Source organism: Camelus dromedarius, chromosome 33 (assembly GCF_036321535.1).
Source record: "Camelus dromedarius isolate mCamDro1 chromosome 33, mCamDro1.pat, whole genome shotgun sequence".
NCBI lineage: Eukaryota > Metazoa > Chordata > Mammalia > Artiodactyla > Camelidae > Camelus > Camelus dromedarius.
Window position 1 is genome coordinate 3728337 of NC_087468.1, and position 72089 is coordinate 3800425.

Sequence of the window (72089 nt, forward strand, 5' to 3'; positions counted from 1 at the left end):
GTGATTTACAACTCAAAGGGGCAGAGAAAGAACTTACAATGGGAAGTTTTCTGAAGTAAATGATGTAATGAGGTCCTCTGCCCATTTTTTAATCAGGCTGTTTTATTTTGTTTTTTGTTTTGTTTTTGTTTGATATTGAGTTGTATGAACTGTAGTTTGTAAAGACTTGATGAGGGCTGAAGGATTCACTTCCAGGGTCACTCACATGGCTGTTAAGAGACTCCATATAATTGGTCACAACATGACTTCCCCTAGAGCAAGTGAGGAGAGAGACAGAGGGAAGAAATGAATCAGAAGTTACACTGCCTTTTATAACCTAATCTTGGAAGTTCCATACTCTCACTTTTGCCGTATTCTGTTTTTCACACTAAACAGTCTTGGTACAATATGGGAGGAGGCTGTATACCAAGAGCCATGGATCACTGGAGGCCAATTTGAGGCTGGCTACTATAGTAACCTATAGGCAGGAATAGAGAATGCAGTCAAATTCGCAGAGGGTGATTTTGCCAAATGGATAAACTGGAAGCATATTGGAAAATGAATTAAGAATTTTGGCAAGAGATTAGGTAAACTGCTGGGATATGAAATTTGGTCTATAAATGAAAAAGAATGAAAGATCTGTTAGGTAGGAGAGAAGTATAGGAATATTGGAGTTGGATAACTAAAAGGAGTCTGAAGTTATTTCAAATTATTATTTGAATAATATTTGGAGATTATTGGAAAAGGAATTGTTAAGTCAGGATGTGGAAATTGACATGGTATGGAAACAAAGACCGTAAGTAAGTTAAGGGTTGGGGTTTTTTTATATTGGAAGTGACAGAGTTCAAGACATAGATGAGGAGAGAATATTTTTAGTCAGGTGATCTAAGTGTCAAAGAAACATTAAACAGCTCTCTACTCATGAGCAAATAAGAGAAACAGGTTGGAAAGCATCAAAGTAGAGGAACTCTAGGTCACAGTTTTAGTGTTCATTGGATGTAGGACTTGAAAAGATGTCATAGAAAGCCATTTCCACATCAACATTTTTTAATTAAGAACAAAAATGATGGCCCAAGGATGTATGGAAAATTGTTTTCCATAGAATCGAGTTTTCAGAGAACATGAGTTACAGGATGGGGTAAAAAGAGGGGCAAAGTTAAGAGGAGAGGAGTGCAGGGTAGAATATGATGACAGTCTAAAGGCTCTCATATTCAAGAATGCGCAAAGATACAAGGCTGTGAGATGAAATGAATTTGACTGGCTAAAAATTTAACAAGAAAATTAATTTCAGCATCCCACCAGTCTACTGGTGTCTGAGGGTGGGCTATGTGGTAGCCTATGTAGGCTACGACTCTGAATTTCAACCTTCTCAGGATTTAGCTGCAACCCTGGGTGGAATCTTCTCAAGAAGTTCAACTTGGTAGTGAATGCAGGAGCCCTCATAGCTCATGATCTAAATGAAAATACTGTATCATGTTTGACAGTTGAAGGGAGTAGCATTTCTGCAGCAATGGTTGAGCCTCTAGTATGTGATGATACTCTTTGAAGTGGATATGAAGCTTAGTGGAATATACTCTGCATGATAGATGGTGGGTGGGGGCACTAATATAAGAAAGACATGATGATTCAGTTATGAGAGGTGAAAGATTAATTGATTCTACAATATGCAAGTTTGAAAAAGTTGCAGAAGTTTTGTAAGTCACTAGCTTTCACTGAGCTTGATTTCTTACTGTCTGCTGCAATATTAAACTTGTTGACAATGGTGGTGGTAATGGAGAAATGAAGAAGAGAAATTGCCTATTTATGTACATTTTAGAAGGATAATTCAAGCACTGTATCTCAAGTACAGCACCCATTCTATACAATGTTCTTTGTTTTCTGACATGTTTGAAAGACCATAATTTTCTTGAAAGGAGAAGATATGTTTAATTTGTATTTGAACTTTCAGTGCCTAATACAGTACCTAGCTCATAGTACGTGCAGAGGGATATTATTTTTATTGCTCAATTTAAGATACAAAAAATTTAACTGAAACTTGCCTAAAGTTAACAATAGTCAATTTAAAAATTAGAGAGAAAAAAGCTATTTACACCATAGACTTTGCTGACTCAATATTTATTCACTGTATTTATATTTTTCTATGTATGGGTTTTGCTGTCAGTTTAGCTTCATTAAGCTTTGAAGATTAAATTCTACCAATGGCAATTGAGAATTGTTCTCACTTAATTAGGAAAGAGCTATTTGAATCCTGATCCCCACCTTGAAAGTCATCTCATAATTTCTTTTAGAGATAGATATAAAACACATCTGAAGATCTTATTCCTATCATTTTGCTATTATCAGTAATTACTTACCTTAGTAAAATCACCGTGTTCAGGTAAACTTGTATGCAAAAGGTTGATAATTCCCTAGGCTTATCTCTCTTCTATTACTTTTCTTCATTTTATGCAAATTTCTAGTGTTGCAAATATAACAGTGATGTGAATTAAATGAAAATAGGTTGCCAATTGTTTGGGGACTTTTATTCTTCAATTCATAATGGTCACAAAAACAAACATACACTTATGAATTTCTCTTTACAAGCTTTTTTCAAAAAATGCATCAGTATTTCTATCCTTTCCACCACCCTCAATCTTTAGCTTGGAATTTCAATAGGAAAATAAAACCTACAAAATGAAAACGAAAATCAATCTTTTATTTAGGAACAAATTAAACTGCAAAATAACAGGATACCAAATTCTGATTTTTTTTTTTTTGATCTTTCAGTATTTGATAATGCCTAGTGAACATGTTGATACATATGAAAATTAGAGGCTATGGACCCATAATGCCAGACTTTAAAAATTTGTATTTTAATGTGGAATTGCATTTCCACTATTGTCCTAGCCTTCAGTAATATTTCCAGCTGTTAGAGAATTACAGTGCTACTTATATGAATGACATTTATTTTAGAATATACATTTTTTTGTAGTTAGTAACCATCTTCCCCAGTTGTCATTCTTGACAATAAGAAAAACTATTCTAGATTAGCTTTAAATTGCTTAACTATTATTGTTTTCATGTTTATGTATTTATTTGTTTATAAATATCTCATTTAATTGTCTTACTTTGAAAAGGAAATATCTTCCTCATTTTATCCCTCAGGACCTTAGGTAGCCAAATCAAAAGAAGTATGTTTGCAATAAACTAAGAGTTGAGGTCTGCTTTTGCTTTTGTTTTTTGGGTTTTGTTCTTTTTGCCTGAGATTGGGCTAGCTAATGGTTGAAGTCATTTGAGATCTTATAGTATCAAAAATAACAGCAGCTCCTCCTGTTATGTACAATGAGTGCAGCACATGCTGAGTACGTCAATATTTTAAGTATTCTAACTTGTTTTATGTCACAATTCTGTGAGGTAAGTAGTATAAACCTCATGAAAAGAAGAGGAAGTACATCCTCAGAAAAGTTAGTTTTCTCAGTGTCATCATGACTAAATAAATGGTAGAGTGGGAATGTTGACTCAGATGCAATGCATATTATATTTATAATCTTTGCTATACAAACAAGTAAAGATTACTATGAAGAGAAACACAAATCCTAAATAAGAAAGAGTCTCAGAATTAGACAAAGCTTTCTTTCCATCAAACTCAAGGAGGTTGTTACCTTCCTTTTAAACAATGAATGGTGCAAGAATGAAAATGTAGCTTCTCTTAAAGGTTGAGTTGTAATACATTCATCATTCTTTTGATGTTAGGAAAAATACTCTTATTAGTGCATGTATGACTTTTAACTTTCACATTTTTAATTTTTTTCTTTTTTGGGGGGTAATTAGGTTTATTTTATTTTTACTTACTTACATTTTTAATGGAGGTTCTAGGGATGGTACCTAGGACCTTGCGTTTGCTAAGCACTTGCTCCACCACTGAGCCATGCCCTCCTTGCACTGACTTTCACATTTCTAAAAAGTGCTGATTACTACTACAGATTTGTGAAAGGCATAGTGAAAAAGGATTTATAACTGTTGTACTGGAACATGAGGATGCCAGGATGGGAGAGAGGTCTACTGTGGAAAATGTTATATATGATCACTTACATGTGTACTTGTATGTAAGTACTGAAAGGACACCTACTCCGTCTGATTTCATAAGTGACTTAAAGAGATCCTTAAGTATTTATATCATCTATTTTGATGGTCCAAAATTTTGGAATTTTTATAAAATGGATTCAAAGTCAAGGCTAGGAAATTAAAGAGTCAATGAAACATAGAATCTGTTTCTTATGGAAGCCAAAGAACAAAGGTGTGAAACTAAAGAATGAAGGTTTACTAAGTCCTTTTCTGTCCATTTATTTTCTATCGGTTCACACAGTCTGGATACCATACTTGACAACACAACCCAATGTAAAGGAATAAGATAACATTTGCAAAGAATTGGAATAGGTTGAATATTACCTTGTTTCATGATCTACAGTGCTGCGTAGACTAAAGAATAACCTTCTTTGAAGTAAGGCTCATAAGTCTCTCTCCAAGACATGTATTCTATCACAATTCTCATCTCTGCTTTATGATGATAGAGCAGATAGGTCAACTGATCTCTGCCTTTCAACTGTGGATGAAAGTAACATTGACTTGCACCTCATTCATCTTTTTGCAAGAATGCAAAAAAGAAGCTGCATGAAAACTCAGCAGTGGCTGAGTACAGTAGAAAAATTTCCCCAAATTTGGAATTATATTCAGTACTCTCTGCATGGTAGTAAACTCTTATTTTTTCAGAGTTATTTAGCAAAAGTGAAGTGTCATGTAGGTTGTAATATATTTTTGATATCATCAGAACTTCAGCTGTATTCAACAACTCTTTATTCATCCTAAATTTGAAGTTCATTAGGGATGATAAACACAGTACTTTTATGAAACTTTATGCAATTCCTCAGTGTACATATCAGTATTTTTTACAGTTAATTGTTATTTATGCCTAACACTCTTCCTCTATTGGTCAGTAAAATCAAATTATAGTTTCTGAATTATGTTGTAGTATGATATAATGTATAAGAGGACAAATAGCCAAATTTGAATCAAATTGCCAAAATTTGAACCTCAGGACTATATTTACTGAGGGACCTTAATCAATTTACTTAATTACCCTATTCTTAGATTTCCTTAATTTTCACTCAAGTATGATAATAAGGGTACCTACCTCATAGAGTTTTTACTAGAATTAAATTTCTAGACATATGTAAAGCACTTAGAATAAGACTGGGTTTAAAGTAAACACTAGAAGTTTTCTAATAATAATTCCATAATTGTACACATTTTACTCTGTTATATGCATTGCTATGCATTTAACTATACATTATAAACATACACATTCAATTATATGCTATAAACACTTCTGTATATCTAGCTACACACTACTGATAGTCTGTAATTTTACATATTTAACTATGTGATATGAGAAAGGTTAGATGTAGTATTTCTAAATCTGTCTTTGCCAATGAAAGGAGAATAAGAACTAGAAGCTTACCTAGCATCTTTATGATAGATTTAGGCGGAAAGATAATTCTGGCATAAATTATTAAATTCCATTGTTAAAACACACAGAAGCTATTCAAAATGGATTCAAAATTTGAGAAAACTTTATGAAGTTAAGGCCTTTTGCATTTGTTAGTCACAACTGTGTATTTTTCCTCCAAACATAGGGAAAAACAGCCTTTATGCAGCAGTTGAAAAAAAAGTGAAATAAATTTGAAAGTGAAAGAGATGGTATAGTTACTACGCAGGAGATATTTGGCCCCAAACAAATAGATCTTAAATGAGCTTAGATTTTTAAAGAGGTCACTATGGGTTGAAAATCTAAGTAAGGACTGGAGGATAAAGTGAAGTATATAAAATAAATGAACCATAGGGAAAATAAATTTGAGTAGGGTGGTACAGATTAAGAGAGGATCAAATTAAAAACTTGAATTGTCAAACAGATAAATAACTTAAAATATATTCCACACGATCACAAAATAATCTTAACTGAAGAGTGACAATAAATAATCTCTCCAGCACAAGTAAGGTTTATGGGTTTAAATATCTATACTTAGAGCTTCATCTATTTAAATAGATAAATTGAGAAATCAGGAGTATCACTTAGCAAAAGTATGATTAATATAAATATATATGTATATGATTAAGGTCATATGTCATATATTACATATTAGTATGTTTATATTACTGTAAATAATAGTGTCTAGCATCATAATGTGCAAAAGCACCTTTTAGACTAAGCATATGACATAATCTTTTGCTTTGAAGATATTACCTTACAAGCACTGAGTTCCAAGTTTTAAAAATAGGGCAGAAATGGTTTAATTAAGAGAAATAAGATTAAACTGTGTGATATGAACCACAATGTGAAAAGATTATTAAAATGGGAGATTCAGAAACATCCTGATACATCATACAAGATTAGAAAGTTATTAGGAATTGGTCATGTAGCATTTTCCAAGAGTGAAACATTACAGTTGAAAAATTTTTTAAAAGTTCTTTAGCTCTAAGGGACATTTTCTTTTTTTTCTTTTTTTTTTTCCAAGACTTAAATTTCAGTTTACATCCCGGGAATGAGTGTAATGATTTTAGAATGTGCTTTATTGTTGTTTGTGTGTGTGTGTTTGTGTAACTAAATTTGGGTAGAATATTAACCAAAAATGGAGTGTCTATTTAGATTATTTGTATTTTTCCCAAAGTTTTTTTGCTAATATATCAGTAATCATGACCAGAATCTGATATTTACTTGAAATCTCAGGTACTCCTCCAAAACATTTATTGAAAGTCAAGAGTTAGGGTATTCATTACTTATCTTTCCATACTTGTTAATATGAATTATTAACTTTAAAAAATGTTAAAATAACATATATCAGAATTTATACATATATATTAATTTATTATATAATTTTTGGTTATTTTAACTTTAAAGTACCTTTTTTTGTTGTAATTTTTAATAGTCTACACTCACTGCCTTCACTGCCTTGGATTTAATCCACAACAAACTGGCTTTTACCTCCTCATTTGTAATTAAAAGAAAGTATATATATGTGTATATATTTAATATAATATATATTAGGAAGAGAGAAAGAGGTGATATATATCCAGAATAGCTCTTGGTACTGAGGAACAATAGTAACAAAAATAGACAAGATAGGTACATTTTCACATGGAAGTAGATAAATAAGCACAGAAAATGCCTAGAGCTAATGAAATGGTGTGGAATAATTAATGTTAATTTTGTTAAGTATTTGAACAGACCTCTCTGAAGTTGTGATATTCTAACTTTTTTCAGAGAAGCTAAAAACACTGCATTATTATGTGAAATATCCTTATTTGTAAAAGTTGGGAGCTAATTGGAAAGTTGCCAAATCACCATACAGGCTATTACTTCATAGGCCAAATTGAGTATTGTTACTTGGGTTTGCCTATTGGTGGGTATTGAGCCAAAAGATACAATCAAGCCAATGATTGGAAGAAAGAAGGATTTATTACTTGGAGCAAGTAAGGAGAACACCGGGGATCTTTCCCAAAGCAGCGTATCCCTGAACAGCAAAATTGGGGGAGTTTCAGCTAAGGGTACATGAATATTAATGAAGGGATTTGGGTGGGATGTGCATATTCATGAAAGGGCTTGAGCAGAGAAGAATTAGCACAGCACTGGGGCAAAGGTTGACAGTCCAGGCTTTGGTTGATTGAAGTCTTGAGGGTCAGAAAAGGTCAACATCATCATTCCTTAGGTTACATCTGTTCTGGTAGTTGAGGCTAGAGGGGGCTTGGAATTCAGCAGAGTAGCTCAAGAAAGTGCTCCAGGCTAATCTTTACCATTAAGATAGAACTGGGTGTATTAGCAGCTGATTTATTATCTTTGCTGTTGTTACTTCTCTTGCCTGTTAACAGTTGTTTGTTCCTGCATTCTTTTTTCTCCTTAAGATCATGAATTACTGTGACCTATTCAAGAGCAAGCATTATGGCCAGGCTTAGATCACAAAATGGCTTAGGGCAAAAATGGCTTCTCTTATGTCAGGAAAGCCATACATTCTCTTTCTCTGAGGACCCCTTACTCTATCTATTTACAGTATGTCTATGAACTTCTCCCCTCTATGGAGACTGGATTGCACCAATTGCTCCAAACTTTCTTTTGAAATGATACATTTATTTGTGTTATTTAGATCTACAATGCTTCCTTCTACCTCTTTTAATCTATAAATTATAATTGTCAAATGATTAATTTAAATATGACCTATTATGATATTGTGATTTATAATAAGAACTCTATGTTTGGTTTTTGTCCCTGTTCCTGGCATACAGCTCCTAAAATCCTAGTAATTTTTTGAGTGATAAGAGCAATAGGAGTATCTTTAGTTACAATATTCGGTCTTTTGTCCTCAGTTCCTGAAATATTGCCAAAGACAAAAAAGAGAAAGGAGTGTTTTTTGCTATTCATAACAAGCCACTTTCACCCACACCTGAGTTTATGTTAATGAGATGAGTTTTGGTAAGCTTCTAGATAATCACAAGATGTGGGCTGGTTACCAGTGGAACCAAGTATATGACTAGAGGGTTGAAACTTTTGGTACTATCCTTGACCCCTGGGGAGGGGCAAAGTGCTGGAGGTTGAATTAATCACCAGTGGCCAATGTTTTAATCAATCGTGCCTCCCTAAAAATCCCTAAAATGCAAGGTTTGAAAAGCATCTTGCTAGTTAAACACATGGAAGAGCTCAGTTGGTGGTGAGCCCAGAAAGGACAGATGCTTCCCTTGCACATTCCCCATACCTGGCCCCATGGATCTCTTTTATTTAGCCATTAATAAATTGAAGCTCTAGTGAATAACTTGTTCTCTTGAGTTCTGTGAACTCTTCTAGCAAACTACTGAGCCTGGGGAGGGAACTTGTGACTTACACGTGATTAGTTAGAAGAAGAAGTAACAACCCAGGCTCGCAACTTGCATCAGAGTTGGGGAGGAACAGTTTGGTGGGAATGAATCTTTAACTTCTGAGATCTGATGCTAGCTCCAAGTACATATTGTTAGAATTGTGTTAAGTTATAGGACACCCGGTTGGTGTCCGTAGAGGACTGTGGAATTGCTTGGTGTGGAAAAAAATATGCATCTGGTGTCAAAAAGTATTCTGTGAGTAATTAGGAGGAAAACAACTATTTTCCTTTCATTTGGTAAGCAGACATGAAGTAATGAGTGTACAGTTGTGAGTAGAGGAAATAGAAACATAGGTTTTTCCTTTCATCTGGATACTTTGTAGATCTCTGCAATTTAATATGATGAATATCTAGTTCATTCCTGTCAGTTTTTTACAACCCAGTGGCTGCAGATGCTCGCACTATTCTTCTTGACCTTGAATAGTGATTCTACCAATTACTAACTGTGAACTTGGGCAAGTCAGTTTACATTCCTGTGCATCGATTTCCTCATATGCAAAATGAGTATGTCAGTCAGAGGCCAATCAGACAATGGGAATCAATAGTAATTGGAAAAATAAATCTTTACTATAAAGAATTATGAACTATAACAGGGGGATTACCTATAAAGGGTAAAGAGAGCTCTAAAAAATACTCTATGGCTGAGGAAAGTACCTGAGAAATGAATAAACCTGGAATCTCCCTTCCCCCAGGTTGTGATTCAGATCTCATTAGAGAAGATACGGTTATAGGTAAATAGATTGTGGAAAAGTTCTCTGGGTGGTTCCAGGCCAGAGTTGATCCACATTCTGTGGGCAGAGGCTGGTGGATGGAGAAGTACTGCTAGATCCTGTAAACAGGAAGTAACTCTCTAGTGTGCTGTCAGCTTGAGACAGGGAAATCTGCCCTGGACGATATCTTAGAGTCTCACTGGGAGTGGTCTCATGGAGGTGCAGCTGAAATTCAGTGTAGGAGAGCATCCCTGAATGTTCACACAAACCACTGGTAGGCATGCAATCAAAGCAAGAAGAAAAGAAATCAAAATAAAATTTAAAAGAGAACAGGACCTGGAAGAGAAGTTCTGTCTTCCTACGGTGTCCCTCCAGCACTGTCTCTTGTCAGAGCTTAAGATGGTGCCAGCTGCAAAGAAAGTGCCCACTCCCAGAACATACAAGGAAGGTTGAATGTGGAGAGAAAGAGCAATAAGTTGATAAGTGATGCATTAGTTTCCAAGGGATTTCACAACAAATTATCATTAACTGGGTGGCTTGAAATGGCCAGAAGTGTTCTCTCATAGTTCTGGGGCCAGAAGTCTGCAGTCAGTATGGCAGCAGGGCTGTACCTCTGGAATCCCTGGTGGGGAATCCTTCCTTGACTCTGCCAGCTTCTAATGGCTGTCAGCATCCTTGTGACTGCATCACTCCAGTCTCTGCCTCTGTCTTCTCATGGCTTTGTCTGCAGCTAGCCCTCACATGGACACACTTAGGGATAACCTGTGTAATCCAGGATGATTTCATGTCAAAATGTTTAACTTATCTATATCTGAAAAGATCCAGTTACAAATAGAATCATGTTGGTTTGCAGGTTCCTGGGGTTAGAACATTGACCTGTCTGTTTGGGGCCACCATTTAGCCTTCTTATTTGGGGATTATAACAACAGTGTTTAACTTACCACCTTCTTAATAATAATAAATGAATTAATCAGATAAAATACTTGGAACAATGTCTTTAATCAGATAAAATACTTAGAACAATGTCTTCTTCATAACGAGTTCCCAAAAAGTATTTGTTGTTGCTGTTTTCATCATCATTGTCATCATCATCACATCATGATGGTCACTGTTCTAGCCATGTATCATCTCCAGTCACTACTCTTCCATTTGATAGAAAGGATAATTATGGGATAATCAGAAATTGTACCCTGACCCTGTATTTGTCAGATGAGTGACCTTGAACTTAATTTCAAAAAAGGAGATTTTTTTTTAAATTTAACTTTTATGCAGGTAGTCTTATACTAATTGACAATAAACCTCTAGAAGTGACATAACTTATTTACTGTCACTTAATCAGTGGTGATGACATCATTTAGTTTAGTCTTTGTGATATAGTGTTTAATTACTATTACCACTATTGGTACTAACTTCTACTTCTATTATTACTATTATCTTCACTAATGATATTGCCGGCTACCTTTAAAAAACACATATTAGGGACTTCTCTGTCTCCCTCATTTCCCTTATTCTCTCTTTTTAATTAATTAACAATTCTTGGAAGTCTGTTAGAAGGAAACACAATTTCCTGAATTGGCTTTCTCTCCTAATTACATTTGTAATTGCCATTTCCTATTATTTTGTACCCTTGTAATAAAATACCCTCTTAACTGGTCTCCCTAACTTTTGTGTCACCCTTCCCCAATCTTTATTCCACATAGAAAAAAAAAGTTTGTGAAACATAGATCTGTTGTCACTCTATTGCTTTCAAGTTCTTCTGTGATTTTTAAGGTTCTCCAGTATTTGGAGCCAAACTATTTTTTAGCCTTATCTTCTGACTACATAAACTAGATAAATTATTCACAGAAGTTCTCCTTTCATATTATTTAGAATTTAAATCTAGCTCAAACATCACCTCTTCTGTAAAGTATTACTCCAGATCTCAAAAGGTAAAAGAACTCTTATCTTCTCTGCTCAGACCAAGTATGACCTTTGATTTCACTACAGAGAGCACGTGATTAATGAAACCATAGAACTATAACCTAGATCCCCTCTCCTGGAGAGTGTTTGGATGCCCATCTTCACTTTTCTGGAAGTAGGAACATAAAATGTTATACATTGTTGAATGACAGAGACCAAACAAAAATTTTTTTTAAATTAAGGGTTCACATTTTATAAATACTTATAAGGTTTATAATATGTTGCTCCATTGTTTCTTTACCCAGGACTTCTTTTCCCAAATAATGAATATGAAATTATTCTGATTTTCTCTATATTTACCAGAAATAAAGTGAAATTCCATTACTCAAATTTGCTTTACAGTGCATTTTTGTAGTGATTAATGCCCATTTTTTTTTCCAACTAGCCTGCTATGAACTTAGTATGTAATGTATTTGCTCAAAAACTTATTGGGCTACTACTATGTGTCATGCAATATAATAATAACTGTATATATTCATATAATATTATATAATTTTATGATTTGCCAGACCTAAAGTGCAAGGATAAGTAGCACTCAATAATCTATATATCATATCTAAGATTTAAATCTCACAAAATTTTTTTCTTTAGCTTCTGCTTTGCTTAGAGCTTGCTTTCCAGCTTAATTATCTAACAGCATTCTTATATGATTCTGATTTGTATTATTTATTTACTTTGAGCTTCCTTCTCTTTCATTCCACCACCTTAGTTTGTGTTTGATTCTTTTTTTCTTAATCAATACATTTCTGATCCAACTAATATGCATTAGTTTCTTGCTCTGTGCCAGGAAGTTCATGGTGCTTTCTCATGCAACATCTTATTTAATCTGCACAACAAATCTATCACAGAACATATTATTTTGTTATTAAGACATGTTAACAGAAAAATTAATGACTTTCAAAGTCAGACAGTGATTAAAATTACAGAGATAACATAAGTACAAAGCAATATGATTTGCTCCACTCTATTATGTGCCCCACTGCCCTCTCCCTTAAATTTTCTAGAGATATTTCAGAGTATGGATTCTCCAATATGTCAAGTAGAATATTTTATCTGAGCCAAGAGCAGGGCTCATATGCAGTAATTAGATTTATATTCCTTCTCCAACACACCATTTAACCTTTAGAGTTTGAATGTTACTAACAGATTTGGCTATGTGTTTTTCACATTTGCATAGAAGAATTTACCTAGAGGTATGCAGGAGGAAAACACTAAATAAAGGTGGTATGGTCTGGGCCTCCTTTCTTTGAGGATTAATTTTTAATTAACATTGTTATTGAGATAATTATAAATTCACATATAGCTTCACTAAATAATACAGAGAACGTGTGTCCACTTTACCCAGGTTCCTCCAACGGTAACATTTTGCAAAAACTACAACATACTACAGCAACCAGGTTATTGACATTGATACAGCACACTAATCTTTTTAGAGTTCAGTGGTTTAACTTACACACACTTGTGCATGTGTGTGTGTTTGTGTATTTAGTTCTATGCAGTTCCATGTATAGAACAGGTTTTCTGTCCACCATCACAGTTCAGACACTGAACATCTTCATCATCACAAGTATCCACTGTATGGCCCTTTCATAAAACCACACCTCCCTTCCACCTCCTCTACCCCTGCCATTTCTAACCCTTAGTAACCACTGAACTGTTCTCCATAAACATCTTGGCTTAATAATATTGAGAGAGTTAATGGGCTAATTGCTGTGGTACACTCAAGTAGAGCATCAGTTCAAGGTCCCCATGGTGGCTGATGCTAGAAAAATTTTGGACTGTGTTATCCTGGTGGCAGCTTGCACCACAGAGGACTGGCAGTAAGAATGAATCTAAAGCCTGGTAAGTGTTGGAGTCTACACATATATAACAGTGTTGATTTTGAGCACATTAGCCCCTGAGGAAAGCACCATTTTTCCTTGTATCACAGGAAATTCACTCATTCAACACATACTTATTATGCTACTAATAAAAGGAGATGGTTCCACCAGAGATAGGCCAGAGGTAGTCATGGCCTTTGGGAAAATGATTTTAATCAAGTGAATCATTTAGCCTTCAGCAAAGAGTGACCCAGTGCCTCCAACTTCCATGATAGAGGTGCCAGAAGCATCAAGAATGAGGGACTTTGTCAGAACCCTGAATGCTCTGGACAGATCAGGTGTTTGGCGAAGGACACCCTGATAGTGAAGGTAAACACTATGTAAGAACGTACCCTTCAAGTTTCAGGCACCTTGGGACCACTAACTTCTTCAAATAATGTCTTCTTTTAAAGGGGTGTATTACAGAGGACATCTTCTCTTCTCTCTGTGATGGTGGCATGCATTATGTTCCCACATGCACTAGCAGTATTCATTGTCCTCCGTCATTTCATACTTTTTGGCCATGTTGATTATAACAGCACTAGCAAAAGTTGGAACAGAAACAGTGGCAAGAAATGTTATGTCATGAAACTTTCAGGACAGCTGTCACCAAGCTCGGCAGTATTTCAGCTCCAAAGGTGTATCTGCGTTCCTGCTCTGTCAAACACTGAGTGAAACCAGGGCTGGTAACTGGATATCAGCAAACAGACTTTTAGATGTAGGGAAATATCAAGGGAGGAAGTTCTGAGAAAAGTCTTCTTGCTAATTTGGATGGGAGTTCAGAATCTTAATGTAAGGGTGGCCTCATTTATGCCCCAGGATGGTGATACTTCAGCATACTAGAAACATATTTCAATAAAGAATTTAGGCTAACAGAGGGCTGTATTAGCATATTTTCATATATAACAATGGCTTTGATCTGCCTGTGTTGACTGATTTTGTTTTGTTCTGTTTTCTGATTAGTTAACTTAGAAGTTATTTCAAATTTAAAATGCATTTGTACTCTATCACTGTGCTGATTCTATAAACCTGTCATTAGTCAATGTTATGTTAAACAAATAATCTTAGATTTAATAACAGAATGGGTATATTTAGGGGTGCGCAAAATGAGAAGGCCAGCCTTGTGCCAGGATTTTTTTTTTTTTTTTTTTTGGTGAAGAACTGTAAGCTCATTGTACTATACAGCAGACATCATATAGTATGAAAGCATGAAAAAATATTCCTAAAGGAGTCAACTAGATTAGAATCTAACCCTCTGAAAAACCTTCAATTCCCCAAAGAAGTTTTATTTAGCTTGATTTCAATGATAGAAGAATTATTTAAAAGACAGAAGCTAAAAAACCTTAATCATAAAAAGAGAGAGTAAAATGGTGGTTACCAGGGGCTGGGGGTAGGGTGGATGGGAGAGATGGGGTTTAAGGGTGCTGAGGTACCTAAGCATACTTAGTAGATAATTAAGTCCTGGAGAGCTAATACACAGTACAGTGATTATAAGCAACAACACTGTATTAGAAACATTAAACTTGCAGAGAAGCTAGATTTTACTTATTCCCAGGACTGAAAGAAATGATAATCACGTGACATGATAGAGGTGTTAGCTAACTCTCTGATGGCAATCTTATTGCAATATAAATATATTGAATCAATATGTTGTACACCTTAAGCTTACACAGTGTTGTATGTCAAATACAATTCAGTGCAAAAAGAGCACCTTTATTAAAAATAACAAAAATAAAAGGACATGTAAAAGATGAAAGCTAATGCTAATTACAGTTTTATTTGTTGATATCCAGGTATTTGAACCTGAAATATAGGGTCTAAAAATAGGCATTTTGAACAGTTAAACAAATCAATTAAATGGATATCAAAATAATAAAAAATGACAAGCATTACATAAAATAATGGCCAGATGTATCCATCACTTCGAATTCCCTGTCACTAAACCATACTCCTGTGTAGAGAAAAATCCCAATGCACTGCAGGTGGAATTAGGGTGTAATAGTTAGACTCAAAGGCATGGTGAACTACAGTTACAAAGATATGTCTGTAAGATCTTCTTGATTTGCTCCAAGGGGTGCCAGACTCATGGAAATGACTGACTTGGGATTTTGCTGGAGAGAAATAAAGAGACAGGAAGGAGGAATTGCACCGCCTGACCTCTGAGAACTAATTGTTCTTATGACTTTGCGAGAAACATAGGAAAACATGGCAGACCCTGGCAGGGAGGATGGCTGTCCGACAGCAAAACAGCAAGAAGGGCATTGTTGTGTTTGAGGAGGGCTCCACTGAAGAAAACCCCAACAAAAAATGGATTGAACACCTGCTCTGGGCAGTCACTGAGGTGGTACTGAGTGATGAGATGAGCAACTACATGTGCGCGTGGCAGATGCTGATGTGAGCCTTCTTAAAGCATTCTTTACAATGAAGTCCCACTGGTAGTAGGAATGTATTATCTTGCTATGGAAAAGGCCTTGGATAGCTTTTCTAATGGTACTATACACTTGCACAGAGTAAGAAGTATTATGTAATAAAATGTATTGTTATAAGAATGTGAACAATAGACAGCTTGCTAATCCCAAAGACACCTCGGTAAAATATCTTCTTTATTACTTCGCATTGCAAATTTTTTTACCAAAAGGAAAATAGAGCAATTGAGGCAAATGACAAGCTTCTTCCTTCTCTGAATGGGCCACAGGAGGAAATAAGGTAATTATGTATAATTAAACATCATCCTTAATTCATTCCTCCCCCTCTTTCTAATATTATAGACATGGGGAATATAAAATTTACTTGCTGCTGTGGATAGAAAGCAATGGTGCTCTATAAAAAGCCAATACTCTATTCCTTGAAGAATGTTTCCTTTTAAAGTGATATCCTGAATTGCAAGGACACTTCTCTGACTTACCTAGGACAAAGTTAAATCTTAGTCTAAGTGAGGAAAGGACTTTGCATCTGCAAACATTTCTGCATTTCTGAGGGAGAAAAATTAAATACCATAAGAATATGTTCTTATAGAAAATAGAGAGATGAGGTGGGTATATTATTTCTTAGCCCTAAATACAACTCTCATCCTTCTAAGGGTTTTGGTTTTGTAATCTCTGATCAGTGATCTTTGATGCTACAAACCACACCCATATAAGATGGGAACTGAATCAGTAAATGTGTGTGTTCTGCCTGCTCCACTGAGCAGCTGTTCCTCAGTCTCTCATTCTCTTGTTCCCCAGGCTTCCTTATTCCCTGAGACACAACAACATTAACATTGGGCCAGTTAATAACCCTACAATGGCCTCTGTTCAGGTAAAAGGAAGAGTCTCACATCTTTCACTTTAAAACAAAAGCCAGATATAATTAAGCTTAGTGGGGAAGGCATGTTGAAAGCTGAGACAGGCCAAAACTTTCCTCTTGTGCCAGTTAGCCAAGATGTGAATGCAAAGGAAAGTTATTGAAGGAAATTAAAAGTGCTGCTTCAGTGAACACATGAATGGTAAGAAAGCAAAACAGCCTTATGGCTGATAAGAAGAAAGTCAGATACAAGATCAAACCAGCCACAACATCCTCTTAAGCAAAAGCCTTATTCAGAGTAAGGCCTTAACTCTTCAATTTTGTGAAGGCTGACAGAGGTGAGGAAGCTGCAGATTAGTTTAAAGCTAGGAGAGTTTGGCTCATGAGGTTTAAGGAAAGAAGCCATCTCCATACATACAAGTGTCAGGTGAAGCAGCCAGTGCTCCAGATCTGGCTCAGGTCATTCACGACGGTGGCCACACTGAACGACAGATTTTCAATGTAGACAAAACAGTAGGTGTGAACGTACATGTTTCCAAAACACTTATTACAAACCCTAGATTCCTAGATTATAAAGATTAGTAAATTCCCCCAAGGCAATCATAGATTCAGCTTTAGCTAGCCCTAAAATTTTCTGTTTCTGCTTTATTTTGTTGGAGGGTTGGGACTAGAGATCTGTTTTTACTTTTTTAGAAAATCAGGTTTGGACCTACATGAATTGGCGAGTTAGAACTGGGACTCCCCTATAATGATGTGACTCTTAAAGAGTAATAACCTCTGTAAAAATAAAATATGAAATGTGAATATAAGCACAGGAAGAGAGCCCAGAAAAATCCCATGAGAATTAATAAACAAAGCCTCTTTAGTCTTTGGTTGAGTACTGATACACATGTGAGGAAACTACATAAAGCTGGGGAAAGAATATAAACTTACCTCTAAGTAGAAGGTTGAACAATTCTGAGACCTCACAGGAATCTAGGAAAAGACTGTGTTCTAGTGAACCAGAAGGAAAATCATTGTAATAATTTGGGCACGAGAGAGAATTATCAGAAGAGTATTATGTTACTAGTGGTTTAAATTAGCTCTAAACTAATGACTACTCTGGACTCACTGTAACAAATTTTAAAAAGTAAGTATCAAAGAAATCAGACTTCATGTAACTTAACAGAATGCCAGAACAGAATCCAGTACCCCAAAATGGAAAATTCACAATGGTCTGTGTTTTGGGTTTTGTTTTGTTTTGTTTTGTTTTGTTTTGTTTGATTAACAGACTTTATTTTTGAGGGCAGTTATATATTTATGGAAAAATTGAATGAAGAGTATGGAGAGTCCCCATGTATCCTCTTAATGCCCCACCCCGCACACAATTTCCCCTACTATTAACATCCTGCATTAGGGTGATACTTTTGTTACAATTAAGGAACAAATATTGATGCAGTATTAACTAAGGTTCATAGTTTACTTTAGGGTTCACTTTTTGTGTTGTACGTTCTGTGAGTTTTGACAAATGTATAATGACATGTATCTACCATTACATCATAAAGCCTAGTTTCACTGCCCTACAAATTTTTCTATGCTCCACATATTCATCCCTCCCTCCCTCCTTCTAAACTTCTGGCAACTTCTGATCTTTTTAGTGTCTCCATAACTTTGCCTTTTCCATGTCACATTCTTAGAGTCATACAGTATGGAGCCTTTTCAGGTTGGCTTCTTTCACTTAACAGTATACACTCCTCCTCCTTGATAGCACATTTCTTTTTTGTTGGATATTATTCCATAGTGTGAATGTACCATGGTTTCTTTATCCATTCACCTGTTGAATGACATCTTGATTACTTCCAAGTTTTGGTAATTATGAATATAACTTCTATAGATATTCATGTACAGGTTATTGTGTGAACTTAAGTTTTCCACTCACTTGTGTAAGTAATAAGCAGCACAATTGCTGGGTTATATGGTAAGAATATGTTTAGTCTGGTAAGAAACCACCAAATGGTCTTCCAGAGTGGCTGTGCTATTTTGCATTCCTGCTAGCAGTAAATGAGAATTCATGTTGCTCCACATCCTGGTCAGCATTTGGTGTTGTCCATGTTTTTGATTTTAGCCATTTAAAAGGTGTTCTTTTGAATATAGTTCCCTGTGCTATACAGTAGGAACTTGCTGTTTATCTATTTTATATATAGTAGTTAGTGTCTGCAAATACCTTGTAATAGCCTATAATGAAAAAGAATATGAAAAGTTATGCATATATATGCATAATCGCTATTCTGTACACCAGAAATTAACACAACATTGTACACTGGCTATAGTTGAATAAAAAAAATTTTTGTTTTGATTTCTACTTTCTTAATGACATGTGATATACAGCATCTTTTCACATACTTATTTGCAATCTATATGTATTTTTTGGAGAAGTATCTGTTCAGATCTTTTGCCCATTTTTAAAAATGTTTGAATCAATGTTTTTAATGAAAACATTCAGTGATTCAGTGGACCACTGCCATCTTCCATTCTCTCTTTCCCTCCAAAGAAGTAATCATAACCTTTATTTTTTTTAATTTAATTTAATTTTTTATTGAAGTACAGTCAATTATAATGTATTGGTTTCTGGTGTACAACACAATGTCCCAGTCACACATATACACACATATATTCATTTTCATATTTTTTTATTAAAGGCCACTATAAGATATTAAACATAGTTCTCTGTGCTATACAGAAGAAACTTTTTTAAAATCTGTTTTTATACATAGTGGCTAACATTTGTTAATCTCAAGCTCTCCACCTTTATCCCTTTCTACCCTCCTTTCCCCGGTAACCATAACATTACTTACTATGTCTGTGAGTCTATTTCTGTTCTGTAGATGAGTTCATAGTGTCCTTTTTTTTTTTGTAGATTTTATCATATGAGTGATATCATATGATATTTCTCTTTCTGGCTTACTTCACTTAGAATGACAATCTCTAGGTCCGTCCATGTTGCTGCAAATGGCATTATTATTATTTTTTATGTCAGAGTAGTATTCCACTGTATAAATATACCACAACTTCTTTATCCAGTCATCTGTCAATGGACATTTATGTTGCTTCCATGTCTTGGCTATTGTATATAGTGCTGCTGTGAACACTGGGGTACATGTGTCTTTTCACATTAGAGTTCCCTTCAGATATCCTACACAATGGTCTGCTTTTAATAAAAAAAAATGCTAGGCTTACAAAAACAGGAAAGTATAATCCATAATCATGAAAAAAACATGGAGCTAGTAGAAACGGATTTTTAAAGCAGTCATCATAAATATGTGGCATAAAAATAAATAGATGACTGAAACAAGGAGAAATAGAAGATAATAAAATATAAGGGCATGTGATTCAAAGTACTTGGGACATGAGAGGTTGGAGGGCCACTGCAGAGAGAGTTGCAAGAGATACAATATCATTAAAGCCAAAATTTCAATTAAAATGAGGAAGTGAAGAAAATAATTCAAAAAGACACTAATGACTTAGATATTGTTACTGATGATTGACTGTGTGAGTTCTAGGGTGCACATTGGAAAGATCATGGGATCTGCTGTGGGTATGAGATGAGGCAGGAAACCAACATGCAGAGGCTTAACAGGATAAGAGTGTTGAATTAGTGATGACATATCAGGCAGACCTGGTTTTCAGGTTGTGAATGAGATAAAAATATACAAGCTGTGTTGGGAATAGTCCTGGTGGTCTATACAGAAAATACGATGGATAATTTTTTATTGTAACCTCAGAAATGGTCAGCCAGGCAGCTTTCCCTGGTTACAAGCTAATACGTAGCTCTAGTGATGGGGATGCAGGATAAGCATGATACATAGGTTTTAGCACTAGGAACATGTGCGCTCCTTTGGCTTCCTTCCCACTGGGAGTTGTATCTGGGAGACAGTGTTATGGGAATAATGTGGAGGTGCACAGACATGCTTTACTTTCTCCTATAGGTATTGCTGCTGATGAAGGTGAGGAATTTTCATAAGAAACACTTTAAATCAATGTGCAGGTTGTTGTGTTTGCCTATATTTGAAAGTACAGTCTTTTAATATGAATAAACTCAAATTTAATTCAGGTAAGAATGATCTGGAATATTTCTGTTTATTCTCATATTAGAATAAATGGTCTGAGCTTGAAGATTTCTGAATTCCAGTCCATCTCTTAGACTTTGTAATATATATCCAGTTTTCTTTTTTTCCCATGTTTGGGCAAAGTATTTTCCTCAAAAACATAATACTGAGACAATCTTCATTTGAACAAGGAGATATTAAGATAGAATGTTGACCACACCAGTGGAATGGTTATTCTCAATCCTAAAGCTAGAATTATATTTGCTCATAAACTGAGATGATTTAAAAGTTTCAAAAAGTTAAATACATATGGTATATATGTAGAGATATAATCCATTATCATTCTGGAAAAGACTTGGTGATTTCATCAGGGCAAAGATAACATAACACTGAATTGCTTTTGTTATCAAAAATCACTTGGGCATATTTTTGTGGGTCTATCTCCAGGTTTGCTAATCTGTTTCATTGTTCTGTGTGTCCGTCTCTCTGCCAATACCATGCTGTCTTATTAGCTACATAGTAAGCCTCAGCATTAGTAAGAATGATTCCTCCCACTTTATTCTTCTTTTTCAAAATGATTTTAGCTATTCTAAGCCCTTTGCTTTTCCATATAAATTTTAGAATAAACTTTTCTGTCTCTACAAAAAAAAAAAAAAACCTAGCTGAAGATTTTTATGGGAGGTGCATTAAACCTATCAATCAGCTTGGGGAGAGTTGATATCTTTAGTGCATTACATTTCCCAATATATGTACAGGATGTGGCTCTCTATTTAATCTTCTTGGATTTCTTTCATAGTATTTTATAGTTTCTAGCATACAAATTGAGTACATGCTTTGGTAGATTTATATCAAGTATTTCATTTTCTTTGAAGTTACTGTAAATGATGCTATATGTAAGGAATATTTTTGACTTTATGTTTTTCATAATTTCTATTGTATACAGTGTAAAGAAGACAGAAGGAAAAAGACAGAAAGGGAATGAGAAAAACTGAAAGTAGGAAGATCAGTAATAATCTTTCAATAGTCTAAGTGGGAGATTATTATGGAATGTGTTACATTTCATAGTAGGAGGAGTAGAGATAAATTGATTTTATTGTCAGCATGAAATGTCATTATGAAATATCTAGATAATTAAAATTATGGTTTGGAATTAGGAGAGACAACAGAAGATATAGCTTTGGATATCATTGGTATTAAGAGTAGTTGAAACTCTGTATATATATATGTTTGCTTGTGAAGAATATACAGAGTAAGGAAAAACAAAAACCAGGAAATTGATCATGATAGGAGATGTATTAAAAAAAAACAGTCTGTGAAAGAATATCCAGCCAAAGAGATTAATCAGGGGTGGTATTAATTAGGTGTGAGGGAAGAACAAGGGGAGAAGTATGTCAGAAAAGCCAAGGGAAGGATCAAAAGACTAGGAATAGACTTACCGTATGACCCAGGAATCCGCTTCTGGGCATATATCCAGAAGGAGCCCTACTTCAGGATGACACCTGCACCCCAATGTTCATGGCAGCATCATTTACAATAGCCAAGACATGAAAACAGCCTAAATGTCCATCAAGAGATGACTGGATAAAGAAGAGGTGGTATATTTATACAATGGAATACTATTCAGCAATAAAAAATGACAACATAATGCCATTTGTAGCAACATGGATGCTCCTGGAGAATGTCCTTCTAAGCGAAGTAAGCCAGAAAGAGAAAGAAAGATACCATATGAGATCGCTCATATGGGGAATCTAAAAAAAAAACAAAAACAGAAACAAAGCATAAATACAAAACAGAAATAGACTCATAGACATAGAATACAAACTTGTAGTTGCCAAGAGGGCGAAGGGTGGGAAGGGATAGACGGGATTTCAAAATTGTAGAATAGATAAACAAGATTATAATGTATAGCACAGGGGAATATACACAAGATCTTACGGTAGCTCACAGAGAAAACAATGTGACAATGAATATATATATGTTCATGTATAACTGAAAAATTGTGCTCTACATTGGAATTTGACACAACATTGTAAAATGATTATAAATCAATAAAAAATGTTTAAAAAAATAAAAATAGAACTAACATATTATCCAGCAAAAAAAAAAAAAAAAAGCCAAGGGAAGGAATTTTAAGAAGAAAAGTGGTGAGTGAAGTCAACTTTTTTAAAGAGTCTAATGTAATGTGTCATAGGTCACCACGTTTCCATGATGTAGCCTTGATGTTTGTAGCATTCAGAAGTTAAGACTGCAGGTCTAGCTCTGTCCCCTACTCACTATGTGACCTTGGTCAAACTGCTAATTCTTTATCTTGCCTTTTTCATTTGAAAATAGAAAAATAGCTATGTTTATCTTACCTAATTTTAATCTTCATAAAAATTTTTAACACAAATGTTCAGAATAATGCTAGGCATATAGTAAACAGCTGAAAAATACATTAGTTATTATTGTGAAATTGTCAAGTGATAACTGGAGAACATAAACAGACCTTTCTCAGAACAGACATAAATAGGAACAAGGCAAAGACAAGGCCCTCCATATCTATAAAAATATCAAGGCTTCTTCTGACCAAAGTGGATCATTACTGCATCTTTACTAAGGGTAACTTTAGTCCCTTTTTAGTTCTTCCACCTCCTAGATAGTAATTGTTAAGATAAATATCCAAATTGACCCTTCCTCTTAACAGATCTAATCCAGGCCTCCAATTCCTTAATTTCTCTTTTCAGACATCCAGGAAAATTTCAAACCCTGTAAGAAGTTACTGCAAACTCCCCTTGTCTGAGAAATCTCCATAGCCTTGGATTAAGTTCTTTCTTACTGCAGCAAGTTAATTAAAACTGAATTTGTTTGACTATAGTGTGTTTCTAAAGATGCTGGCTAGTGAATAACATCAATATTATAATTATTATCATTATCACCTTTGTTGGTCAACAGTGTATTGCATATACTTTAACATAATACTTTGCATCAAAAAGTGCTCAGAAGTATTTGATGAATAATAAAAAAGCAGTGGTCAATTAGGAAGCACTTGGCTTCAAGTAGGGCAGTTTCAGTAGTGGAAAGGCAAATGGAACTGTAGTGGGCTGAAATGTGGCCAGAGGAGAAAAAGAGGAAATAATAATGAGGATTGGCAGCCCACAACTGTCCATCCACTAGCCACGCCCACCCACCGCATCTCAGAAATTGGGTTGTGTGAGGTAAGAATACAATAGATAGCTACTTGTGGTATGCCCTGTGCAGACATGTTAGACAATGAACTTTAAATCAGAAGGACCTCAGTATCTCATGTCTTTTGAGGTTACTGACTTTTTAAAAATATTTTTCTTCTATTGGTATGACACTCTTGTGATACTATCACTTTTGCAACCCAATAATTTTGAGTCCTCCTTTCATAATATGTAGGGTCTAATTTTATATTCTCATGGAAATCAGAAAATCAAGTTTGGTTGACATGTATATAAACTGGGTGTAAGCTGAGGTAACTTTCTCTTAGGAAAATGCTTAAGTATCAGTGTGTGATTTTGTAGTTTTGATTCAAGCTCATTTTAAAACACCTTGGATCTTGACAAAGTTCCAAATAAGAATTAGTTCTACATATCTAATAGTTAAACAATTTGAAAAGAACAGATTGAGCAAACTTCAAGGGCTCATCAAAACTCACAATACATGAAATAATTAAATTAAAGTTAATTAATTCAAAATAATCAATCCTAATGGTCTTCTTACATTATGAATGTTTCTTCTGTTTCTCAGTTTCTTCATCTGTAAAATAGTATATACATATTTATTTCATAGTATTATGGTGAGAATTAAAAATAATATATATTAAACATGCTATACCTGGTGTGTGCCTGCCAGTTAGCAGACTCTGTCAGTACATGTTAGCAGCTTTCCATTTCCTGACTAAAAATTGACCAAAATACGGGATCAAGTCTCAGCTTATTAAGCCATGTTTATGTCACACATTAAATGGGTAAGCTGGTAACTTTCTTTAATGAAATAGAGTCTAGGTGATTTCTAAAAGCATTTAGACAGAATGTTATTTAAAAGTCAGTTCCTTCTTCAAACCCAATTTACTGTATTAAAATTTTTTTGCTATAGTTTTCCTGAACACCAGAATTAGATGCTAATTGATGACATTTATGTGGATAACATTGGGAAATATATCTTTGCTGTAGACAGTAGTAAAATTAATTTAGTACATATTTGTAATCTAAACAAAACTTTGCTTAGAACACTAGTAAAAAGTCTAATTTATAAATTTTGTGAAGTGATGGTTTGCATATTTTTTATTATTTTTCTATGACTAGTATAGAATTTTCTATTAGATTCAGGTATATATTTCACATTTTCAATTAAAACTGACATTTTAAAGCCTCTTTTTTGAGTAGAGGCAACATAATAAACTATTTTTATTCTTTAGCTTGAAGGCAGGTTATTCTGTTTGCTTAAATTGTTCACTCTTTAGAGCCATCCAGCATTCTGCTTGTTTCTTCTGCCTAAAATAGCAGTCAATTTTAATTAACTTGGTGCACAGAAGTCTTTGGCATTTGTGGAAACTGGGCACACAGCCACTCCTCAAAACACCACTGATCAATTTGCCTAGAAAGAAGTAAAGAAATGGAAGATATTGGCTTTGAAGAGCTTTTGAATGTTATCCTAAAGTTGAGCCACTAGAAATTCAAAATTAAAATGTAAAAACAACTTTAACTCAGCTAAAATATAATACTATGTTTTAAAATTATTGATTTAGTAATTATTTGGAATTTTTTATTGGAAATGAATGATGAGTGGTTAAATGCCTAATTTAATTTGTTATTTATTTTTCATATCTACATAAACAGTATTCCCTAGAGTTTTAATGCAACAGTTCTGGAGGAAAGTTGATGGGTTTTGGCAGCGTTCTTGGACTAACTCTCTGAGGAATCATTATGGTGTTAGAGTTGTATATTGTGTTTCAAAGAATAGCAATATTTACTATGATATTATCTCTGAACTATAAACCTCCTGATATTTAAAATACTCAGCTTCTTCTCTTATAAAGCAGGATGTACATGAGTAATAAGACAGATGTCCTTGAATATATGTAAATTATTTTACTATTCTCTCATAAATAAAAAATTACACAAAGCCTTTCAAATATTTTCATTGAGAACATCTTAGAAAAGATACATTTTCTCAGTCTATCCACCATATCTTCCTTTGTTCAACAACATTTTGTTCTTTCATATCAAAGGGGAAAATTTAATATCTATTGCATTAAGAAGAAATCTTGTGATTCTCAAAAGGGTGTCATACTTAATGCCAACAAAGAATGTAAAAGTTAAAATTTCATCCTAAACAATGTTTTACAAAATAAAAACAACTTTAGTTATATACTTTACTGTATCTAGTTCTTTTAAGTGTGAATAGAATACACTGCAAGGTAAACTAAATGGTGCAGGCTTTTTTTCCCCTTTGTTATACATTTTTGATGATCAGTTTTATTAAGTAAAAAATTTTAAAGATGCATTAATTATATAATGTTGACTGGAAATGAGAAAATAATACATTTTTTTCTACAAGTTAATATGATTGCTATTTCTCTGAGATTTTCCAAGTTGAAAATTTGTGTTGTCATGCATTTCAGTCTTCCTAAACCAAGTGTCAATTTGTGTCACATGGTCAGAATTGAACTGAATGGACTGACCTGAACTTGGTCTACTTGCTGTTACAACTGGTGTGCATCATGCTGAAAGATGAAGTGGCAACATATTATAGGAGAATTTGAATATGACAGAAACAAACACAAAGGTATCATAGCATCCACAGAAGGAGGTATCATAGCATTATACACACACACACATATTTGAGATCTCATTGTGGTCACTGCTTAATTACTCAAAGGTAGTTAACAGAGTTTATTGAAAAATCCATATTATTTGCTCAGGACAGGAAAATGTTAGGGTGAGAAAAATTTTCAGGGGTGTTTGATAGTGGAGGAAGATCCTCTGTGCAGACTAAAGTAGATTTTAATCTGTGGATATCATTGACGTATTTTTATGAAATCTTTAAAAGTAAACTAATGTAGAAAACAGATAAAAGGAGGGACAGCTCAGGTCAAAGAAGTGAGGAGGCCAGGGTTTTTATCTGCTCTCCCCACCCATCATCCTCTGTATCGACTTTTCAAATACATTTGGAAGTCTAGACTTCCAAAGATTAATTTGAAAAACAATGGCCTAATCTATCATGTAGAATTTATATGCACCAATTTTTAAGACAAATGAATTCTTTTGGATTTAGTAGATGTTCAGATTTAAACAAGTCATTTAACATTTACTGCATTTTTCCCTGTTTGTTTTCAGGTCTGTATTAATCCCTACCGCCTGTCTGTCCCTGTCTCAGCACATATTCATTTGCAAAATTGCTGTGAGAATTATACAGATAAAATAATTTGAACATGCTCTGACAGGAGGATGAGGAGGGGCCATGGGGATTATAATACTTTCCTGAATAGAGTCCCTAGTGGAGAAATGAAGATATTTTGGTATGAACCTGTGTAGGTGGACAAGTCAGGTCAGCTTAACACAGAGTTTGTCTCTTGGGAGGAGAGTGACTCATCCCCAGTATCATCTCATCTGAGAGCCATTTCTGATCCACCAGGATGTGCTGGTGCCACATCTTTCCCCTAAGGGCTTCTTGGTCATTACCCTAGATATGGTATTATTACTGTTTGAGTGTCTTTCTTCTCCACTAGACTATGTGGTAATTCATGACCATTTACATTTATATAATCACATAGCACAGCCTCTTCAAAGCAGCTGATAGCACAGCTCATAGACCAGTCTATGCTTGTTGAAAGACTCGCTAATTGAAAAAATAAATAAGTGATGTGCTCAGTGTAATTACATCATTAAGAATATCTCTTGCATTGCAAAACATGATCAGTGACTCATTAAGCAAGAAAATGTAGTAACAATATTCCTTTTCTGAAGGCCTTTATCTTCTTGGATTTTCTCTCAACCAAAAGTTGAATCATTTTTAAATTATTTGAAATTAGTTTTTAACTAGCTTTGGGGTTATATTAAGCATATTAAGCTTTGGGGTTATGGAAAACAACTGCTTCCTGTTTCTTTCTACCTCACATCTTTACTGTCAATAAACATTTTCTTTTCTCAAAATTGTCCCTCAGAGTTTACTTTCTCTTTTGATTAATTTTTATAAATTTCATTTATCATTATTCACTAGCTCATCCATTAGTTCATTAAATATTTATTTAGCAGCTGCTATGTGACAATCACTGAAATAAAGTCTGGGAAAATAGAGATGAAAAAGACATGACCCCTGTCCTTAAAACTTATAATCAATTAGAGAAGACAGAAAAAACCCCACAGATATCACTCCTTGTTTCCCCAGCCTTCAGAACTGAGGGCTAAAACCAGAGTCAAAATAATGGTAGCAAGACACTGTCTGTTTTTTCTCTTCCCAACAATTATAGAAAGGCTAGTTTTTTATGGAAGTATTTTAGGGAATCCCAAAGATGGTTAATGTTTGCTCCCAAGCTCAGTTCTTTATGTTATAATGCTGGTAGGGCATTTTATGCCTTGTTATCCATTTTTTGTGGAGGAGCCAGATGTCCACATGCAGGACATGGCATATGTTGATGTTGAATGTACCTGCGAGGCTGTGCTACAGCTGCTCTGTGCTGTGCCATGGCTGGGAATCTGACAGAAGGGCGTCTGAATCAGCCCCTGCTGCCTTCTGCTCTTACACTTATAGTAAAGAGTATTCAGTAGTGACAAAAGGCATGAGAATTGAAATACAACTAATCTGAGACCACACCTTGCCCCCTCCTTTTACAAAACATAAGCAAAGCCTTCAATATGTTTCCTTAATCTTTCTAAGCCTCAACTTTATCACCTATATAATAAGACTGTCTACTTTGTGGTTTTAGTATGCAGACAATGTATTTGTATGGCTGCAAATACTTAATTGTAAACTTCCTAAACTCCAGGATTACTGGGGATTTAAGCTTCCCTTTAGATCAGGTGCATGTACTATGTACTATCTCAGTGAACAAACTGGGTAAACGTGAACAGCTGTTAGTTTGCCTTACCACTGACTTCCTCATACTTGTTCCCTTCAAGTAAGGGTATCAGGCTTCACTTCCACAAGCTTTTTCTTTTTCTATTTTAATCATTTTTTTCTTAATTCTGAAAGGCTAAAGCAAAAGTGAGCTGGAATCAGTTACATTCTGGCTACTAGATGATAAGGAGTAATTCTGTTTAGAGGGTAGCATGGGAAAATATAATATGCAATAAAATACATGTTTGTAAGAATCATTTGCATACATGTATTTTCCTGTGGGGGGGATGAGATTTAGCTGGACATATCTTGCCCATCTTAAGGAAGTCAATAATTTATGATGCCTTCCCAACCCCAAATATGACACTACTATATCTCCTCTTTGTAACCCTAATCCTAAACCTTCCCTGTCAAGAACTGTGAAGGTTCTGAGACAAGCTAACAAGTCAGCCTACCACATTTTCGATGCTGGTGGAAAATACAAGACTCATGTCAAAAATAATGTTGAATTTATTACTCATAAAAATATGAGTAGTCAGAATGTCAGCAACTTTCCCTTAATTCCCTCAGTTCCAGTTCTTACCGTATGACATACGAAGGCCCGTATGGCACCTGTACAGTATAATGTATTACATTATAGGAGAGCAACACTAAGCTTAAGGAACCTAAATATTTTATAATGGGCAGTAAGCTGTCCTGCCCTTTGCTCTTTAGGAAAGGCATTCTCTTTATTACACTGTGAAGTAAGTAGCCTGTCCTTGACTCTGGAGGGAGACTCTATCTTCCAAAGCTGTTTGCTATATACTTCTTAAAGAGATGACAAAGGACACAATGTCTTGCTCACAAGATGTGCAGAAACAGGAGACCCATGGAGACTGACTCAGTCCTTGAACCCTGTCTGACTTTTTAACTTCTTCAATAATTACAACAATTTTAATAATGCATTTGTACATCAGTGCATAAATAAAAGCAATCTTATCAAGTAGCATGTTTTCTGGGGTCTGTGGGAAACCATAATTCAAAAGTGTTCTATTGAAGTTATAACAGTTTTTATGCACATTGTTAACACTTTGTTTTATGTTCTTTCCCCTCACAGCTCCTTCCTTCTGGAATAAAAAGAAAAAAAAATGGAATTGCGTCTTCCCTCTGAAAAGGTACATGTTTATTTGTTTTATTTCTATTTTATCCATGATCCAAAACAAACTATCCTATAACCATGAGGTAGTATTTCACACGTCTCAAGTTGTCTTTTGATAGTTGATTCACATTTGTTTACACATTCTGGTTTCTTTTGCTAGATGCTTCTGTATAATAGCCTATTGATTTTATTCCTAATCTATGATGCAACCGCAAACAAACATCTACACATTAAATATCTGTTTATTTTCTTGTTTTAACCAAGCAGTATTTTCAGGAGATTGCATTATAAAAAACAACTAGACTGAAGAGCACGGCCAGTTGCTGGAGGGAATGGACATAGCATTCCTGTTACTGAACAGTATGTCCATTATTGTAACTAAAACAGATTGCTTACAGTAGCAGAATTCGCACAGTTGCTCATTGGTCATAATGGATCTGGGGCTGTGGGGAAGGCAGTGATATTGTCCAAGGTTGGTATTTTTTCTTACATGCATGGCATTTCTAAATAAATGAGAAAAGCTGTAGAATAACTACCCTGCCCTTGCTTATTATAAACCATTCACATTTTGGCATTAGAGATATGAATAGGCCCTCAAAGAAAGAATGGATTCTAATTCAACAACAGAAAGAGACCACTGGCCAACGGAGGGAAAAAATGTATGAAACTACATTATTTCTAGGATTGGACTGCTCTACCAGTTAGAAGTGAGGGAGAACATCTGCTACTGATTTGGTTGGAAATTTTTGTTTTTCAAAGTTAGCAGGAGGGAGTAAAGATAAAAAGAAAAAAATACTAATTATTTGGGTTCATCCAAAAAGTAGGTACATTTTCTCCAATACACTGGAGTGACTATAGCTGTTTCCTAATCAGATCCATAGGTGCTTAAATCTGAACATCCCAGTTAATCCAATGACAATTCTTTAATGTATGTTTCATATTAAGTGCAAGGTAGAGCATTGTGCCATGAGCCTAATTTCCTAATTTTGTTTTACATATTACAATATTTGAGAAATTACAAAATAAAAGTAAAGTAGATTTCAAGCCCAAACTAAACTTTTTTGTAGTGTGTGTGTGTGTGTTGGCAGAACGGTGGCTGAACTTAACTTGAAATTCTTAATAGACATGCTCACTTCCTTCATGTTTATGTGACTTAAAATCTTCCTCTTAAAACTATATGCAGCAAGATATCAAAATAAGAATTTAAGATCATTGTTGGGCTATATAGAAAGCCCATCAGGTCTGTTTACATGACAGAGATAAAGTGATCTTTTGGGAAATGTGTTTTGTTTACTTTATGCTCTAGATCTAATGCTGTTCTCATTTAGAGATTGTGGCAGATTCCAACAAAATAAAACCCATAAAAATAGGAAAAAAATTTCACTAAGATCTCTCAAACCTTGGAAGCACAAAGAAGTATATTTTGATCTATGTATGTTATGAAGCTTTCTGACTGCAGCTGGGGAGTCAGTAGCCTGATCAATTGGCTCTTTGCATCACTGTGACAACATCAGCAAACATTGTGTGAAGGATATCCTCCATTTGCTTCTACAGACCAACTCCTTACCCTTCTCTGTTAGCCAAAAACTCTGACCTCTATCACACAGGCTCACTGGCCTCGTACACACAACTCATAAATTTTCTCTTTGATTTATTTGGATAATAACATTTGATATTGATAGACTACAATGCTAGCTAGAAATTTAGGACCCCTATCATGAGAATCTGGATAAAAATCAAAACAATTTTATTTATAAAAATAATTTAGTAAGTTTTAAGTTAGGAGTAAAAAAGTTGAACATTTGAATAAGTACCTACCAAGTAAAATATAATCTCAGCAGCTCTGTTTGGATGGGATATAGCTTACATTTGAAGAAAATATAGAAAAAGGAGAGCAATTCTGGTTTTGTTTTTTTTTAATCTTGGTTCAAGAAAATAGTTTAACTATTTTATGTCTATTTTAAATAACAGCAAAAAATGCAAATTACAAGCACACATTTTTCTTGTATCCAGAGTTCTATTTCAGAATAGAACTGCAAAAATAATGCTACCCCACTGTGTAAAGGAAATGAGAAATTCAGAGACCATTAAGGGGGATTGTGAATTTATATACTGCATTAGCACCAAAGGATACAACATGGCTATGTCTTAAAAATTCAGTGTTTAATGGCACTTGGATTTCCACCACTATCTGTCTGAGATATTAAATCAATGGTGGGGTCATAATGTATCTTATCTTGCCAAAGAGTTTTGAGATGATATATTTCCTTGTCAGTTTCTCACTTTGTTTACGCAGTTTTATTTATTTAACAATGAAGAAATTGTTTACTTTGAACCCTCTGAACACAGGAAACACAATAGCACTTAAGTTCTTGTCTGACTAAACCATAGTGAAGTCAGATAAAAACTGTCTATATTGTTTGAGGGTGCTAGTTCCAGATGTTTTTGTCCAGTATCTGTTATTACTGAGAATTAAGTAAAGACAGTAGAATTCTGTCTCTCCTTTTTTACTCCATTCCATTTTCATGTTGCCTAGCCTCTGCCCCACCTTCAAAATAGAAAAGAGTAAATTGGCACATTTAAAATCTATCTATCTATATATACACATATATACGTTCAAATGTTAATTTTAGGTCTTTTCAAATTTCTTATAAAAACAGTGCTTGTGTTTGTATATGTTTGTGTTTCATGCTTTTAGTATTTAGTCATTCAGATTCCAAAAATTTGTGAAAGATGGTTTTTAATAGATTCTGAAAATAAATGATACCCAATTTATGAAGAGAAGGTCCAGATTCAAATACAGAATATTTTATTCAATAGATTTATTCATCAATTTCTTCTTCTTTATTAATATATTGGTGAAATTTCATTTTCTGCTATGTGTAGTTTTTTAGTGAAATATATTGGTATTTCTATTGTAGGGGAGCAAAATTTGACACTCCCAAAATTTGTTTTTGATATGAGTATTAATTTAGGCTGATTATTTTTAAGAAACAGAGGACTCAAAATTTTTTTGTGTTATCTCTCTCTTAACTGCCTAAACAAATTTAGATAGAGGATCTGTTTCCAGAATAGAGCTATCACCAGAGATATTTGCAAAGAATATTGACTAGGTAGGGTGAGGGAAACAGCAGGGCCTAGAGATCACAGTTCACTTTGTGTGCCATTGTTTCCGCTTGGCTCAGCAAAATTTGTTTACCAGACATTTGATTTTCCATTTCCATGTGAATTATCTTCCCTGTCTTTGAAGTCTCAAACCACTATCCTCATCATTTTCTTTTGAATTTAGCTGAGGAATGTATTTAAAGTAAGGGTTTCATCCATTTTGTTGGTTAAATTACTCAATTTTCCTGGATCCCTCCAATATATACATGTTATTAAAATTTTGTTGAATTTTACCTTGTTAATCTGTCTCGTGTCAATTTAATTCTTAGACCAGGCAATGAGCTTAGAAGGGTAGAGGAAAATGTCTTTCTCCCTGACAGTATCAGGTATAAAGGCAAAAATTACACACTTCTGAAATTTTCACTATTGTTCTGGTTTCACACTGGTGCTCTGTGCCACGTGCATTTTACACCTCACATGATTAGTAGTAACTCAAGCAGTAATGAATAAACTGAATGGAAATTAAGGAAATAATTTTATTTACAATAAAAACACTTGGAACACATTAGTCATGAAATATGTAGCTCACTCTGAGTATTGCCATCTTTACAATATGAACTCTTTCAATCTACATGCATGAGATATACTTCATGCAGGTCTCCTTACAGTTTCTTTTAGGAATGTTTTGTAGTTTTCAGGGGATAAGTCTGCAAACCCAATTTTATTTTTCTCACAAAATGAAGGCCGATAATTTCATTTCTTTTCCTTGTCCAATTGCTTTGGTTAGGACTTCCAATACTATGTTGAATAAATGTAGTGACTATGGGCATTCTTGTCTTGTTCCTGATCTTAAAGGAAATGCTTTTAGCTTTTCAGCATTGAGTCTGATGTTAGCTGTGGGCTTATCTTATATGGCCTTTATTATGTTGAAATATGTTCCCTCTATATCCACTTTTGGAGAGCTTTTATAATAAAATGGATGTTGAATTTTGTCAAAAATTTTTTCTGCACTTACTGAGATGATTATATGTTTTTATTCTTCACTTTGTTAATCTAGTATATCACATTTATTGATTTGCTAATATTGAACCATCCTTGCCTCCCTGGAATAAATCCCACTTGACCATGATCCTTTTATGATCCTTTTAATGTATTGTTGAATTTGGTTTTCTGATATTTTCTTGAGAATTTTTGCATCTATGTTCATCAGAGATACTGGCCTATATTTTATTTTTTTGAAGGGAGTATATCTTTGTCTGGTTTTGGTGTTAGAGTGATGCTGGCCTTGTAAAGTGAATTTGAAATCATTTCTTCCTCTGCAATTTTTGGAATAGTTTGAGAAAATAGGTGTTAACTCTTCTCTAAGTGTTTGGCAGAATTCACCTGTGAAGTCCTGGACTTTTTTTTGTTGAGAGATATTTGTGTTTGTTTGTTTTGTTTTATTACTGATTCAATTTCATTCATTACTTGTAATGGGTCTTTTTATACTTTCTATTTCTTCCTGGTTCAGTCTTAGTAGAGTATACATTTCTAGATATTTGTTCATTTCTTCTAGGCTATCCATTTTATTGGCATATACTTGCTCATAGTAGTCTCTTATGATCCTTTGTATTCCTGTGGTGTTGATTGTAACTTCTCCCTTTTCATTTCTGATTTTACAAAAGCAAAAATAAACAAATGAGACCTAATTAAATTTAAAAGTTTTTGCACAGCAAAGGAAACCACTGACAAAATGAAAAGACAACCTACTAAGTGGGAGAAAATATTTACACATGTTATGATTGATGAGGGGTTCATATCCAAAAAATATAAATAACTCATACAACTCAACATCAAAATAGCAAATAACCTGATTAAAAAATGAGCAGAAGAGCTGAATAGATTTTTTCCCAAAGAAGGCATTTAGAGAGCCAATAGGCACATGAAAAGATGCTAACCATCACTGGTCATCAGAGAAATGCAAATTACAACCACAATGAGATATTACCTCACAACTGCCAGAATGTCTATCATCACAAAGACCACAAATAAAAAATGTTAATGAGGATGTGGAGAAAAGGGAACCTCAGTATAACTGTTAGTGAGAATATAAATTGGTGCAGCCACTGTGGAAAACAGTATGGAAGTTCCTCCATAAATGAAAAATAGAACTACCAGATGATCCAGCTATTCCACTCCTGGGTATATATCTGAAAAAAATGGAAACATTAATTCAAAAAAGATATATGGACTGTAATGTTTATAGCAGCAGTATTTACAATGGTCAAGATATGGAAGCAACTTAAATTTTCATCAACAAATGAATGGATAATTCATCTGTTAATGTGCACTTAGGATGCTTTCATATCATAGCAATTATAAATAATGTTGCTGTTAATAGGGGTATGTATCTTTTTGAATCAATTCTTATTTTGTGGTTGGCTTTATTCCTTTGATAACTATGTAAGTTTAAAAAGCTAAAGCTCTAAATGTTCTTAGAAACAATGAACAGTACATATATGTAACTTTTAAAAATATGAGCAGTATAATGTGTATATGTATTTACATGCAAGGTATTGTATATGTGCAGTCAAATTGTAACAATTTTACCTAATAAAGCTGAAAAATGAAAAAAAAAACAAAAAAAAGAATGGCTAAAGAAGATAAAAAATGAATAGTATACACACATACATACACATATATAATGGAATACTACTTAGCCATAGGAAAGAATAAAATTTTGCCATTTGCAACAACATAGATAGACCTGGCAGATTAAATAAGTCAGGCAGAGAAGAACAAATACTGTATGTTATCATTTATATGTGGAATCTAAAAAAATAAGCTGATGAATATAACAAAAATGAGACAGCCTCACAAATGTAGAGAATGAACTAGTAGTTACCAGTGGGGAGAAGGAAGAGGGTAGGGACAAGACAGCGGTAGGGAAATAGAGATACAAACTACTATGTATAAAACAAATAAGCTACAGGGATATACTGTGTATCACAGGGAATACAGCCAATATTTTATAGTAAGTATAAATGGAGTTTAACCTTTAAAAATGGTGAATCACTATGTTGTATACCTGAAACTTATGTAATATTGTGCATCAGGTATACCTCAGTTTAAAAAAAAAGCCAGTTCTTATGGAATTTCTGGGGAACCTGAATAGTCAAAACAATCTTGAAAAAACATAGTTGTAGGACTTACACAACTCAGTTTTAAAACTTACGGGTAGACTACAGTAATTGAAACTGTGGTACTGGTATAAAGATTTCCATATAGTCAATGGGATAGAATTAAGAGCCCAAAAATAAACCCATACTGTCTATGTCTAATTGATTCTTCACTAGGATCCTAAGATGATTCAGTGGAGGTAAGTTAGTCTCTTTAACAAATGGTGCTTGGACAATTGGTTATCCACCAGCAGAAGAAAGCAATTAGACTCTTACCTCACAACATGTAAAAATTTAATTCAGTATGGATCCAAATACTTAAATATAAGAGCTAAAACTTAGAAAAAAACTTAGGAGTAAATCTTTGTGACCTTGGATTTAACAATGGTTTCTTAGATGTGATACCAAAACCATAAAAAAAAAGAAAAATAGGTAAATTGGAATTGATAAAAATTTAAAATATTTGTGAATCACAGGACACTCAGTAAACTGAAAAGACAGCCCACTGAATGGGAAAATATCTGCAGATTATACATTTTATAAGTGTCCATAGTCTAGAATATATAAAGAACACTTATAGGTCAACAGTAAAAAGACAAACAACCCAACCAATAAATTGACAAAGATCATGAGTAGACATTTCTCCAGAGAAGATTTACAAATAGCCAAGAAGCACACGAAAATATGTTCAACATCATTAGTCATTAGAGAAATGCAAATCAAAACTACAATGAGAGACAACTTAATATTTAATAGGATGGCTATGATGTTTTTTAAAAGGGGGAAAATATTCAGTGTTACTGAGAATTTGGAGAAATTAGAACCCTTATACATTTCTGGTGAGATGTAAAATAATGTAGCCACTTTGGAGAACAGTTTGGCAGTTCCTCAGTAAGTTAAATATAGGCTTTCCATGCATAGCATAACTATAGTTAATAATAATGTATTTATACTTGAAATTTGCTAAGAGAGTATATTTCAGGTGTTCTCACCAAGAGAAAAAAGAAAAAAATAGTGTAACTCTGTGAGGTTATGGATATATTAATTAATTAGCTTGATTGTGGTAATTATTTCACGATGTATACATATATCGGAACGTTAGATTGAATCACCTAAATATATGCAAATTTTACTTGTTGATCATACCTCAATAAAACCGAAAGAAAAAAGAAACAGAAAAGTCTGTCAAAGTAAAAATCAAATCCATACAAAAGAAAATTATCCCTGAAAAATATCTCCAGTTCTGGACAGTTTTACTGGTCTCTTCATTTCTTTCAAACCTTTGTTTCCTGCCATGTAGATTGTTCCAGGGCAAAGTAATGCAAAAATCTCCAGTATCACTCTGTGAATATTATATGCATACCAAACCCTGATAAACTTAAAGATGAAATATTGCCTGTAAGTATATATGTAAATATTTTCAAGAAGATAATGAAAATCAAGTCCAGCACAAAAGAACCATAATCATTGGTAGGAGTGTAAATTAATTTGGATGATAGAACATAAGCCTTAAACATGTTTTTCCTTATAGTGCAGTTTCTTTACTTTTAGAACTTTAATCAGAGATGGCCTTAATTATCAGATAGAAGTATTTTTATCACATATTTATAATAATTGCAATGAATTAATGATAAATTAGAGAAAATCAAATTATCCCACAGGGTATTTCCCACATTGCCTCCAATGAGTCTGTTTTGATTAGAAGCATTAAATATTTTTAGGTAAGTCATATATGAAAAAATACATAATTTTTATAATTAGGAAACCATTAAAGTATTTTCAGTTTCAGTTACAATAACTTTATACTCAAAGGGAAATAATGGTAAGAGGGAGAAGATGGGAACATCCCCTAATTATAATGCATTAATTATGGACTGACTTTGGTGTTTCTGGGGAAAAAAATACAGTAACATTTCAAAAAGGTAAGGCAGCTGCCTGATTGGAGACAGCTGCCTGATTGGAGACAGCTTTAGCTATTTGGAACAAAAATAAACTGATAGAGTAGCTATTTGTCAAATAAGCCTTGAACTTGAACTCTGCTCTTTGCTCAAACTGTGCTGTACATCTTCCCTCTCACATGTACTCGTCAAAATTGTACCTATTCTACTCACAAAACACTTTGCACTACTTACATAGATTCCTAGATTATAGCTATTTGTGAACATACTTCACCTCACTTTCTGACTCTTAGAAGACAAGAAGCCTTATTCTGTTCATCGCTGTGTCTCTCACAGCAACAGGTAGCACTGTGCCTGGCATTTAGCAAGTGATTGATAAATATGTGACAAATAAGTAAATGTTGACTAAACTGGGTCTCTTGTCAGGGTCTTGTTTTTTGTTTTTTGTTTTTTGTTTTTTTAGTTTTTTATTCCAGTTTTCTGAAGTCTTCAGGGAACTCAATAATTCAGTGAAAGGATTAGAATTTCTGGGATGAAAGCCTGACACAGATATTGCTAAATCACACAGCACACCGTGCATGGAGGCTGTACCTATATTTATTCTGTTTTTCCCTTTATTTGCCTATTTCCTATCAGTTCCATTTCTGCCATGCTGGCTTCAACTCTGTGCTGCGAAGGCTAGAATTCTGCATTCTCCATCTCCTAGACTTCCATTTAGGTTCTGCCAATGGGAGTCACTGGCAAGAAATTGAAATTGTGGAGGGAAAAATTATGTTCCTATTATTTTTTTCTGTTTTAACAATGGTTCTGATGAGAGTGGACCACTGCACATAGCAGCAGGAAGCATCTGAACCCAGCATCCCTAGCATTGAGGGCTGTGCTAGTCCTGCTGGCTGGTTGGTGGCTTCTGGTGGTTCTGGCAGAAGCACTGGTACTTTCATCGGTGGCATGGGGTCTTATTCTGAATATCACCTCTAGGTCAGTGTAGAAACCTGTCTTTGTTCTGTTATAACAAAATACCATTGACTGGGTGGTTTATAAACAACATAAATTTATTGCTTACCATTCTGGAGGCTGGGAAGTCCATGATCAAGGCACTGGCTGACTTAGTGTCCCGTGAATGCCAGCTTCCTGCTTCCTAGATGGTGGTCTTTTCCCCAAGTCCTCATGTGGTTGAAGGGGTGAAGGAGCTCTCTCTGGTCTCTTTTATAAGGCTACCAATCCCATTCACAAGGGTTCCACCCTCGTGACCTACTCACCTCCCACAGGCCTCTCCTCCAAATACCGCACACTGGGGATTAGGTTTCAACATATGAATTTTGGGGTGACATAGACATTCATTCTATAGCAAAACCTAAGATATGGGATGTCAAAAGAAAGTAGTGCCAAGAAAAATTGATGACCCACACATACTTGGTTAGCACTGTATTATTTTATTTCCATCACCAGGCTGAGTAGGACGTGACCTAGTGGCTCTGAGGATGTGTGACAAGTATTCACTACTTAATTTGAGTCAGCGAGTCTTTCTTTCTCTCTCCAGCTCAGCCACCACTGTCTGACCTTTGACAGCAAGTTAGCTTCCTGTAAGAAAGCTGCAGTTGCCTCACCGCTGACTGGGTCATCCATAACAAAAGTAGATCAGTGTTTTCTAGAGGTATGCAGGGAAGTCAGTGCTCAGAGATGCAGGGCCAGCTGGGCTTTCATGCTGAAATTATTCTTCGGGGGTTGGGAGTACATCAGGCAAGGGTGTTAATAAACATCCTATAGGTGCTTCCGTAGACTTTCTCTTAAACACAAACAGCATGTTTACATTGCTTGTTTTTGAGGGTAAAGACATTTTCTTTTTTCAGGAAACAATCCTCAAAAACATGTTCAAGTATAAGTTTCCATAAATATATTTGTAGCATTTCTTAATAAGAGCATGATTACAATTTGATAAAGCTGGGCGGAAACACCCTGTCAAAGCAAGTTTACTTTTGGTGGAGGTGAGGCGAGTGTTTTACATACTGACCACGTCACATGATGGTTCCCACAGCAGGAGTACAGTTCCACCAGTGTCATGGTGAGTGATCTCTCTCAAGACTGTTTCCTCTCTTTTGTTCAAAAGGCTGAAAGCTACTTTCTGCAGTTACCCATCTCAGGGCTACCTCTCAGATCACCCATTTATTCTTTTAGTCCTTCTATCATTTTTTAGACCTAAATCTTATTATTAAATTCTCTCTGCTCTCTGACCTTAGCGTGGTTCTTTCCTTCTTTCCCTCCTTTCATTTCTGTAACTGAACTATGACACACAATACTAGTATGAAACATCTCACAGATTTAAAATTCTTCTTAGTGATAACATTTAGGAAATAAGGAGAAGCAAATTAATGTAATAAAATGATTCAAGAGTTTGACTGACAATGGGTTAAATATATTGAACAAATATTTGAGACATTCCCATGAACTAGGCACTGAGATAAGAATACAGCATAAGCTTTATCACACCTCTGTGATGATGGTACTCATAGAATGCATATTTTACATATACTGATACTGAGAAATAAACATGCTAAGGAAACTCCCCAAGGTCATACAGTTGGAGAGTTACATAACCGAGACTCAAATCATAGGTATGCATCTTCATTAATTGATACTCATAAATAGTAATAAGTAATTCACATTGATATTGATAATGCATATTTATTAATTAATAATTATTTATTAAATGCCTGTTATCAGACACTAAGGCTGTATGTATTACAGCCTTGATGGAATTGAAGAAAAAAATCTGAATGCAGTGTAACACCCAGACCCTTACAAACACTCTTACACCACCTTTCACAGCAGGGCAAACCAGAGGCACAGTTAGCTGCTCTTACCTCAGTCCTGATCTGATAATAATATATTTTTCAGATCTTTATTAGGAATAGGGAAACATATCAAAGTAGTATTCTTTAAAGACAACTGAAGGCATCTCATGAATAGTTGTCAGTTGGTGATAACTGTATTTTCAGAATTTTGTTTCACTGTGATATCATTCCCCAGAGGGCATTTTGTAGCCTTCTGGTGGTTCCTGCAATACTTTCAGAGGGTCTGCATTGTCAAAATTATTTATACAGTAATATGATGACATTATGTTACCTTTTCTCTGTGCCTTTTTTGTTGTTTGATAATTTCATTGACGGTGAAACAACTGTGGTGGAAAAACCTGCTGATAAATTAGCCCAAAACAAGGCAGTGGACCCCAAATGTACTAGTGTTATATATTCCTCTTCAACCTAAACTATGAAAAATTTAAAACTCAGTTTCACTTAAGATTGTCCTTAAAGATACACTAAGAACAATTTTATTAAATCTCAATGTTTGTGTTCCTGTGTTTTTAATATTTTGTAACAAAATGAAAAATATGCATAAATCATTTCTACTGTATAATGAAGTGTGATGCCTAACTCAAGGAAAAGCACTTGTGCAGTTGTAATAGTAGCTGATTTAACTGCTTTTTTTCATGGAAAGTTGTTTTTACTTGAAAAAGGAAAACTAACAGACAACCCACAGTTAACCAGACTTGAGTATTTGACATACATTTTCTCAGCAATGAAGAGTCTGTGACTTCAGGGAAAATAACTGACAGTATCTTTTTCAATGATAAAATGTGGGCCTTCAAGTGAAAATTAGAGTTTTGGAAAACTTGCATTATTCCCCTGGGGGCTTGAAAGCTTCCAGAACCTTAAATACTTGACAAATAAGATTGGTTGTAATATTTAGAATATGGATTTTTGTTGCTGTGTAATGAAATGTGTCAAACATTTGGAAGATCTGCATAACTCATTGAACTGGTATTTCTAAAATAATCAATGTCTGATGTTACCAAAATTATGCATGAATAAAAGATCCATGTAAAGTGCAAGACACATCAGTCAGTTTCATGGAGTTTTAGATTGCTGACTTTTGCTGTGGTATCATTTATCACGTTTCCACAATTTTCATACCTCTAGTATCTATGTGATGCTGGTTTCTGTATTTACCTCAACCAAGACAACCACGTCCTCCTGCAGATTGAATGTAGAAGCAGATATGAGAAAGAGACTGTCTTATGTTTAGCCAGTCATTACAGATATGTGAAAGTATTTAATACAGTGTCATCCTCCCTAAAGGCTTTTATTTGAAAAATAATTATTTTTATTAAAAATATGTGTGCAAATATATAATGTAGTTATTATTTTACAAGTATTTCCCTCAGTGTTAATACATAACATGATAAATACTAATAGGTATAGCACACATGAACATCTCCTTATAGTCCTAGATAATTTTTAAGCAGTTTGAAAGGGTGTTATTTTGCAGCCTCAGGAGTCCCCTGGGTGAAATCTGAAACTGAAACACGGAGGGCAAGGAGAGATCGAAGGAAGAGGCACGCCACCCCAGACTGGTAGATGGCAGGTCTAACAAGCATGGGAACTTACATACAAGGCTTGTCTTGGGTGCTACAAGTAGATCTCTACACACCAGGACAGAATCTTAAAGTTTATTTAGAGGCCTAACTGGGGCTCAGCTACGTATTTAGTCCAGACGATCTCAGCATCACCTTACCCTCTCAAAGCCACGTCCTTGAAACAGCTCCCAGTGTGGCAGTGGTGGGCAGAATGTACATTCCTATGACTGAAGAGTGGGTGAGGAGGTGAGGAGCCTCCAATTGCCCAGGTCCAGCTTTTGGGTCACCTGGCAGTCACATCCTCTGGATGACTTCCTCTGACAAGAAAAGTCATTAGTAGGTGATGGGATTAATGTTTGCCAGGATTAGATGTTTCCCTCAGTTTAATTAGTGTAGTTATTCTTGGGAGAGAACAGCAGTCCTCTTCTATGTGTCTTTGCTAAATAACAGAGCCATAGTCCCTCCTCCCACAGGTAGAAAGGAAATGAGTGTCTGCTGTTTGCGTGTTGAAAATTAACACATTGAATGAGCTCCACATGGCTTCCGGGAATGGGTAACATCTGAATCAGGAATTCTTATTTTCCTGTGGTACTTGGACCTGGCTCTGTTGAGGCTTACCTTCTAACCCCTGGCTATTTCTAGTTTCCTATATTTATTCCTTTCTCCTATTTCTTTTTTTTTTAACATCTTAATTTATTTTATTTCTTTACAAGTTAAAGATGCATTGAAAAATAAACCAGTGAAGAGAAATGAGAGGGCCAGAGCAGGGGCATCCCAGGCTGGGAGCAGGCAAGCATAGCCTCCAAGCCTAGTCCTTGTCCTGCCTCAGCCAGGTCACATTGGAAGAGAACTGTCAGCCACTCTGTCAATGCCAAAGCCTGAGTGATGTCCTGGCAGGAGAGACCAGCCACCTTTGCCACTCTCCCCAACAACCCCCAGCTTGGAGAGCAGTGTTTCCAGCAGGAGCCCAGAGTGGGATGTGGGCTGGCTCTGTGAGGTATTGCGAGTTGATGACCAGGTCTCCTATTTCTTTTTAATTTTATTTGCAGGAATTCTCTCCCTTCTCTCTTTCTTCCATCCCTTCCCTATTCCACCCCTGCCCCGCCCTTTCTTTCTAACATTAATGCAGTATTAGTGGAACCAGTTTAAAAAGGCTTATGTATATGATCAGGCTATTAGGTAATATTGGATCTTTGGAAAATATTTTAATTGTATTATCTCCAAGATTATCTTCATTTTTTAACCACTCTCATTTAATGGTGGAATAGGCAACTCTAGTTGTAATAACTATATTATATAAAAAGTGACAAGAAAATCACATAATCCTTTTGATGCATGTAATAGACTCCCTGACATAGACAATCAAGAGATAAGAATACTCTTTTAAGCCTAATCTATGACAGGACAATTACACAATTAGAGATTAGTTTAAAAATGCATGCATGTAATGTGACTCAATATGACCATTAAAAATCTTTATATTCAAAGAATATCCAAGACGTAATATTTGCATGATATGCAAGTTACAAAATGGTATGAATATTCAGTATGTATATGGACACATAAAAAGGCATTAAAAGTGAAGAAAATACACTAAAATATGCTGATCTAGGGTTTGAATATTTATAAGTGTGATAAATCTGTTGCTTTTGAAATCTGATTGGAGAGTGATAATGAATACTTCTAAAAGACAGCAAGGGACAGAGCAGGATACTTCACTACCCAGTTGGCTCTGATGCAGTGTTCTAGTCTGAAAGAAAAACTGGGAAGCTACTTTGCCAGTTTTACTACCTAGGCTGTCAGAATTCTCAGCTTATCTTGTGCAAGTTATAATTATTTTTCCAAGAATCCCCATCTTTATTCAATAGGAAATGGTACTTCAGATCACAGTCTTTAGATCACAAATGCTCATTGCTATATGTGGCCATTGTTTATAAGTCTATGTCATCTGCTTTTTTTGCCTAGAGATAGAAATTATTTTTCCCTTTAGTATTCAGGAGTTTTGCTATATTAACAATATCTTATCTATTCTGAATTTTTATTTTCAAGTATAGAGTGTACTTTCTCAATATGTACTTTCAACTCTTTAGTATTTCAGAAAAGCCTCTTTTTTACTATGATTTTTAGTATTAACTACAGTACTTACTTTGGATCTCTTCTTCAGGATCTCCTTTTATCTCCATGTTGTCTGTATTTAGTATTTCACTTTCTCTTAAGTTATTTTATCTCTGTATTACTTGATTTTTTTTTTCCTTTCTACCTTCTATTTTTCTCAAGGCATTGGCATTTTGTTGTTACTGTTGTATTTAGGCACTTCTCTGTTGCTATTAAAGTTTACATTTCTGGAATGATTTTTCTTTTATTTTCAGGCATCTCCTGAGTTCTTTCGGTGGCACTTCTTTGTCTCTGTTTTTTTCTATATTGATTAGTTGATTTCATTCAAAAAGTTATTTTTCCCACTGTTTTGCCTGGTCCTGGAAAGAGCCTTGGAAGCTCAGTTTAAGGGATTTTTAAGGGTTAGATTGGTCCAGCCCTGTTATGATCACCCAAAAGCTTCATACTTACCATCTAAAGGGTGAGAGAAGCCTTCTCAGTTGCAGCTGCAGTTCTGTAATCCACCTGTCATGTTTTAAAACTGACAAATTCCTATTGCCTGTTTAGGGTCCTCCTTTTTTTGTCAGGTTCATCAGATCAGATGTTAGCCCGCTTCTCCCTGCCTCTTCCTGCACTGTGGCTGATGACATTGCATCTGCGGCTGCATGTGCTTCTCTCTGCCTACTTGCAATTTGGAGTTTATGTGATTCATTGTCATCTAGTTCTATATGAAACATTTCATGAATTTTGTTTTGTTCCATTTAGTTTTTCTGTTTGAGTTTAAAGATTCAGAAAGTATAAAGAATGATGCAGCCACTATAGTTTTCTCCAAATCTGCTTCATATAGTTTAGATTAAGTTACTTGAGAAATAAAGTTTTAACCCTTGGCCTTTACTTAGAACATTTCTTTTTATGGAGACAACACATGAAAATAATTATTCAGATGCCTTCAATCATGTTCAGTTGATTTTGAGTAATTTCTGTTGTACCAAACGTAGCACAACATTCTTTCTTTCCATGATATGAAGTGAATTTGAAATATTGTGAAAGTGAGCCCCGTGTTTGTCTTTCCTTTCATAAATAACATAAAGAATTAGTGTGGTCCTATTCCAGGATCAAGTATGAAGTATATGTTTTCTATCTAAAATTAGTGGATGCTGCCCAGCTCTATTGAAGTTTCCTCTAGGTGGACAACTTCAGTACACCACAGAATGTTTGCTCATCGGGGAAAAAAAAGAGAGCAGCATGATTGGCAATGGTTTCACGTTTTCTAGTGACCTTAACAGTCATACCCTGATCCCTTCGTTAGTCAGGGATATGGCTGTCGTGGTGTCTGGGACTCGTACAGCTGGTGTCATCTAACTTCCCTGGAAGCCAGAAAGAGAAATACTCACATTGTTAAAAATATTAGTCCTTATTTCTGATATGCTTTTTAAAGTAAGCACCTGCTTGTATTCTACTTAATTCAACTTCTTTTTTTTTCTAGGCACTTTAAAGAATCTTAGCAGATTATTAACACTCTTATTCTTCTTGCACTTTTTAAATTGTATTTTTGAAACTATATAAAGGATTTTTTTAGAAAAGTTATCTTCCCTAACATCTTATCTTTTCCCTTAGTGTTTAGAAGTTTCCTAACTCGCTGCTTTCTGCATTCGTTTTTTTCCGCCTCTTCAGTCAACTCCTTCCTCAGCATCAGAGCTAATCTTTTCTCATAACCATGTTAATGTGTAAAATAGCACTAGGAATTATGAGAATGATGCATTACATTTTGTGTATAGCTGTACCCACATAATACAGTTAATAATTTGCTATTTACAAACATGTTATATCTATTTAGTTATTTTTAGAATTTTTGAAGCTAGAAAAAGTCTCTCTCAACTTATAAACCATGTTTTGTGTTTTGCTGTTTTACTGTCTATATGGAACTTTTAAAAATACAAATTTAGTATTTTATTTTAAAATTACTCAAAGTCCTTATTTAATGTCCCTTGGACATTCATGAGCATGGTAAATATGTCTGTCTCATCACTTACTTTTGTGCTTTATAGATGACCTAATAGTGGATAAGTAAGTATATGATTCAAAAGTAACTAAAAAAAAGTTTAGAGTTTCTGTAATTTCAAACATACATATAATATTTTAGCATTCTAATGCATTTTTCTGTAACAGATAAAAACATGTTTTGGTAAAGTACTTTTTCAGTGTCTAAAAAAGGAGTTATCTATATTTATAAATGCTCAATTGGATAAGCTAATCATTATAGCCAACTTTCACTGCTGTCCTTTAAGAAATCAAGCTTCCCAGATTGAGGCCCAAATGACGCCCTTCTCCTGTTAACTTTTGCCTTAGTCACATGACTGGTTTGGGCCAAATTTTCTTACATTTACTAACTGCATAAACTAGGAGAAATTACTTAAATTTACCAAAGTTCAGTTACTCAACTTTTAAAAATACAAGTAGTATCTACCCAGAAATTTGCCAATGTGATTACATCTGATAACTCCTTATACAGTTTAATACTTTTGCCCTCAGTGACTGAGTTAATGGCAGTTACAAAGCAGACACTGGGAGGAATTGAGTCCAAAGCATTAAAATAATGAAATGACTTTGTTTAGCTAGAAAATAATTAACTCAATATATCAATGTTAATAGATTTAATCATTTAATTTGAATATACTAAATAGTGTGAATATTACTTTTATCCACTTGTGCATGTGTATTGGTTGCAGCTACATTGGTTCTCATGCATATGTGTTTCCTGACTGTACACAGTGTCTCAGATAAGTATTTCCATTCTTTTGTAACTCTGCAGAGAATTATATTTGATAACATCAGTATGAAATAGGGCTGAAATACTGACCCTGTCTCATTGACCTTTTAAAATGATTTCTGAGTTTCTGATTGAAGGCATGGTGTCCTTGTAAAGATGGCAGGGTGCCTGAAGATATCTACCAGGGTGAACTGTAAGAAAGACAATGTGTTCATCAAGGAAGCCTGGCTAAGTTTTTGTGGGAGCTGACTGTCAGGAGTCTGGTATAATTTTACACTGACACTGGGTATTTGATTGGGCTTTCAGTAAAACTGCTGTGCTGTCTTGAACCTACTACTAAAAATAAAACAAGCATTCTTGGAGGGTGGTATTGGAGGGGCACAACCTTTTTCAAGGCACTTAGTACTTCTACCTATAATGTAGCTATTTGTAGGTATGTATCTATATCATCTTTAACAGTTTAAACTACTATAGCAGGATACCATAGAGTAGGTGGATTATAATCAACAGAAATTTATTTCTCAGAGTTCTGAAGGCTAAAGTTCAAGATTAGAGTGCCAGCAGGGCCAGGTTCTTACAAGAGTCCACTGCTGGGTTGTAGATGGTCATTTTCTTATTGTATCCTCATGTGACAGAAAGCAAGCTAGCAAGCTCTCTGGGATTACATTTTAAAGACCACTAATCCTATTCTGGAGGTCTGTACCCTCTGGACCTAATCACCTCTCAAAGGCCCTACCTCCTAATACTATCACACTGGAGGTTGGAATTTAAGCATATGAATTTCAGGGAGATACAATAGTCCATTAACTGTTTTTTTTCATATTCAAGATAAGTAGCAATTTGAAGTCAAATGATATTCATTTTGTAATCTTCTAATAATTGCAAATATTATAGATATTCAGTAAATATTATACAATATTATGAAAGTAAAAATGTAAAGAACTAGAAAAGGAAAGGTGTGAATGAGGGAGGGATAAAGGGAAAAAAGAAAGAATATTATATATATATATATTCTATACATATCAAAATATTCCTAGAACTACAAAGAGGTACATAAAATATCTTGTCTAATTCATTAAATGTTTGAGATGCTGCCTATAGCCAAGCAATTAGGAACAAACACTTAAATTTAAATTTATGCATCTTTTATGAAAAGTTTGCATCTATTAAAAAGTATCAGTTTTCATATCCATTGATCCTGTAATGCCACTTCTAAAATTTACCCTAAGAAGATTGTATAATATACATTCAAAGATGCAAGTCCAGTAATGTTTACTGTAACATTTTTATGTAGTGGGGGGAAAAGCTACATGCTCAGCAATAAGGAATCAATTTAATATGAAAGGACAAGAAGTACACAGTTGGACTATATGTGGCCATAAAATTATGTCTTTGAAGAATATTTAATAATATGGTAAAAAAAAAGATTTATGACATAGTAATTGAGGGAAGTAAAGATCAATGAGGTCAAGTAGTTTTAAGGCCACACAATGCATAAATGAAGAACTGAAAATAAAATAAGATTAATTGTACATATACATATAAAACCCGAAATCAGTTGCAGTTAATTGTTACCTGCTTGTTTTCAAGTTCATGAATCTAAAGTTCAAAATGTCCTATGGGATGGAAATATATATATATAGAGAGAGAGATGTTTCTCAAATTACCACATTATACACTTTAAACATATGCAATTATATTTGTCAGTAATTCATTAATAGTTAAAAAATACAAAAGAGTGAAAAATTTAGGAGAAATAAAACCAATATTCTGTGTGCCAAAATTAAATAATGTATGAATAAGGACATTTTAGCATATAAGCTATTCAAATATATATTTTAACTATTGCAAAATTTGAATAATGAAGTTGCTAATGACCTTCAGTAAAAGATCCTATGGAGAAAAAGTTAGGAATTTAAAATATGAACAAAAACAGCTGTTCATATCATTAGAGAGAAACCGAAGTGATTGAACAAAATCTTCCACATTTTTTACATAGTAAGTTACTAGTTTTAGTGAAAAGTAATGAGGAAAAACAGGAGAGTAATTTCCTCTTGAATTATAGCCATTCTTTGAAAAAATAAAGGCCATTACACTAGATATTTGAAAAATAAAAACAAAAACCTATGGGTACGTCAACAAACAACACAAAGTTAAAAAGAAGTACCAGACATCAAACAATTTATTTCATTTTAATGTCATTTCTCTCCCTTGATGTCTCTACACAGTAGATACCTTGTGATTTAGAGCTTCCTGCCAAGACAACTTCAGGGTCATTCTGGAATCAAGCCTTGACCTTGTTACACAGATGAGTTTTTAAATTAGAACTTGCTCACAGAAGTGCAAAGGCAGCATATTGTTGAAGCTGTGCCTGAGTGTGACTGAGTCAGTACAAGCTAATACTGTAATTGCTTGTTTGTGCTTCTTCTTATCCTGATGCCCTTACCTGCATCTACTTGGACTTTCTTTAGGGTAAACCTGCACTGTGCTGTAAGAGTGTCAGTATTCGTGATTATTTTTTCATCCTTCCAACAAAATCATTTACCTCTTTCCAGCTAGTACAGCTTTAGACCTAAGTAATCTCTGTTTTCTTTTGTTTTCTTCTTTGAAAGTCAAGTTAATATAGGAATCTTTAGGAATACTCTGAAGACTCAGTGTCCCTGACATGATAACCTGATTTAAAAAAAAGAAAACAAAACACTAATTCAAATCAGTTTTTGACTAGTCATCCCCCAGATATCATGACGGAAGACATAATATCCTAGTAGTCTTTATTTAGTGCCATTCCACATTGTTGTTTGTGCTGGTTCCTTGTTCAGGGCCTGTCAGCAGTAAATAAATTACTCCCCAGCTAGTAAATCACAAAACTCTCTTGAGCTTCTCAGAGAAACAAAGCAAAATGATGAATCCCTTGCCCTAAGAGGTTTATTCATAAATATCCATTTTGTTTGAGGCACTTTGGGTCTACTCGATGGAAGACCAGTTTTCTTCCATAAAACACTGGAAGAGTGTAAATCTGGAAAGAAACACAAATGAAAGAGTGTTCATTCTCTGGTCTCCATCAAATTTCAGGATTTCCATATGATGGCATTAATAGTATGGAAAAAAACTTTGACTTGTCTTTAGCTATTTGAAGTGAGGACAGATATTTAAAAGTCAGAACGGAAGAAATAAACCCCCTCCTCTAACAAAAATTGAGTGATCAGTGATTTTTCTTTCTCTTTCAGCTCTTCCCACCTTTAAGAAACTTTCCTAGATTTTCTGGGCAAGGAATAGCTCTCATTTGTTCATATTTGAAGTGAAAAATAGAGAAAGTACTGGTAGTCAGGGCTATAGATCTTAAGTGACTCACGTAATAGTTTTAGTAAGTGCCTTTTTCTTTAGAGATTCAAGCCCAGACCGGGAGCAGCTAAGAGCATTTCCTCACTGACAATGTCTGGACTCGCAAGGGAAATATATTCTGTCACTGTGAACTTATTCCTAAGTGGGATAAAATTTTCTGACTAGCATTTAGCTGCTTAAAATTCAGTTGACTAGATACAATATTTTATGATTGCAAAGCATAAATCATGTCAGTGAGGCAGCCCTAGGTATTACTATATTAACTAAGTTTTAAGAAAGAGAGACTTGCAGAAAAATTACAGAAAGTATTTTTATACTTTGTTCTAAGTCCGTACTATCTACAGGTATACTTAGAAACAGCCAGCTGTGTGATATAAAGAAGATACAAATTGTGTATTATGTAGCATAGTGACAATCTAGAGCTGTTTTTTAGCTCTAGTTTTATCCTCAGCCCTTTGGCCCAAGAATCTTAACCAATTAAAATCAATGCATTATTTATAAGTGATTTTGAAAAAAAAACTCAAATAATTAATATTTTATTTCAACTTAGGTTAAAGTTGAAATTTAATTTCCCTCAGTCAAAAAGTTACTGAGAAAGGAAACGAAGAGCTACATGTGTCTTTTATTGTGCATGCTGAAAATTTCTCAAGAATGAGGAACACATGTGAATTAAGGACAATGAGAACCCAGCTTTGGACCCTTACAAATATAGAGTTCTGTTGATTTTAGTTTCCATTTTCTGTGGTCAGAATGTACTTTGTTCTGTGGAACAGTATTGATGAGGTTGTAGTTTTGTTCTATCCATACAAAACATTTTATATTTGCAGACTCCTTGGTTGTTTGTTTGATTTCATCTCATAAGGTGAGTGACAAAAGCTATTATTTTCATAAAGAAAAGGCCACTGTCAGCTTTAACTCAAGGTCAGTGTGCTTTATTCATGGTCACTGGGGTTTATGTTTTCATTATAGCATCTGCCTTAGAACATAACTGAGGAAGGCATTTCAGAATTGAAATCCCAAAATTAAGTTAAGCACTTGTAATTCATGTTGTATCAAATCATACCTTTGGGGTATAGGAAATGCCATTCCGGGTCTGACAAAGACCCACTGATATACACCAAGATATTTTATTGAGCACTTGAGGAAGTCATAACATTAGCCAATGTGTGGTCTTGCCTGCAGGTGGTTCACCCACTGGCTATATATTTGAATCACCTGCATAGCTTATGAACCCTACTAACGCCCAGCTACTGACAAGGATTCTGATTTGCCTTGCATGTCCTCTGGGTTGATCCAGAGTATCAAACTTTAGTGTGCACATGAATCATTGGAGGATATACTTAAAATGGAAAATCTGAGTTTGTATGTCTGGTGTGGCCCCTGCTATTCTGCATTTCTAACAAGCTATGAAATAATGTTAGTTTAAAAATAAAAGTTATAAAGGTAAATACATATAAATAAATGTCCCAGACTCCCATTCCAAATAAATACAAGCAAAACTATGTCAAATGTAATTAGGTTCTAACCAGTGAAATAATAATTCTTAAAAGTACAGAAAGCTCCTTATTAGCCTGTGATCAATATCAGAATAAAGGGCCAAAAAGGGAATCCAAAGTGACTTAAAAAAAAAAAAGGTTAAAAAAAAGGTGGAAAAGGAAGCTAAACAAGTAGAATTTTTTTTTAAGTATTGAGAATTAACTTTAGAAAAAAGTCAAGTATAAATTGATCTTTAGTAAAAATAAAGTCAAGATTATAACTAGATATGTATATTTAACACAAACAAACTAAGAATAGATTTTTTGTGGTAGCATTTTTTGGGCAGAATTTATGATAGTATCATGATAGGATACTTGTATAGTTGATTTTTATAGCTTGATATCAGTTTAATTAAAGTGCAGAATTTTCACAATTTTATCTATGAATTTCCTCAAATTTTTGATAGTCAAACCATCTTCTTTTGAAAAGTTATCCTTATTTATATTCATTTTTGCTACTCTTTCCATCATCAGATCTTCATTTGCCAAAATCTCTATGTGGTATAATATGTTCCCTCAAACCATTTCAGCAAATTTCAAGTTATACAAAACCTTTTTCAGGTATTTGTAATTTTATTCTGTTGCTGTTTTGTTGATTTTTTTTTTCCTTCCTGTTTCTGTAGTTTCTCCAAACCAGGTAGAAAATGACCTAGGTATAAATTATTTGGAAAGTGCGGTTATATTTTCAGTTTGAGTAAGGGGAGAAATGATTGAGAAGTGATTAGTTTCATAAATAGTCCAGTTTTTCATAAATATTTTAGTGTTATGGCAACTCTGATTTCATCAGCACACTGGTACTTGCATATCACCACTTATGTAATGAAGGCTTTCTGCTGTAGAGTTCCCCATTCACATTAATCCAACTGCACTGTGAATCTGCTTATGGCATTAAGCCAAGTGGAAGGAACCCGTGCATTGAATTTGCCAAGTAACAGAAGCTTGAGAGTCAAAAAAAAAAAAGAGGATATTGGCTCAGTCCAAAGACATTTGCTTCCATTTCATCTGTTTACCCTGCATTTGCTCTCTTTACACAATCAGGCCTATTAATTTTAAACACTCTTTGTCCTTGCTTTCCATTTTTTGTTGATGTCTTTGCAACTGAGTAAACTTTGACCTCTATTCCGTGGATTATTCACTCTGTTCTGACAGTGCATGGATGCCCCTAAAGGCTGCTGCTGTCTAATAGTGAGAGAAATGTTATACTCATTTCCTTATGTCATCAGCTCTTCTCCCAGAGACCTCCACAACTGCACTTCTGCATAACTGACCATTGCCATATTTTATTTACTTCCTTAAATGGTAGAGATCATTGATCCTGCAGTTCATCCATCCCTCAGCTAGAAATACCTGGAGTTTCCCATCTAACCCTCAATACTATGCATTCCACTTCAAGATTTTATTCATGTTCATAGTTTGAGAACATTTTCTGATGCTCTCTAAACAACCTAAATTTCTGGTTGAGTAATCTGAAAGAGGGTGAATTTTAAAAACACAGCATCATTGTTTTTATTTATTTATGTTTTTATTTTCTAACCAATATATGTGTAGTTATGTCACTGAGCCAATAGTTTTCACTTTTATCACCTTTAAATGTTGTGAAGACTCACAATCTTCTGCACTGAAGCACTTCATTTAATTTTGTAAACACAGCCAGCTGTTTATAAATGCATTTCTGGAAGAAAATGTACTTAGCTATACATCTCAATTTCTCTTCATTGTTCTGGCTTTTTGGAAAGTGAGGTTAGTATATGTTTGCATAACCCTGTGTTTAAATTATAGAAGAGATTTAATAAGGTAAGTGGTAGTTATATTGAGAAAATATTCCAGATATTTCAAGTTTCATAATGAGTTTGGTTTTTACTACTTTAAACAGATTTTTTCTTAATTACCCTGAATATTTATTTCCCTGTGTCCTAATGTCTACAAAATATCAACATATTATACATTTGAGAAGTAATACATCCATTCTAGAATTTTAGAACAGTATAATCTTCATCTTAGAATGCAATGATAAAAATGAAATGTTCTGAAGAAAGCAGACAAGCAATTACCTAATAGCCATGTCTAGCCCTACAAATCAATTTTATAATGTACCAAGAATACTCTACAAGTATCATTTTAATAAACCTTTACTAAAAAAAAAAAGAGTTACATGCATTCACATGAGGAGAATAAAATAATTATGCAGTGTTAAAATATGGGTTACCTTTTGAGTCATTTGCCTGTTACACAGCACTTTGATTTTTTTGTCATTTAATTAGGGATAATGCCATCCCTTTAAGAATACAACTTTTTTTCCAAGTGCTGCATACAAGGATCAATTTTTCTAATTTTATAAAATTTTAAAATTATATTATTTATGAAAAGCTTTCTTATTTGTCCAAATTTGATATTTTTAGATTTCTATAATCTTTTCTTTTGGTATTAGTTGAAATGACTGCAAAGATCTAAGCTCATGATTTGGGTTTATTCCATTTATTAGCTGTTTGTCATTTATTTAAAGAAAAGTCCACATATCTAAAGTTTGCAAGTTTTTATAATGCTATGTTTAATTACATCCATATTGTACATCAGTTGTCTTCTGAATATCTCTTAGCCCTCACTGAATAAATAACTCAATGAATTTTTATCCCTCTATATTTTGTTTACTTGTTTCATCACATAAGGAGATTAAATTTTGAATCCTAAACAGCTCCTGAGTTCTCAGAAACCTGTCAACAAGCAGAGGCATCTGAATGCAATAAATTGCTTCTTGACTCAATCTCAGGAGTGACTCTTCATCTGATGGACCTGTTTGTGAGGCCTGCATTTGTTGTTAAGCTATCAATTATATATGTGGTTCTCCATCTTTAAAATTGCAGGAGATGGATTTAGTGCCTAGGAGCCATGATTGGATTCAGAAGTTGGAAGGCAGAGAGCCAGAGTACTGTTCTTATGGAATTGAAAGCTATCTGCTGAGTCAGCCACAGTCCATGCACTTTCTCTGCTTGGTTTCATCTAATGCCGTTTGGTTTGGGCACAAAGGGATTCCCTTCAGGTGAACTAAGGGAGTGACGAAGTCTCTTTATTCTTTTCAGCCTAAGAGTTAGGAAATAAACCAAGATGGAAGGAGTGGTATTTCATTTCAAGCTTTTAATAACTAAAATCTTACTGTTTTGAGTTTCTGTGGCTATAGTTGTATTTGAACTACGTATGATCAAGTCAAAGAATCTAGACAGATTTGGGCAGCTGGTTTCCTTTATCACTATTGTCTTATCCATTAATATAGAGCTAAGATTAAAGTTATTGACAAGAGGGATATTAGTACTTAAAAATAGCTCAGTATTATTGTAAGAAATATTGATGTCAGTATTTAAAAGGCTGAGTCTTAACTCCATTAACAAAATGAGTCTTTGCTCTGAGAAAAATAATTGGTTAACTTTATGTAATCAGTGAGTGAAACACAATTAGAAAACTTGGGAAGAAAATAATTCTTATAAAGGCCAAGTTTCTATCAAGTTTTTAGACTAAGTCTCAGATTATTAGATGACAATATCATGGGCCACTTTTTTCTGGCATTGATATAAAAATCAAATATTACTGTTTCAGAGTTAGAGAAAAATGAGAACTATAAAAAATATTTTATAACCCATGCATATTTTTTGAAGTTTTAAAAATAGTGCTTTCCTCAAATTCTGTACTTTTGAATACGATCTATCTTTTTAATGCAGATTTTCTAGATAAAAGAATATTTTCCCCAACTTTAAGTTTTTAGAAAAAAAACACTTGATTAATATTAGTTTTAGATATTACTTAAACATACAACTTGATAAATTTGTTGTGGGTTTTTTTTTTGGCTAAAATTGTGTTATAATACTGATTTGTCTGAAATCTGGGTAAACAAAACTGAAACTCATTTCTAATGTCATCTGGATATTTTATTTCAAAATACTAAAATATTTTAATACCAACTTTCATCCTATGTTGAAAGAGCTTAAGCAAGCTTAACTGCTGAAGCAGTTTTCCATTAGAAAAGTCACTAAACTTGATTTGATGCAGAAAACTTGATGATTGTTTTAGACAACCATTTTTAAGATTGCTGTAGAAAGATACAGTTTTAACTAAGGGTTAGAAACTGTCAAGGGTAAGTTTAGGGTTAGTTTTAGTTGTAGAATTGAGTGGGTTAATTTATTGAGCACTCAGTGTTAGAAAAGATCTTTCTGCCTTATTCATATCATTTTAGATCTTTGGGCCTCATTTTCTTTCTTTGAAAAATATGGAGTATGATACAGTTATTTATTTATCTCCAGTTTAAATAATGTGTATTTCAAGAGCCCAAGCTCTTATCAGCATTACAAAATCTAAGTTCACACATAGTATTAACAATTAAAAACAAAATCTGAATCTATATCCTGATTTTACTGCTAATCACTATTTGAACCAAACTAAGGTCTCTGCCTCTCTGGGTCTCCTCTCCTTCACCTTTAAAATGAGGATGATAAGTGGTCTTTAATGAATAATTCTGAGTTTATACTCGATAACGTATTTGGATAAATTTTGCACCATTTTAAGTATTAGTCCATTTTGGTCCTATTTGGTCTTCTTGTGATTTTTATCATATGGATAAATGTCATCATTTTATGAACATAAATAATCTTTGCCAATGTTAGAAAGTAGATTGTTCATCACTACTGATTCCATGGGCATTAATAGTATAATACAGAAATACTATGAACAACTCTTTGCCCACAAATTTGGTAACTTAGATGATATGAACTAATGTCTTGATAGACACAATCTACAAAAGCATACAAAGAGGAAAAAGATAACCTGAATGGCCATTTGCCAATGAAAGAATTATAATTAGTAATTAATAAACTTCCAAAAACAAAAGCACCAATACTGGAAAAGAAACCCAATAAGACATTGTAGGATACTTATCAGAGGCAGGAAAAAAAAATGAGTATCTAAGATTTGAGGGAATAAAAGAGAAAAGTGAACATTTTTCCCTAAATGGGAGTATAGACTTCCCTGACTTTACAACAAAACTGATTATTAAATATTTATTAACTTATAAGTATCAACCACAAGGAAGAGTTTTAGAGTATATATTAAGACCTTAAAAAAAAATCATCATTTTTGTTAGTTTCCCGTCATGTATCTCCAGATTTTCTTACCAAAAACAAGTATATTGATTAATTTAGATAAAGTGTACCCTTTATTTAAAAGGAACGAGTAGTAAGTATGGAATTCTGAAACATAATAGGAGGGCCCCATACAAAAATTTAATTGCACTCCCTGATTTGTTTTCAAATCCCATGAAGCCTATGAGGTGTTTCTGTTTACCACAATATTAAGCATTGGTTGTACCATGTGGTGGCACTTTATCAGGTGTTTAATCATAAAGCTTTTATTGAAAGAAAGTGTCTTCATGGGTGCATAATTTAGAAAGACTGGCCGACAAGTTATAATACAAATAAATTGTTTAAAAAAAGTTTTCTAATTCATTTGTTCCTTGCTTTGATTAGATCTGTCTATCTTTAAATACAGAAGCATCCAAAACACCTTTGCTACTTCCCGGAGTGCCTTTATCATAGGGAAGCAGAGTGGGCAGATTCACGAGTGGTGTTCACAGAACTGTGGTAGGAGGTGTGGGGGTTAGAAGCGGGAGCATTACTTTTGTCACTGGCAATTAGCAGGCATTGTGAATTGAGGCTACCCAGTTAGTGCTCTTTTGTTCTCAGCAAATTACAGCTCAGAAGGAATGCTGGCACTTTGGTTTGCTAATCTGTGTGGCTTTGTGTGCTCTGATCTTTCAACCACAATCAAATAATCATTTCCTCTTGTTTGTCTTCATTCATTTCCTTCCCCCCCCCCCTTGGATTTAACTATCAAATGTCCTTTGCTTTTGACCAGAGACTCTTCAACAAAAGCCCTGTAGTTCCTGACATCATTATTCTTTTGTAAAAAGCAGTGGTTGGGCATATACTAATGTAAATAGTTTCTTTTTCTTGGCCAAAGGCAAGTGTTCTGTGTATTGTACTGGTATTCTTATACATTGTGTATCAGACTTCATTCCAATACAGTATCATAAAAGGATTTAGGAGAACAGGAGTTGTGAACAGAAAATTGCATCGTGAATAATGTTGTCTTGACATCTTATCAAATCTGAAATCTTCACTTGGTTTTTAAGGGTTTTAATTTGTTTATTTTCTTCAAAACAAGCTATGAAGTATAAAGGTATCTATCCTCTACTGTCTGTCTGTCTGTCTGTCAGTCATCTAGCCATCTATCATCTGTCTATATGTTTCATCAGTCATTTTTAAATTACCATTTTTGTTAAGGCTTTTTGTTGGTAGCAAGTTTTTTTTTCCCCCTGCTAATACCTACTCCCTACCAAGTCACAGTGCCTCCCAAGACAACAATTTATAAAGCAAAAAGGGGTACATTTTAAAAGTGATACGTGGGAGGTATTAGAACAAAAGCTGTTATACATGAACAGAATTTTTGCACATAACTCCCTCACAGTTCTTTAAAAATGTACCCTTTCACATAAAAATATCTGCTTGGAGCTAAAAAAAAGCAGAAAAAAACCTTTTTTTCCTTTTTAGGTGCAATCTTGTCAATGCAACTTAATTTGATATTTCAGGTTGCTCCCCCCAGAAAAATATGCAGTAGTCCCAAGATTGTGTGTATGTGTTAAGAGGTTCAGAATGTGCCACCCCAAAGTAAGCCACTTTGGCATATTGACAGTTCGGAGCTGAGGACACTTGAGAAACAACAGATGCAGGAAGGACTCCCTGACCTCCTCCTTTCTACTTAAAAGTAGGTTATAGAATTTCCTATGAGAAAGTTGTTCTTCCTGTACTAGAAAGAAAAGAACATTTCCTCTATGGGAGGTTGGAGGCCAGTGGTGAAATGGATGTGTACACACAAACCTAAAATAACCTTTATCTTCCATTAATTTTCCCCATAGATTTCTTAGTCATTTTCCCAGAATTCATCTCCACTAGAAATGTAACCCCCTTTTCCTTTGTATCATCACATCTCCACAATTTTATCATTCTTTGTTAAAAAGCTATATAAGCTCTTGGCCCTAACTTCTTCTTTGAGTCTTCGTTTTTCCTGTGAAAGCTCTTGTGTACATGTAAAAACATTAAATAAACTTTACATGTTCTTCTCCTGTTAATATGTCATTTGTCATTCCAATCCATAGGACCCAGAACCTAAGGAGGTGGAGAAAATTTATTTTTCATCCCTACAATTACGGTGGCAAGGATGGAATATCATTGGCTGGGACTCCCCACTCTCTTAGGACACCTAAAATAGTCAGCAAAAGGTAAGTGACTCTTGTGCTGTTTGTTTTATGCTGCAAAGTTATCGAGCTGGTATCTTCTTTTCTGGGCACAAAAGCCAGACCCCAGCCACCAGGCGTGACGGTGAGTGAAAGGACACAGGGCCCCACTCTTGCAATGCTCTCTGCTGGTAGAACAGAGAAGATGCCCTTCCGAGGAGCTCTTTGTTTTAATTGCTCTTTTCCATCCCAGAGATAGACATTGTTTTCCTTATGGGTCATATCAGCCTGTTGTTTGAGCTGGTATCACAGATAGGTGAGTATACTGTTCTCGCTGGATAGGAGCCTGTTTGGACAAACTTTGCTGTGGCTTGCCAGTAAAAATACTAGGTGAGGTTCTCCTTTTACCTTGTTTCATATTCTGAGAGCCTGGCTTGTAACCTCCTCCCCTCTGCCAACCGGAAAGGAAGCTGTTGGGCCTGCATCAGGTAGCTAGCCACCAGACGAGGAACCTAAGACACAGAGTGTGCTCGCAGCATTTTCCGTCTGACTCTGCCAGCTCTGGAGGAGTCTGTCTTAGTATGAGTTCTCAGCCCTTAAAGGGCCTTTGTCGTCTCTACCCTCATTGCCTTGTCAGTGCTGGAAAAGTTGTGTCTCCATACTGGCTGTCTGGTATCAGATTAGCAGATCTGTGATTGGAAGCATCTTACTTTGGTGGGATGCTGGAGACACAAGTTCTCACAAACACTGTCATTACCATTTGTGATAAAAAGGTTGTGGCTTTCATTTTGAATCTGAGGTATAGTTGGTTTATAATATTGTATTATTTTCAGATGTGTACAACTTAATGATTCAAAATTTTTATAGATTTTCTCCACTTACAGTTATTATAAAATATTGGCTGTATTCCCTGTGCTGCACAATATATCCTTGCAGCTTATGTATTTTATACATAATCATTTGTACCTCTTAACCCCTTACCTCTTCTTGCCCCTCCCCACTTCCCTCTCCCTACTGGTAACCATTAGTTTGTTCTCTGTCTGTGAGTCTCTATTTTGTTATATATATTTGTTTTATTTTTAAATTACACATATAAATAATAACATACAGTGTTTTTCATTTTCTATCTGACTTATTTTTCTGAGCATAATACCCTCCAGGTCCATCCATGTGGTTGCAAATGGCAGAATTCCTTTCTTTTTTATGCCTGAGTAGTGTTCCATTGTGTATATATATCACATCTTTTTTTATCAATGTATCTGTTGTACACTTGGGTTGCTTCCATAGCTTGATCATTTTAATTAATGCTGCTATGAACATTGAGGTGTATGTATCTTTTTGAATTAGTGTTTTTGTTTTCTTTGTATATATACCCAGGAGTAGAATTGCTGAATCATATGGTAGTTCTGTTTTTAGTTTTTGAGGACCCTCCATACTGTTTTCCACAGTGTACCAATTTACATTCCCACCAAGTACTGAGGGTCCTATTCTCTGCATTCTTGCTGATATTTGTTATTTGTGTTCTTTTTTAATAATAGCCATTTTGACATGTGTAAAGTAGTATCTCACTGGGGCATTGATTTGTATTTCTCTGATGATTAGCAATGTTGAGCAAATTTTCACATGCCTTTTGGCCACTTGTATGTCTTTGGGAAAACGTTTATTTAGGTTTTCTGCCCATTTTTAAATCAATTTTTCTAATATTGAATTATAGAGCTGTTTATATATTTTGGATATTAACTCTTTATTGATCATACCATTCGCATATATTTTCTCCCATTTAGTAAGTTGTCTTTTCATTTTGTGAATGGTTTCCTCTGCTTTGTAAAAGGTTTCAAATTTAGTTAGGCCTTATTTGTTTATTTCTGCTTTTGTTTCCTTTGCTTTAAGAGACAGATCCAAAAAAAATATTGCTACAGTTTTTGTCAGAGTGTTCTGCCTATGTTTTCTTCTAGGATTTTTATGGTTTCTGGTTTTACATTTAGGTTTTTAATCAATTTTGAGTTTACCTTTGTATATGGTGTGAAGAAGTGTTCTAATTTCATTCTTTCCCATGTAGCTGTCCAGTTTTCCCAGCACTGCTTATTGAAGAGACAGTCTTTTCTCCATTGTATATTCTTGCCTTCTTTGTTATAAATCAATTGGCCATAAGTGTGTGGGTTTATTTCTGAGCTCTATATTCTGTTCCACTGATCTAGGTGTCTGGTTTTGTGCCACTACCATACTGTTTGGATTACTGTAGCTGTCTAGTATAGGCTGAAGTCAGAGAGAGGTCTTTGCTTTCTTGATCTTTCTTTATGAGTGACTTTTTGGATCATGTGGGCTGCACCACCTCCAGGAATCTCTTGCATCCATGAGGAAAATTTATTCTAAGTATGGAAAGTTACCTTTAAGTCTTTCTATGGAAAGGCTTACTGGATTGGGTCACTATTGAAAGGGGTACACCTTTAAAAATTCTATTTGTTAGTGGCCAGGTGATCCTTTGATTTGAAAAAATTTTTATATTTGGAAAAAAAAATTTTTTAAAGAGCTCTCATCCTAAATACATGTCCTATTGGTACCTATGGAATGATCAAATTGAAAGAAGGATAAAAAAAGATCGTTTGGGTAGCCTTATGGACACTTTAAACAAGATTAAAGAATGGAAATGAGGTTCAAAACAAAAGTTAAACTCCACACCACAGTAAATTCCCCTTCTCCATGCTCCTTCACTCTTATTTATCCCGAACTCCCTGTCTGACGCTTCAGAAGATCTTTTAGATCTCTGGACCCCTGTCTCAAATCCCTCTTCCCCAAATTCAACCCTTAACAAATTCCTTTAATCCTTGAAACTCTTTCAGCTTCCCCAGAGAATCCCTTAAATACCCAGCTTACCACTTTCTTCTCTTACCCTGCAAAAATTACAGAAAATACTCCAGCCTGATGTCCAGGACTGGGTATTCAGGTTACTTATGTAAATACTGATGGCAAAGAAATAACTTTGGCAAAGGCCTCAGCACCATGCAACAGGATCTATTTTGCTATTCTGTTTTATATATAGTAGTGTGTATATATACTAATCCAAACTCCTTATTTTTCCCCCATTCCCCTTAGGTAACCATAAGTTTGTTTTCTTTGTATGTGATTTTGTTTCTGTTTTATAAATAACTTCATTTGTATGAGTTTTTTAGATTCCACATATAAGTGGTACCTTATGGTATTTGTCTTTGTCTGACTTACACCACTTAATATGATCATCTCTGTGTCCACTCATATTGTTGCAAGTGGGATTATTTCATTTTTATGGCTGAATAATATTTCATTGTATCTATCTATATCACATCTTTTTTATTCATTCATCAGTTGACAGGCATCTAGATTGCTTCCGTGTCTTGGCTATGGTAAATAGTGCTGCTATGAACATTGGGATACATGTATCTTTTTGTGTTAGAGTTTTTATCTTTTCCAGATATATCCCTAGGAGTAGGATTGCTGGATCATAGGGTAACTATTTTTAGTTTTTTAAGGAACTTCTATATTGTTTTACATGGTGACTGCATCAATTTACATTCTCACCAATAGTGTAGCAGGGTTCCCTTTTCTTTACATCCTCTCTGTCATTTATTATTTGTAGACTCTTTGACGATGGCCATTCTTACTGGTGTGAGATGATACCTCATTGTAGTTTTGATTTTCATTTCTCTAATAATTAGTGATGTTGAGCATCTTTTCATGTGTCTGTTGGCCATCTATGTGTTTTCTTTGGAGAAATGTCTGTTTAGAACTTCTGCCAATTTGGGGGATTTCTTTGGTTTGTTTGTTTGTTTTGATATTGAACTGTATGAGCTGTTTGTATATTTTTGAAATTAATCCTTTGTCAGTTGCATAACTTGAAAATATTTTCTCTGATTCCACAGGTTTTCTTTCATTTTGTTTGTGGTTAACTTTATTGTGCAAAAGCTTGTAAGTTTTATTAGGTCATAGAAATCTTTTAATTTCCACCTTAATAACAGGTCTTCTCTCTGATATGAAAAGACAAATCCAAAATGGTGTGGTTGGCTATGCAGAACAATCTCTCAGTGTTATTACTGAAGTTGCTATTTCATTTTTTGAAAATAGCTTGCAGGAAAGCAGGAGAAAATAGGAACTGAAATCAACAATCCTGCCTTGCAAATTGAGTGTTTAAAAAACATAAATATGACTTTAAGGGTAATTTAATACTCACCAATTTTTCTTGCCAACCACAGAGCCTCCCCATCCATCTCAAGCTATCTGCAAATACTGTAAAAGCTGGTACATTGGAATGCACATAAAACAAAAAAAGGCTTACATAAAATTTCCCTAGATTCCATGTGCCTCAGAGACACTTTTCACTTCTATAGGGTAATTTCTGATCAATTGATGGGGTCAGTCAATTCTCAGTTGCACCCCAGAACCTACCATTAAACTTAAAATGGAGTATCAGAAACTGTTCTCTTAGTTGATACTCATTCAGCTTTCTCTACCACTGGCTTAGAGGATTATCTCTGTCACCTCTGATTCTGTTCAAGCTGTCAGAGTCTCTGGGCAACCTATTTTACTGTCAGATCTCAGGTTACCCCCCCAAATCTTTAGGCCCTCTAACCACCCATCAGACCTTTCTAGTTTCTCATTCCTCATCAGCAAGCGTTTTAGGTAGAGACTTATGTAAATTTAATGCTACCAAACTATGTAATGAGAAAGGTGGGTTTTTTTCCCCCTGTGCTCAGGCCAAATCTCAAACTTCCTACTTCCCCTAGTAGAGACCTATCTCTATTTAAAATCCTCTGAAGAGAATGCAGTCTTAAAAGATGTCCTAATTAGTCTCTGATCCTCACATGCAATTGAGGTTGGATTGCTACTCAGTGTAGAGCCCATGCATATTGTCTGGAAAAGGAATAAACCTGTCCCAGCAGTTTTAATTAGGGTGGCAGCTGTGGCAACAACATCCTCTTGAGAGAGACCAATATCCTCTCTCTAGAAGCAAAAAAGGAATTGAATCTACAGTAGAGCCAAGTTCTTTACTTTCTCACCCTGCGGTACCTCAGACTTGTCAGTAATGAAAGAAGGGAAACTTGATTCAGATGAAAATCAAGTTATTGCTTTGTACAAGATGCAGGAGCCATCAGTGCTTTTGTAATTCCTCATCTTATTGGAGTCCCTAATCCAACTACTATTCTTAACTCAGGTCCTGCTGACGTAGCTAGAGTGTTAGAAACTGACTCCGGCATAGCTTTCTAATCCCATTGCCCCTGATTTACAGTTTCCCTTTGTGTTTATGGTTACAGGAAGACAACTAACATGGACTTGCATACCTCAGAGACATTGGGAGTCTTCCTCAGTATTCTTCCAGGTCCTTAAAGCCAGCTTAGACTCTGTAGGCTTTACCCAAGGCTCCACTCTTAGTCAGGATGTTGATGGTCTTTTACTTTGTAACCGAAGCAAGGTGTTCTTACAGGTTTCCACATTCTCCTAAAGGCACTAGCTAAACAAAGCCACAGATCTTCCCAAAATAGACTTCAGTGGGTAAAGCCAGCCGTTACCTACTTAGAACATGAGATATCTCAGGGCACTCAGAACTCATCCCAAAATGTCTTGAGTTAATTTTGTCTATCCCTCTCCTGCAAAAAAACAAAAACAAAAACAAAAATAAAAACAAACCTACAACTATGAAAATGTTTAAGGGCAGCTTCTGTTGTTCCCAATAGACTTCTAACAGATAGGGTTCACATTAAATCTGCAGACTGTTCTGGGCAGGACTACCATTTTAACAATATTAATTCTTCCAGTACAAGAACCTGGGATAGCTTTCCATCCTTTAAGTCCTCTTTAATGTCCATTGTCAGTGTTTTGTAGTTCTCCGCATGTTAGTCTTTCACATTCTTGGTCAGATTTATTCCTAAGTATTTTATTTTTTGGATGCAATTTTAAAAGTGTTTATTACTTTCATGTGAAGCCAGGCCCCTGACGTCTGTGTGTGGATGTTGTTGTGCTGCTGCCTTGTTGGGTAGTAGCTCTAGTAGTTTGTGTGTGGAGCCTTCAGGGTTTTCTATATATAGCATCGTGTCACCCACATATAATGACACTTTGACCTTTACTTTTCCAGCTTGGATCCCTTTTATTTCTTTTTCTCATTTAATTGCTATGGCTAGGAACTCTAAAACGATATTGAATGGAAGGTGAGAGTGGGCATCGTTCTTTTGTTCCAGATTTTAGCGGAAAGTGTTTCCATTCTCTTGGTAGGGTATTATGGTGACTGTAGGTTTGTCATAATAGCTTTTATTATGTTGAGACATGTTCCCTCTATACTGACTTTAGTGAGACCATGGGCGCAATGCGGCCAGGGGGCTGGGAAGATGGCAGAGGCCATAGCCCTGGTGGCGTGGGGAGGGGGGCTGCTGAGTAGGAGGCAGTCATTTGCCCCCATCTCCTCCGCAGCCTGGCAGGGTGTGGTCTCTGCTGCCCAAGGCTCATCTTTAGTTCAGACTGCACCCTAGAGGCCTGTGTGGTCCAGTCAGGGAGAAGCGGGGACAATGGCAGGTGTGGCAGCTGTGGAGGTAGAATAAGGGGGGCTGCCTTGTGAGAGCTGGGGGATTTGTTCCCACCTTCCCCACGGCCTGGCCTGGGGGCGGCCTCTAATGCCCCAGGTTCGTGGGACTCATGTCTCCTGGTTAGCTTGCTCCCAGAAGGATTGCACAGTGTGGTCAGGGATTTTGGGGGCCAGTGACGGGGGCGGGTATTGGGGGCCTGCCCTGGATGCTCTGTTCTGGTCATCTTGCTCCCATCTCCCCCATGGCCTGGTGTAGTGGTGGCCTCTGCTGCCCCAGGTTCACGGGATGCCGGGTACAGGTCAGCCTGCTGCTAGGAGGCAGGTGCGGAGCAGTCAGTGTGGGGGCTGGCAGCAGTGACAGCGGGAAGTGGGAGCAAATCCCCGGGCTCACACGGGGTGATCTTTGTCCCCGCCACCTCTACCACCACTGCCGCTGCCTGACCTCAGGGCCCCAGCCTCCCAGGAGTAGACTGACTTGTAACATGAGTCCCGTGAAACTGGGCCGGCAGAGGCCACCCCTGGACTGGACGCAGGGAAGATTGAAGCAGATCTACAGGTTTGTACAGGACAGCCCCCCTACCAGCTACCATTGCCCACTGACCACACCCCACCCGCCTCCCAGGAGCAGGCTGAAATGAGGAGGTGCCTCCAGCAAAGCTGGGGCAGCAGAGGCTGCCCCCAGGCCATGTCGCAGGGGAAATGGGGGCAAATATACCACTTCATGAAGGGCAGCACCCGTCTTCCTGCCACTGCCCCAGAGTCCCAGGTCACTTGTTTCCAGGTGATGTGGCTCCCAGGAGGCAGGTGCAGTGCTATCAGGGGGCAGTGGTGGCCAGGGGATGGGGGTTGCCCCAGGGGAGCAGGTGGACTTGCTCCCACCTCCCGTGTGGCCTGTCCTGGGGGCAGTCTCTGTTGCCCCAGGTTCACTGGGTGCATGTATTCATGTCAGCCTGGTGCTGGAAGGAGGGCGCAGTGTGCTCAGGGGGCAGTGGCAGTGGTGGGGCGGGGCAAGGTCTTGTGAAGGACTGGGCTCCAGCCCAGGATAACTGACTCTCTTTTTTCTCTTGCTTCTTCTGGTAATGGCTGAAGTGGTTTTTCCATTATAGGTTAGTATGAGACATTGAGCAGAGATCTCTGTGTTATACAGAGGAAACTTTAAAAAAAACCTGTCTTTATATATAGTGACTTACATTTGTAAAGCTCAAATGACCAAATTTCTCTTTTCCCACCCACTTTCCCTGGTAACCATAAGATTGTTTACTGTGTCTGCAAATCTCTTTCTGTTTTGTGGGTGAGTTCGTAGTGTCCTTTCTTTAAGTTTCCACATATGAGTGATATATGGTATTTTTCTTTCTTTTTGTGGCTTACTTTACTTAAAATGTGTTCTGATGTATGCGGAAGGGACAGTGATATTTTTTGGTGACTAGTTAGACTCAATTGTGTGAGTAAGACATCTTATCAACTCTGTGAAACTCAGTGCTGTTTCATCACATTGTGACCAACCTCAGGTTTATGTCAGACCCTGCTGCGATGAGAGCCCTGCCAGGTGGGCCGTGTTGCCCCCTCTGGATTGGAGGACACTGACTCGGTCACTCTGGTCTCACAGCTGGTTGAGGACGTGAGAGGGGACTCTGCTGGGGTGGCTCCTGGGACATGGATCCGACCCGACCTGAGCTGCAACCCTGTAGTCCCTCAGTGCCCTACTAATCACCGATTCTCAGCTCTGACTCTTGGAAGCGGCCACTTCCCTCCACATCTGCCAGCACCCTCCGGTCTCCCAGTTCCCATCTGAAAGCTGCTCTGCCTTGCTCTGTCCAGCCAGCCCCACTCGTCCAACCTAGAGCAGCCGGAGCAAGTCCGCCCCCCAGTCCTGTAGGGCTTCTGTGGCTCTGAGCGCATGGCCAGCTGTCTTCGCCCCCTCTCCCCATGCCCCCACCCAGCAGCAGAGAGTAGAGATCCTGCCTCTGGTCCCTCCCCCATGATCGATCATCTGAGGCCTGCCCCATGCAGGACCCTGGGGTGGAGGGGCACTGCTGCTGTGGCTGGAGGTCAGAGCCAGAATGTCAGGTGGAAACCTAAGTTTTGCAACCAACTGGCTGCCTCAGGCCAGAAGCAGTCTTTGGAGAAACACCGGGAGCAGAACCCCCACCTGGTTTCTTTCCATCCGAAGGCACCCCACTTGGTGCTGGCACCAGGAGGTCGGGCAGGGTGTCATGGTGCTGGCTCTGTAGTTCACAACCATGGAGGCACCTGCCTAGTGGACACCAGCCCGCTGAAGGGTGTGAGGACTCCGTGCGATGTGGTTCCCGGGGCCACCATCACTCGTGGACATGTTTTGCATTCCAACACGTTATTTACTGACAATTCACATGCATGGGAAGCTCTCCTCCCATGTTCCCCACCCCCTTTCCCCCCAACTCACCCCCCACCTGAGTGCACCCCCTGCTGCTGAGGGAAGAATTAAGACACCTCACTGAGCAAACCCTCCAAGGTCCTTTTGATTGCAAGGACCTCAGCCTCCCGCTTGCACCACTCTTCTTGCTGCTGCAAGGCCTCCACTTCCCAATCCAACTCATAATACCTCACCTGCAGCCTCTGGAGCTCAGCCAAGGACTCCTCTATGCTCAGGGCCGGTGGATCCCCTGGGATGTGCCCAAGCCCCTCCCTCCCTGCCACGACCCTGGGCTCCTGTTCTGCTGGCACCTTTCTCCTCTCCAAGATGAGTCTGAATAGGAAGATGACCCCACAGGTGTTACAGAACCAGGACATTAAGTGGAATGTGGTCCCAGGCCAGGGGCCCGCCAGCACCTCAGCCCAGTGACCCATAAGGAGGAGGACCATGCTCTCAAGGGTCCTGGGCACCAAAATGGTGATGTTGGAGTGCCTGCCCTTACCAAAGCCCGCCGTCGCCTCCTTGGAGCACCACTGATGTGACTACTCTGGCTGCAGCAGAGGTATATGGAGCCTGGCCTGGGCTGGTGGCCTGGGATGTTTCCAGTCCGTGTCAGGTTCAGGACAGCCTTTGGGTCCAGGTCCCTGTTTCTGCTCTGTCTCTCGGCCTCCCGTCTGGCTGGCTGGCTGTAGGGCAGGCTGGACTGATGGTACCCGTTCTTCCCTTCGTGGAGGAGGTTGGGGCTGAGAGGGAGGGAGTGAGGTCTGAGGGAGTGATGTCCAAGGGAGCCAGGGCCAAGGTAGGGGACGGCTCACATGAGGATCGGCAGGATGTCTTCCTCATCCACGGTGTAGCAGCCTCTTCCTGCCAGCTGACCCAGGACCAGCAGAGGTGCTGATGACCAGAGGCAAAACATGACTTGCGGTGCATCCACATGAGGCTTGGGGCCGGATACCCACAGCTCAGTTGGAGGAGGTCCCGGGGAGTGCGGCACAGGAGTCAGCAGCTGCCCTCTGTCAAATATCTCTGTGTGGTCGCTTGGCTGGCTGGTTGGCAGCTGTGTTGGGACAGCAGAGGCCTGGGAGGGACAGTCCCAGGATGGGCAGGGGTCCACTGTGCTCCTGTTGTCAGAGCCCGATCCCCCACCGTGGGGCTGGAACCAGAAGGAGAGGAGCCAGGCCAGCCCATGCAGGTACAGGGGGCCCTGGGTGCGGGTACGCGGGCTTGCTGGCCCACAGAGGGGCCCGAAGGTGGACCCTAGGATTACAGTAGAGTGCTTGGTGTGGGCGAGGGTCCCGGGGCAAGAGGAATGGGCATGGAGTGTGTCAGAGGTGGGTATGGAGAAGGCGGTTGAGGACATGGCCACAAGTAGCAGGAGAACCAGAAAGGCCATCTCTGCTATGACTCACCTTGGCAGCGGCGCTGGCTTTTATAACCACCCATGGTCCATCATAATGCCTCCCTGTGACCCCTGCGGCCTCTCCGGCCAGTCACCAGGCTGCTCTCAGCAGGCCACGCCTCCAGCCAATCCCCAGGAGGCTGTCACCATGTCCCTCTGTAATGGAAAAGAACAAATCGGACTCCGTGTTGGCTCTGCTCCTGTGGCTTTCACCACTGTGCCTTGTTTTCCAGGCTTAGTCTTGCTAGCTCTGCACCTTTTGTAAAACAGTGTTGCCTTTAGCCTGCAATGCACAGGAGAGCTTGTTCTAGGATGTTAGCACTTGTACACTGATGCAGAGATGGCAGGTTGCAAAACAGAAAATAGCCTTTGTTTGTTGGAGGTTTACAGGGACACCAAGGCCTGACTCACATGGACAGCTGCAGGAACAAAGGCTTCCTGTGGCAAGAAGTTTGCAACAACCATCCACACCGCCTCGCATTTTCCTGTATAAAAGGAGACTGTTCTGACTGGAGTAGGATAGTTCTCCAAGACATTAGTCTGCCATCCTGTCAGTCAGCCAGCTTTCCGAATAAAGTCACTATCCTTGCCCAGCACCTCATCTCCCATTTTATTGGCCTGTTGTGCAGTGAGCAGAATGAGTTTGGACTCAGTAACAAGTGGGATTTCCCATCACCTAAGATGGGCACCATGGGAGGGGCAGGCTTTAGGGGCCAGAAAGCAAGGGCGAGCTTTACCTCTGGTGAGCGAGTTTTGAGGTGCTATGACACATCCAAACAGAGCTGTCAAATGCACAGTTGGGAGATACAGGTCTGAAGTTCAAGAAAGAACTTAAAAGGACAGAGATGGTAACTTGGAGGCTCCTGAATGTCCCTTCTACCACAGAGGCACTGAGCATATGGCTATTCATGGAGCAGTTGCCTCTGAGAGAAACCCACAGCCTGGCTGAGTGATTCCTACACATAGGGAAACAAAACACCCACATCAGAAGGGGTAGGAAAGGCACATCCCCACCATAAACCCCACCCCCAGCGCAGTGCTCTGCAATTGACTGGGCCCCCAACTCCCAGCTTCTCCCTTTGGAGTGAGGGGTCTAAACTGAACAACTCACACTCCCCCCACGTTAACTAAGGCTTCCATCCAAGGGACAAGCTCCCACGTCACTGCGCTCTGAAAGTCAGCAGGGCCTGTGTCCACCAGTCCCACAGGAGTGTGGCAAATGGAACCAGTGGGAGCACCAGCACCTGCTGGGCTCCTCCCAGAGGCCCCAGCTCAGAGCTTGCAGGTAGAAATGTGATCTTCCTGCTTCCACTTGCCTGGAAGGGGTTTGGCTGCAGATTTTGCAAAGGGCCGCCTGGGGCCCTGCATCTAATTAGCACACACCCAGGTGCCAGCTGTGACCCTCCACAGAGCCCTGCCTTCTCCCTCTGGCTCACTCCAACAGTAAAACCAAGCATCTCCCTGGAAGGAGTTTGCCCACACATCTAGTGCCCCAGCTTTTATAGCTGCCATTCGAGAGATGGGCCCCCAGTAACCCAGGTTTGGTAGCCTGTAGGACTTCCACTCCTGAGTCCCACAGGACTAAAAGAAAGGTGCGCTTTTTAAATGGACACAGGAATACCCCCCTCAGTTATACCCCACAGCTCAGCATGGGGTGAGCAAGTAAAACACTCATCTCCAAGTTTCTCTATAGAAAGGGCCATATTACACACTTTCTCAGTCCTGTCTGAGGGTCCAGCTTCCAATCAACCCACATTTAGGCGCTGCGTGAGAGTTTCCCCTTTGGAAAACTGATGGGTCTAGGGAGCCGCTAAAAGAAAGATAGCAGTTTGGACAATCGCAGAGGTTAATGAAGATACAACCAGGAGCTCAGGGCTGGCTGACTGCCAGGGTTCAACTCCTCCAGGAGACCATTCCACCCAGACTGGGAGAGGTGGTGGTTTTATCTAATGTGCAGAAACCAACAGAGAGGGTCAAGGAAAATGAAGAAAAGGGAATAGATTCCAAATAAAAGAACAAGCTAAATTTCCAGAAACTCACCAGAATGATCAACCTGAGAGAGAGAGAGTTCAAAATGACAGTCATGAAGCTGCTCACTGATTCAAGAGAGCAATGCATGAACAAAGTGAAAACTTTAACAAGAGATAGAA